Raw genomic sequence first — 72,089 nt, 5'->3', positions numbered from 1 at the left:
TTTCCTTTTTCTAGTCAGATATTTTTTTAAAGATATGTGTGTGAGTAAAATGTTAAAATACTTTAAATTCCTCTCCAAGATGAAAAATAAGAACTGTATGAAAAAGATATATCAGAAAACAGAGGTAATGCATAAAGACCTCATAGCAGCCTTCCAGTACTAAAAGGGGGTGTACAAGGATGCCATGGAGGGACTCTTCATCAGGGACTGTAGTGATAGGACAAGGGGTAATGGGTTCAAACTCAAACAGGGAAGATTTAAGGTAGGTATAAGGAAGAAATACTTTACTGGGAAGGGGGGGCAGGGGGAGTGCTAGAACAGGTTGTCTAAGGAAGCAGTGAGTGTTCTGGCTCTGGCAGTGTATAAGGCAAGTTGGACAGGGCCTTGAGCAACCTGGTCTAATGGAAGGTGTTCCTGCACATGGTAGGGGAGCTGGAACTAGGTGATCCTTAAGGTCCTTTCCAACCCAAACCATTTGACGATCCTATAAAGATAACTACTTCTGATGTGAGACAATATGATTCAAATATGCTGTGAGATAAGAGAAGGAGGGACTTGAACCTTAGGTTTCCTATTTCCTTAACATTCAGCTCTGAGTGTCTTAGTATATAGTTATTTTTAAGGTTTGATCAGAAATTTTAGTTGTTTATGTGTTTTGTTCATAAATTAAGATTTTAACCAAAAACTATTTCTCAACAAAGTAGTGTAAAACCTGGTAGGCTTTAAGTTAAACCTTGATATTCCTGTGGTGAAGTATAAATGAAAGAATAATTAAAAAAAAAGAAAAAAATTCAAAAAACAGCAGCAAAGACATATTCTTTCTTCCTATTACAAACACAAAATACCAGAATTACCTCGTCTCTCACTTTTGTCGGAAGTTAAATCTCACATTTTCCAAAAACTCTTGTAGCAAACCTGAAATTAACTGATCTGAATAATTTTAAACATTAAGTATTGATTTCTGATGAGACAGCATTATACTGAGAAATACAGAGGGCACTAACAGTAAGTCTGTGCTGTCATTTTTCCATCCAGTGCTGTCAGTTTTTAATATTATTGGTTTGCTCCAGGAGTAAGCCAGTGTTTTGACTGCATTGTTTTACAGACCAGGCCTTCAGGAAGTTTGTTCTTAAGGGGAGGTTTTGCACAAATCAATGTGTACCTAAACATAGATTCAGTCACTTGATCATGGATTTCATAAAAGGGTTAAACCAATTGCTTTCCACATCAGACCAAGGGTTTACTTACTGCTCCAATTAAGTCCTACATTTCTACCTGTGGCATTACCATGTCCTGAAACTTTATTTCTTAATGCTTAATAGACATTTCCTAACATTTAAAATTTTTGTTTGATCTTTCATTGAATTTAAACTCTTTAGGGAATGCCAACATGTGTACCAGAGTTTACTTCAGGGGATGAATGGCCGAGTTATCTCTACAAATACTTAAGATACTTTTTTAATGGATCTAATTAACAAGTATGCTGTTATGAGCTTTCCCTGTCCCCAAAAGAGGATTTTTTTCCTAGGTTTTCTTCCAGATAGTCTCACAATCCTAACAAGTAGCCATGAAGAAACACTGATGAAATAATGGTTGTTGCTGGAAACTTCTTCATTGTGGACATTCAGAAAAGTAAATTAATAACTGTAATTGCCAGATAACTTGAGTGGAGATGTCAAACTGATTTTGTTAGCATTTTGACATAAAGATATATATTTGATTTTATAAAATCCAGCAATAGTAGCCAACCTCCTGGTATTTATAAGTGAAGGTTTTAAAACTCAGTCGGAAATTTGGTTACCAATGACAATAACTGAGGAAGAGCACATAACTTCTGCTTGGAGAGTAGAAACAAGTGTTACTCAAGCTTTCTCCATGCATTGTTATTAACTATTGAATGACTGCATTTGGCTGAAACAATGTAACTAGTCCAAGTTAGACTGTAGATGGTTGCTGCATCACCCAGTGATGACACCTCCACTTGATTTTCCTTTGTAGTCCTTGACTGATCAGAACAGAGTGGTGATACGGTCATTTTAGACTATCCTTTATAATTTTTTATTTTTCATGTGGAAATTAAAATGGAACATAAAATAGCAACATATTTTATGACTGACCCCTGTGCTCCTTCTTCAGAGTCCTTATCTCTTCCTGAAGTTTACTAGATCATACAGTATACTTCAGAGGCCTGATTTTGATGAAATGCCAGATCAGTACTAAGCTTTCAGCAGCAAGTAGGGAAGCAAGGTTAACAGTGAATATTTGACAGCAAAATCTAAAGTCAGCTCTTTAATTGAACAGATTCTTCCTTTTGGTGGCCACCTGGTCATTGATAATTAATTTAGGGCTGTTTTTTAGCTGGCTGCTGATTAGTACTTTTGATGATTAAGTAATCAACATTCCATATGATCAATTAATCACAAAGGAACAAATAATAAAGAGCATACTTACCTTACATTTTTATCACAGTCTGGAGACCAAGCCTGTCCTCAGAATTACAACAAAAATGAAGTGGCAATTATAAATCAATGCCATCAGCTATTTAACACTTGACCTTTAAGAGAGAGATTTTCCTTAAAGAAAATAAAGATATATTATTGAGAGTCCAGTAGACAAACTAGCTTATTAATAAATGTATTTTCAAATGAGTGTATTTTCAAATATTAGATTACTTCCAGTCAGCAAAATCAGACTTTCAACTGTCTCGATGTTAATGCAAGCTCCCAGAAAATAAGAATTAAAACATAAAATATCTGATAACTATTACATACAAAAGCCAGTATGTGTATAGAATCAGGGAGAGACATAATGACCTATAAATGGGTAATATGTATAAAAGTATATATTCAGTATGCAATAAATACAAATGTTAAATCAAAACTCAATCAGAAACAATTATAGTGAGCTGCAGCAGATTCAAAATACATTTGTTTAGGGAGGAACAGGTAGGTCGTTGTGCTGACCAGTATGGTCGCCTCCAGAAAGAGAGCTACCAGTAAGAGGGCTGTAGCAACGCAGAGACCCCGGCCCTAACCGTGGCTGTTCAGGTCTCTGGATGCAGGGAGTGCCAGAGCCTGCTGCTGCCGGGGGAGGGAGGACAGCATTCCACCTGTGTGAGGTGTGAGCAGGTGGATGATTTGCTTAGCTTGGTGGCTGAACTTAAGGAGGAGGTTGAGAGGCTGAGGAGCATCAGGGAGTGTGAAAGGGAGATCAACTGCTGGAGTAACTCCCTGGCTGGCCAGTTGGTACGGCTCCAGGGAGATATCCCCCCAAAGAGGATGGAACCCCTGCCCTCTCAGACAGAGGGGGATGGCCTGAGACAGCCCCTGTCATGTAGCTGTCGCCCGGAGTTAGGGAACCAAAAAGATGAGGGGGGTTGGAAGCAAGTTCCGGTTCGGCGTTGTGGGCAGCCCTCCTCCCTTCCTGCCCCGCTTCCCCAGGTGTCCCTCTGTAGTAGGTTTGAGGCTCTGGATCTGGAAGGAGAGGTAGGTGAGGATGTGGTACAAGGCCCGCCTACAAGGCCACATAGGAAAAAGCGGTTGACTTCGCACCTCAAGACTGCCTCTGGTAAGAAAGAAAGAAGGGTCATTGTAGTGGGTGATTCCATTCTGAAAGGAACAGAGGGCCCGATATGCAGAGTTGACCCTCATCATAGGGAAGTGTGTAGTCTGCCTGGAGCCCGGATCAGGGATATCACCAGGGTGCTCCCCAACCTGGTGCGCCCGACAGACTACTACCCGCTGCTGGTCTTCCAGACGGGTGAAGGGGAAGTTGCTTCCCGCAGTCTGAGGGAGATGAAGAAAGACTACAGGGCCTTGGGGCGGATGGTGAAAGACTCTGGGGCTCAGGTGATCTTCTCTTCGCTCCTTCCATCTTCTGTTGATGATGTGGGACTGAATGGGAAAATGCAGTCCATAAACGATTGGCTTCGAGGCTGGTGCTCCAGACAGGGCTTTGGATTCTTTGATAACGGCTGGTTTTATAGGGCACCAGCCTGGACATTGGCATGTGGGAAAGGTTTATCGCACAGAGGTAAAAGGATGCTGGGGCACGAATTAGCGGGGCTCATTTGGAGAGCTTTAAACTAGATTTGAAGGGGGATGGGGTTGTAGCTCGGCTTGCCTCAGTGGGACAGCGCTCCGGAATTGATGAAGACTGGGAGGCCTCCTGTAATCCTAGGGTGAAATCGGTGTGCTTGGCTCGCTCCCTGAAATGTCTGTACGCCAATGCGCGCAGCATGGGAAATAAGCAGGAGGAGCTAGAAACCTGTGTTAAGTCAGGAGATTATGATCTGGTGGCAATTACAGAGACGTGGTGGGACAGCTCACATGACTGGAATGTAGTCATGGAGGGCTATGTCCTTTTCAGGAAAGACAGGCCAGCCAGGCGGGGTGGTGGGGTTGCTCTTTATGTGCGAGAGCAGCTACAATGCGTTGAGTTCTGTCCGGGGACAGATGATGAGCGAGTCGAGAGTCTGTGGGTGAGAATTAAGGGGCAGGCTGGCAGGGGCGATACTGTTGTGGGGGTCTGTTACAGGCCACCGGATCAGGGTGAGGAAGTTGACGAGGCCTTCTACAGGCAGCTGACAGCGGCCTCACAGTCACAGGCCGTGGTCGTCGTGGGGGATTTTAACTTCCCTGATGTTTGCTGGAAGGACTACTCGGCAACCCAGCCGCAGTCCAGGAGGTTCCTCCAGTGTATGGATGATAACTTCCTCATGCAAATGGTGGATGAGCCAACCAGGAGAGGTGTGCTGCTGGATCTCATCCTCACTAACAAGGAGGGTCTGGTTGAAGGAGTGAAGGTTGAGGGCTGCCTTGGTTGCAGCGACCACGAGATGGTAGAATTCAGGATCTTGTGTGGTAGGGTCAGTAGAATAGCAAGTAGAATCGCAACCCTGGACTTTAGCAGGGCAAACTTTGGCCTCTTCAAGCGATTGCTAGGGGAAATCCAGTGGGCTAGGCTGCTTGAAGGGAAAGGGGCCCAAGATAGTTGGTTGACGTTCAAGGACTGCTTTTTCCGAGCTCAAGATCGGAGCATCCCGACACGTAGGAAGTCAAGGAAGAGGGTCAGGAGACCTGCGTGGCTAAATAGGGAATTGCTCGGTATGCTCAAGTGGAAGAGGAGAGTTTACAGGTCATGGAAAGAAGGGCTGGCCACTTGGGAAGAATATAAGGCTGCTGCTAGAGGATGTAGGAAAGCTGCTAGGATGGCTAAGGCCTCCTTGGAATTAAAGCTGGCGAGAGGGGTCAAGGACAGCAGAAAGAGCTTTTTCAAATACATGGCAGGTAAAACTAACACCAGAGGCAATGTAGGCCCGCTGATGAACGGGACGGGTGCCCTGGTGACAGAAGATACAGAGATGGCAGAGTTACTGAATGACTTCTTTGTCTCTGTCTACTCTGCTGGAGGCAGTCCTGAAGAGCCCTGTACCGCTGAGACCCCGGATGAAGATAGGTCAACGGAGCGGTCTGCCTTAGTCGATGAGGAATGGGTTAAAGACCAGTTGAGCAATCTGGATATCCATAAATCCATGGGTCCAGATGGGATGCACCCGCGGGTGCTGAGGGAACTGGCTGAGGTCATTGCTAGACCGCTCTCCATCATCTTTACCAAGTCTTGGGAAACGGGAGAGGTGCCTGAGGACTGGAGGAAAGCAAATGTCACTCCTGTCTTCAAAAAGGGCAAGAAGGAGGACCCGGGTAACTATAGACCGGTTAGCCTCACCTCCATTCCTGGGAAAGTGATGGAACACCTTATCCTTGGTGCCATCTTAAGGCATATCAAGGATAAGAGGGTTATGAGGGGCAGTCAACATGGCTTCACCAAGGGGAAGTCGTGCTTGACCAATCTCGTAGCCTTTTATGAGGAAATAACACGGTGGATGGATGATGGCAGAGCGGTGGATGTGGTCTACCTTGACTTCAGCAAAGCGTTTGACACGGTCTCCCACAGCATCCTTGCGGCTAAATTGAGGAAGTGTGGTCTGGATGATCGGGTAGTGAGGTGGACTGTGAACTGGCTGAAGGAGAGAAGCCAGAGAGTTGTAGTCTATGGGGCGGAGTCTAGTTGGAGGCCTGTATCTAGTGGAGTGCCTCAAGGGTCGGTACTGGGACCAGTATTATTTAATATATTCATCAACGATTTAGATGAGGGAATTGAGTGTACTATCAGCAAGTTTGCTGATGACACTAAGCTGGGAGGAGTGGCCGACACGCCAGAAGGCTGTGCTGCCATCCAGAGGGACCTGGACAGGCTGGAGAGCTGGGCGGGGAATAACTTGATGAAATATAACAAGGGAAAGTGTAGAGTCCTGCATCTGGGCAGGAACAACCCCAGGTTCCAGTATAGGTTGGGGAACGACCTGTTAGAGAGCAGTGTAGGGGAGAGGGACCTGGGGGTCCTGGTGGACGACAGGGTGACCATGAGCCGACACTGTGCCCTTGTGGCCAAGAAGGCCAATGGCATCCTGGGGTGTATTAGAAGGGGGGTGGTTAGTAGGTCGAGAGAGGTCCTCCTTCCCCTCTACTCTGCCCTGGTGAGACCTCATCTGGAATATTGTGTCCAGTTCTGGGCCCCTCAGTTTAAGAAGGACAGGGACCTGCTGGAGAGAGTCCAGCGCAGGGCAACTAAGATGATTAAGGGAGTGGAGCATCTCCCTTATGAGGAAAGACTGAGGGAGCTGGGTCTCTATAGTTTGGAGAAGAGGAGATTAAGGGGTGACCTTATTAGTGTATATAAATATATAAAGGGGGAGTGTCACGAGGATGGAGCCAGGCTCTTCTCAGTGGCAAACAATGAAAGGACAAGGGGTAATGGGTACAAATTGGAGCACAAGAGGTTCCACTTAAACCTGAGAAGAAACTTCTTCTCAGTGAGGGTGACGGAACACTGGAACAGGCTGCCCAGGGGGGTTGTGGAATCTCCTTCTTTGGAGACATTCAAAACCCGCCTGGACACGTTCCTGTGTAACCTTATCTAGGTGTTCCTGCTCCGGCAGGGGGATTGGACTAGATGATCTTTTGAGGTCCCTTCCAATCTCTAACATACTGTGATACTGTGATACTGTGATTTTGGATGTATCAGGGATGAAAAGTAAATAAATGGGTAATGAGTATTATCTCTTAATTTGGACTCAAGTGTACTGCTGCTAGAGTCATACCTTTGGTGCTCTGACAATGAAGATATGCACAAATATGCACATGGGCCTTCTGGTAATGTGGCTGGTGGTAAGCTTACAAGGATATCTAATGTTTTTATGGCAACAAGGGTAGATGGAACTTCTAGGCGGACTACGTTAAGGTTTCCATATACTTGTAGTATGTGAGCCATAGGATCTGAAGCTCTAAGATATGCCACCAGTATTATTCACCTTACCTCCTGGAAGGAAACATTTAATTCAAACAGTGTAACTGTTCTATTTATTGGATCTTTGAAAACAATATTTAAAAAAAAATCTATGGGACAGATCCTACTAGTAACTCAACTTCACTGAAATTCTCTAATATTGCACATATACAGCAGAGAGCAGAACATGACTATGTTCACAGCCTCCAAATTGTTATATAAACACTACTACTTGCATCTCTTTAGAGTGAGTTCAGCCTCTTTATTGTTTTAAATATAAAAAAGAAGCTCAGTATGAAACCAAAGAAATGCTGGAAATACCTTCTGACTGTACGAATTATCAATATGATAATTTTCTGTTTCCAATGATTAAATTTATGTAGTAATTCAGAAGACTAAACACAGGGATTTCAGATTTAAAGTATCAGTTATGACAAGGTCTTTTTGCAAGGTCTGAATTAAAGAAAAATGTTAAGTGAACATGGATGCACATAAATCTGAATGGCAAATACCAGGCAGAGATCTTTTCAATAGTTATGCTTTACCACAGAGAATAACTTTTTTTTTTTTTTTTTTTTTTTTTTTAATAATCAGAGTATTATCATTCCCAGTCAAGAATAGTTTTCACTGGAAAAAAAAAGTGGCAGTTGCCGGGTTTTAAATTTGTATCTGTGGCAATTCACATCCCCTCTGAATATAGAGACTCTGTAATTTATATTTAACTGTGGAGAGCATCTGATGCCTCTTATACAGAGCACACTTTCTGTGAGTGGAAGAAATATTCACAGACTTATTGGCAGCTGTCACCTTTTAACCATGCTTAACTTGATTTTAAAGAACAAGTTGCAAGCCTCATCAGAGCTTACCCTATCATAGTATAAACATAAGACATGGCAGGTTATCATTCTCAGTTCCTTGACCCCTTTCTAAGCTCATTTCATTTCTTCCCTTTGGCTTTGGGACAGAAGACTGTGATCTTACCTATTACTTATTATCAAAGAACACAGGAGTTAATTTTGACAAGTTCTCTATTTTATTTTCTCCTTAATGGCAATTTCTTGAAGAATGTACAATGAAATTTTCTACTTTATGGATGACTGTCATGAAAGCAGAGAATAGAGCTTCTGTAGCTTCTGTAACTCTCACCTGATTGGAGACATTAATGTTCACAATAAGAGTCATAATCTTCAAAGCAATTTGCAAAACCCATTTCTTCCGTTTAAAATTTCTCACATTTTCCAGTTGTCCTGGGTTTAGCAGTGGCAGTCATTTTTGTCTTTCTTGGTAGCTGGTGCAGGGCTGTGTTTTGACTTTCAGCTGGGAACAGAGCTGAAAAAAAATGATGTTTTGGTTTGGCCAAGGACTTTGTGGGCCTCATGCTCTGCCAGGGAGGAGGGGAGCCGGGAGGAAGCAGAGACAGGACACCTGACCCAAACTGACCAAAGAGGTATTCCATACCACAGCACGTCATGCCCAGGATGTAACTGGGAGTTAGCCGGAAGGATAGGGAGTTGGACTGCAGGGTTGGAGGAGGTATGGGTTGGTGCTTGATCGGGCTGGAGGGGGGCAAGTTATCGGTCACCTGGTGATGGGGTGTTGTATTCTCTTCCCTTGTTATTTCCTTTATCATTACTATTATTGGTGGTAGCAGTAGTGATTTGTGTTATACCTTAGTTACTAAAGTGTTCTTATCTCAACCCGTGGGAGTTGCATTCTTTCTGATTCTCCTCTCTGTCCCTCCAGGAGTAAGGGGAGGGCAAGAAACGGGGGGGAGTGGGTAACAAGCTGTCTGGCTGTCGGTTAAACCACGACACCAGTATAAAATAGAATTAAATATCTAAAAAGAAAGATACTGAGACAAAGATGAGGAAATTTGGCTGGTTAAGTCCCATAACCTTGGACTGGATCAATGTGTATATATTTTTAGCTTCTGTGAGGTATTGTGGTGCCATTGCAATATGACTCATTTACACCTGAATATATAGCTAAATAGGAAAAAAACATTTCATGGATGAATTCACAAGAACCAATCTTCAGTTTTCAATCCTTTCTCTTAAATAAAAATCCTTTGCAGTCATATGGAGGTGCCTGGCAAGATGAAGTGAGATGAGAGAGTGTGTGCTACAGAGCGACTAGATCATATTGAATGCTGTTCAGGAGAACAAAATGAAATTATAGATACTTACAGGTGGCAAAAAAACAAAGGGACAAATACCACCTAAAATAAATACTAATAAAAGTAAAATACTTTGAGACAAAGTATTTGATGTTGCAAAATATTAGTACCAGTACACATATGCTATCTGCCATTGATTATCTTAATAGGCAACCACTGAAGGAACTATGCACATTATCTTTAGGTTTTTCAGCTATTCAAAACCATTACTATAGTATCTATTTCATTCATTTTTTGACAACTGTGACAGTATTTACACTCTATGATCTGTTTATACAAGCAAATATTCCATACTGGATATACCTTTATATGCTGGTCATGATCAAAACCTGAACTTCGGCATAGACATTAGAACTGAACGAGTTGCTCCAGAATCACTCTGAGCACTTGTATCCAGCAGAGGGCTAGAATATACACTAATTAATGTGGTGGACTAACGGCCATCAACTTCCCATACTTTCTTCAGAAAGCATCTCGAATTCCTTTCAGTCTCTTTCTTTCCCTGCTACTGCAATATTTTTCAAATAAGTTCCTTTTTACCCTGTGTATCAGCATCTAGTTTTCTTTGTTATTTTGATTTTCATTTGAACATTTCCTTTCTTTCTTTTTTCTGCATTGTCCTCCAACTACAAAGCCATCTGTTCTGTTGGCAGATGCATGCAAATTCTGTAATTGTTGTCATTCTTAGCATAGTTCAAACCATCCACAATTCAAAGGACAAGGCATGCTATATTTGTGAGTTGGCCAAATGTGTATTGTTGTCAGAATGGCTTAACAAAACATTAACAGGAACAATATTTGATATTTTTACTATTTAAGATATGCATTTGTGTTACCAGAATTAGAGGACATGATTATTTTTGAAACTGCAAACCCCTAAACTGACAAATACTACATCCCTCTCTCATATATTTGTCTCCTGGTTATGATGTGAGACAAGTTACTTTTGTCTTAGGGTTAGATATTTTATTCTTCTGGAGGAGAAGGGCATTGACACCAGTTAAAAGGTGGCAGTCTGTTTGCTTTTAAGATTTACTTCTTCTACACATGCACAGGCAAAAGCAATGCAAATTTCCTGTTATTAATATCCATGACTCGGGTCAGGAAGGAAAATAAAGGAAGCCAAGCACCTGAAAGTAAAAAAATCCACACACAAGTTACTCTGCAAAGAAACACAGAGAAATTATACAACGAAAAGACTGAATCCTTTCTCTTCATATTTTTACTTTCATATAAAGCTAAAACCTGGAAGTGGTAGTAAAATAAAGGCTCACACAGGGTATAGTTCTGACAATAGCTCATTAGACTTTGAAGATTCCCTTCTTAAAAGGATCACCCTTGGAAACAGAGAAGTTTCCCACCTTTACTGTACCTTTTTCTTCATATTGTAAAAAAGAGGAAAGTTCTATTAAGCTGTAAATCCAACTGCAATGGAGATTTTAGATCACTTTTGTTGGGAAATTCACCCAGATTCTTGGTATTTATAAAAGGTACAACAATTCATTGTAATTTCTATCTGAGAAAGCTAAAGTGAGCATGTTTGTCCTGGAATACACACAAAAATGGCATAATATGTATAATATTTTGCAAATCCCAGTTCCAGGTTGAGCTTTATAAACTAAAAACATCAGTGTGCTGTCCATTTTTGCTATAACCCCTTTCCTCTATATATCTTTGTTTTAAATTTTTTAACATTTTAAATGAGTGAAATTAAATACAGAAACTTGAAACAAAGGTACAACAAGATGTAACATTCTGACTAAAATTAGTATGTACAATCTCTTAGGAAATAGTTTGTAACTTAGATATTGCTTAGAGTGAAGAGATTGCTAATGAATCGAGAGCTTTTCAGAAGCCTGATCTACAACCCGATAATAATACCATTAGTGTAAAACTCTCAATGATTTCAACAAACTCTGTTCAGTTTATCAATGAATATCTCTTTCCTTTTATATAAGACTCTTGGAGATGAGTCTTATGTTAAGGTGGTCCGTGTTAATGATCTTTATTTCCAGATGTTGTTTAAGTGTTGTCCTGGTTTTAGCAGTAGCAGTCATTTTTCTCCTTCTTGGTAGCTGGTGCAGTGCTGTGTTTTGACTTTCAGCTGGGAACAGAGCTGAAAAACAATGATGTTTTGGTTTGGCCAAGGACTTTGTGAGTCTCATGCTCTGCCAGGGAGGAGGGAAGCTGGGAGGAAGCAGAGACAGGACACCTGACCCAAACTGACCAAAGAGGTATTCCATACCATAGCACGTCATGCCGAGGATGTAACTGGGAGTTGGCCGGGAGGGCAGAGTGGACTGCAGGGTTGGAGGAGGTATCGGTCGGTGCTTGATCGGGCTGGGGGGGCAAGTTATCGGTCGCCTGGTGATGGGGTGCTGTATTCTCTTCCCTTGTTATTTCCTTTATCATTACTATTATTGGTGGTAGCAGTAGTGATTTGTGTTATACCTTAGTTACTAAAGTGTTCTTATCTCAACCCGTGGGAGTTGCATTCTTTCTGATTCTCCTCTCGGTCCCCCCGAGAGTAGGGGGAGGGCAAGAAGGGGGGGGGGAGTGAGTGGACAGGCTGTCTGGCATTGGTTAAACCACAAGTGTATAAAGGTATCTTTTTGATCTCCCCCACCAGCATCAAAACCAGCATCCATTTCATCAAAACCAGCACCCATTTCATCAAATGTACAAATTGTCAGGAATAATGGTTTGTAGTTTTAAATAATGCTTTCTGCAGGGGTTGTTTATTTGTTTTCCCAATGTTTAAATATTTAAAGTGTGAAAGTTACAAACAATAAACGTTTTTCAACTCTACCACTTTTATCCATATGCAAACTGAATGAAAGAATATGTCTTTGCCTCACAGCCAGGACTGAAGGTCAAAAATTACTCCAAAAAGACTGGCTAGTGCATGATATTCTGGGTAAAGCAATAATGAGTTTCTATGGAACGTTGTAACTTCTTTATTCTTCAGTGAATTAAACTCTATCACTCCAAATTCACTATAAATCACTTTAAATTCAGTGATTTAAACTCAAGATGATGTACTCACACACATGAAATAGAAAGAGAATACACGTTAGAGGGAATCTCTCCAGAAGCAATACTCTCTCTCAAATGCATTTGCTGTTCATACCTCCCAGTAATAGTAAGACAATACAATCTGCAAAAGTTACAGAATGAGGAGACCATAGCAACTATTCTTTCTCTTCTTTTTCTAACAGTAACACAGCATGGAAATGTATAAGCACCTCTGAGCAAGGATACTTGAGGCATCAAAAAAGACCAGGCATCTTATAAAAGAGGAAAAGACAGACAGTAAATTACTGTCTTTAGGAATCTATTCAGCAAGGCTTTCAGAAAAAGGCATTGTAAATGAACTCAGCTGTTGCTATGAACACCAATCTCTGTGAAAGCTTTGTACACAAACGCTAACATCCACCTGGTATTACCCTGCTGGTTAAACAAACAGAGCATGGGGGATGCAAAAAAGCACAAAATCTCATGGTGCTTATTTAACTTCCATTTCTTTGATTGACACTGAAGCCTCCATACAGCCTACTGGGCTTTCTGCAGACAAGTAACAGCCATTGTCCCTGATCCAGGTCGCTGTGTGCTCATTTACCTGAGTACCTCATCTGTAGAGAACCGTTACTACAGGCTTTTGGGATAGGAACAGATAATTTCTCGTATTAAATGTTTTGCTTGTTCCAAAGACTATTATAAAACGTTTTCATCAGTTTTACTTGAGCACGTTCAGCTCACTCTCTGAAGCTGCTGGGAGTTGTTTATTCTCCAAATAAGTGACAGCTTAAAATATCTCCTCCACTACAAAAGCATGGTTGAAGACAAAAATAAGCTTATTATGCTAGGAGAGATCAATTTCTCTTTTCTTGTCATTGCCTGATGATATACAGTCTACGTTAGAATCAGAGTGGCCAGAGAAAAACAGATTTCTGATATGAATAAATTGCAGATTGGTCACCTGGGAACTGGTGATAAGTGCACCTGTAATATTTCAGAGATCAGCAGTGATCTTGATTGAGGCAGAGTAAATCTGTCTGACCACAAAGTTACTAGGAACTTTAGCATGCTCAGCAACTTTTGTGGTGTTTTTTTTCTGTCTTTCAGTCAGCCATAAAAGAATAAACATAGTCAGGTAGGTGAGTACTTATCTTAAGGTTTTTAAATATAATTTTCTTAAATCCTTCCTAGATTTCCAGATTGACAATTTTTTTGAAGAATAAGCCTCCCTGCTTAGATGTCTGACAATGACAGTAACCAGAAGAAAAAAAAAAAAAAATTCCTGTGAAAGTGGTGGGTGTTTTTTTTTGAATAATTTTATGTACCAAAAAATCTTCAAACTGTAATTATGAGATATCTAGCTGGACTTCCATAATCCTTTGAAGACAAGAAACAAACAAAAAATCACTTTACACTGTTTCAGAGCCTTTGTTTAAAACAATGTCAGACCCATACATCAATGTTTTTATCTTTTAAAACATTATGAGACAACATTTTTAACTCACTAATAACAGAAATAAACAACAGAAATGACTCGATACTGTGTATTAGTAGGTAAGGAAACCAACACAGTAATATTAACAAATGATAAAATTTTAAATGCATTATAAATAGCAATTTATCCGTGCATTTTGCAAAGGGTAATTTAATTTTCATTACTACTGTTCACAGTGCAAAGAGTAATGAAGATTATTACCCTTTAAAGAAGAAATCTTAGTGGAATATGTCATAACCATTTCTGTCAGAAATATTTCTTTGGAAATAAACCATTCATTTTTATGTGTGTAAGTTGGAAAATTCATAGATTAGTAAAATAGAAAATTAATACTATTCTGCTGTATATGCTTTTTAGAATGTTCAGCTTTTTGCCTTAAAATAAGCTAATAATTTATATACATTAATCACAAAAGCAAGCTCAATTAATGTATCAGCAAGTTATGTAATGGTGATTGTGCCATCAAAGCACATTAGAAGGATCATTATTGTCATGGAACTAGGTATTAAGATAACCAGTGTACTTTCCTATGTAAAATTACTGCAATTCATCACTAACTGTAAAGACTTTATTTGCCAGCAATATGGAATGGAATGTGAAGAATTTGAGTTATATCTGCTAGTAATGAGTCTAAAACCTGCCTGGAAACTGAAGCAAAATGCCTCTAGTTAAGGTTCATGGCTTTCTTGGATGAATACGCAAACATGAATGCATTGAAGCTACAGATGAAGGGTTCTTCAAACAACAGCGAGAAGTTTCACCATTGCTTGCCATTGTCCTTGTGGGGGAATTCAACTAGATGTCTACTGAAAGGACAATACGCTGGTTGGCAGAATTCCTTGGGAAACATTACTAAAGGACAAAAGGTCCAAGGGGGCTGGGCACTCTTCAGAAATGAAATCCTTAAGGTGCAGGAGCAGGCAGTCCTGTGCCAAAAGTCAAACCAGTAGGGAAGACCAGCCTGGATGAGCAGGGAGATACTGCTTGAACTCAGTTAAAAAAATAGAATTTGTCACCTGTGGATGAAGGGACAGTTACCCCATGAAAATTACAAGGGGGTTGGTAGGTTATGTAGCAAGAAAGTTGGACAGGCAAAGGCACAGATGGAACTACATCTGGCCACTGCCATAAAATAAAAAGTTCTTTTTCAAATAAAAATAAAAAAAAAAAAAAACAATAAAAGGAGGCCCAAGGAGAACCTCCATCCATTACTGCAAACTAGGGAAAGCCTAGTGATTGAGGACAAGGAAATAGCTGAGGTACTTAATGCCGCCTTTGCCTCAGTCTTTTATAGTCACACCAGCCATCCTCAGGGTACTTAGTTCCCTCAGTTTTACGGCAGAGACGGGGAGTTGATTGAAATCCCCAGAATTCAGGGAGAAATGGTTAGCAACCTCATGCTTCACTAGATGTGAAATCTATGGGGTAGGATAGTGTTGAAGAGTGCTGAAGCTGCCGACAGAGGAGCTTGCTAAGCCACTCTCCATCGTCCGTTAGCAGTCCTGGTCTAGTGGGCAGGTCCCAGAAGACTGGAGGTTGGCCAACGTGATGCCTCTCTATAAACAGGGCAGGAAGGAAGGCCCTAGAAACTACAAGCCTGTCAGCCTGACCTCAGTGCTGGGGCAGGTCATGGAACAGGTGGTCCTAAGTTAGATCATAAAGCATGTGCAGGAAAATGGATGGATCAGGCCCAGTAAGCATTGTTTCTTTAAGGGCAGGTCCTGTTTGACCAACCTGATTTCCTTGTGTCATAAGGTGACCCACCTGGCTGATGAGGGAAAAGCTCTGGGCATTGTCTATTTGGACTTCAGTAAAGCATTTGACACTGTCTCCCACAGCATTCTCCTGGAGAAACTGACTTCTCATAGCCTGCATGGGTGGATTCTTCACTGGGTTGGAAACTGGCTGGGTGACTGAGCCCAAAGAGTGGTGGTAAATAGTGTCACATCTAGTTGGCAACTAGCGGTGTCACTCAGGGCTCGTTGTTAGGGCCAGTGTCGTTTAATATCTTCACTGATGATCTGGATGAGGGGATCAAGTGCACCTTCAGTAATTTTGAGACAACACCAAGTTGGCTGGTAATGTTTATCTGCTGAAGGATGGGGAGCTCTGCAGAGGAATCTGGACAGGCTGTATCAATGGGATGTGGACAGTGGTATGAGACTCAAGAAGGCAAAGCGCCAGGTCCTGCATTTGGGCCATAGCAATCCCATGCAATGCTGCAGGCTTGAGGAAGAGTGGCTGGAAAACTGCTCAGCACCTGAGGGTGCTGATTGATGACTGCTGAACATGAGCCAGCTTGTGCCCAGGCAGCCAAGAAGGGCAAAGGCATCTTGGCCTGTATCAGAAATAGCATTGCCAGCAGGGCTAGGGCAGTGATCATTCCTCTGTACTCCGCACTGGTGAGGCTGCACCTTGAATACTGTGTTCTGGGTCATCACTATAAGAGAGGTATTGAGGTGCTGGAACAGGCCAGCAAAGCTGGTGAAGGGTCTGGAGTACAAGTCTTCTGAAGAATGGCTGAGGGAACTGTGGTTATTTAGTCTGGAGAAAAGATGGTTTAGGAGAGACCTTATAGCTCTCTACAACTACCTGAAAGGATAATGAAGTGAGGAGGGATCTTGACACGCTTGTGAGGTGGGCTGATGCCAACCTCATGAAGTTTAACCATGACAAGTGCAAGGTCCTACACCTGGGTCGGAGAAATCCCAGACACAGCTACAGGCTGGGCAGAGGAGGGATTCAGAGCAGCCCTGCGGAGGACTTGTGGGTGCTGGTCGATGAGAAAATGAACATGAGCCAGCAGTGTGCACTTGCAGCCCAGAAAGCCAACCATATCCTGGGCTGCATCAAAAGGAGTGTGACCAGCAGGTTGAAGGAGGTGATCCTGCCCCTTTATTACTCTGCTCTTGTGAGACCTCACTTGGGAGTATTGTGTGCAGTTCTGGTGTCCTCAACATAAAAAAGGACATGGAACTGTTGGAACAAGTCCAGAGGAGGGCCACAAGGATGATCAGGGGACTGGAGCACCTCCCATATGAAGATAAGCTGAGAAAGTTGGGGCTGTTCAGCCTGTAAAAGAAAAGACTGCGTGGAGACCTCATAGCAGCCTTCCAGTGTCTGAATGGGGCCTACAAGGATGCTTGGGAGGGACTCATCGTTAGGGACTGTAGTGACAGGACAAGGGGTAATGGGTTAAAACTTAAACAGGGGAAGTTTAGATTGGCTATAAGGAGGAAATTCTTTCCTGTTAGGGTGGTGAGGCACTGGAATAGGTTATCCAGGGAGGTTGTGAATGCTCCATCCCTGGCAGCGTTCAAGGCCAGGTTGGACAAGGCCTTGGGTGATATGGTTTAGTGCGAGGTGTCCCTGCTCATGGCAGGGGGGTTGGAACTTGATGATCTTAAGGTCCTTTCCAACCCTAACTATTCTATGAGTCTTTGATTCTATGATCTCTTCTGCCAGGTAAGAAGCAGGAGGACAAGAGGTAACAGACTCAGTATGCACCAGGGGAAGTTTAGAATGGCTACTAGGAACAATTACTTCACAGAGAAGGTAATCAAGTATTGGAACAGGCTTCCCAGGGAAGTGGTGGAATCACTGCTCCTGGAAGTGTTCAAAAACTGTGGATGAGGTCCTCAGTGATATGGTTTAATGGTGGTGGAAGTCCTGGGGTAATGGTTTGAACTTGATGATCTTAAAGTTCTTTTCTAACCTAGTTGATTTTATGTTTCTATGACAAAATCCAGTAATGATGGTGAGTTTTCTCATAATTCACTGAGTGGAAAACATGAGTCTGTTTGAATGACTACCATTGCACTAAGCTACCATTGGAAAAGACTGTGCAGTCAATAATACAGTATACGTGGGGTTTCAGTTCTGTGAGATTTAGTATGTGACTGGCTTATGTCAAGAAGAAAACCTCATGGCTTTAATTAATTTCCAGGTGTCCGCAGCACTACTGTGTACTGTCATGCAGTTCCATTAAAGGAAAGCTTTAAAGCTTCTGCAAAGCCATGAAAAGTGCACAGCACCTGTCCACAACTGTTCAGAGCAACCCAAACCCCACCACAAACTCATGAAAAGTTATAAAAGGAATGTTTGTTTGAATTGTATGTGGTTTCAGAAATCTGTAACAACATCAGGGTGTAAAACCTATACTGTGACCTTTTACCTGTTAGCCATAGTTTTGTGTCTTGGTGCCTAGAAGAAAATATAGGACATGTCCTACTCTTCAAGTTTGCAGTGTGGTGGCTGAAAACTGTCATACCAGAAAGTTTTGAGGGCTTTAACAAAAGCTACAGTTATCTCTTGAAGTCTGTTCATTCTTGATACATCAAATGACTCACTGAATTATTGGAGACAAACACAGGTAATAATTAATCCGAACTGTGTTTTGTAACATAAACAGTAGTAAATAATACAAATAATAGCAGTAGTAGTGATAGGGAAATGACAAAACAATTAGAAAACCAGCAGCTGGTTGTAACTTTTAGTCATTCTTACTTGACAACAAACTTTCAAACCTGAACGTCTACTTTTTGGTATGAAGATACAGGATTTCTCAAAAAAAAAAAAAAATCTCAAAAAACAAAATTCATGGATTTGCAAGGGAAATTTGTGACAGCCCAAAAAAAGAAACCAGAAGAGGCAGCACAGCGTTTTGGACACTGGACAATTTTATGAAGAATCCTAAATCACACAGCTCTTGCAGAGAACCTAGAGTCTCAATAGAGACCTGAGCTAAATCAGAATGGAAGCACCATCAAGACCTATGTGGGAAAGAGAGAGATATTGCTATTAGCTTCTACTATAGATTGAGAATACTTTGGCGATATCATCTGGGTTAATTTGGTCCAGCACATATGTTACAGAGAAGAGAATTTGGCTGATCAGATACAGCTTTGGATTTTAAGAGATTTAAGACGTAAAAGCAGTGTTTAAGGTACCATTGTTTAAATAAGTTTGAATTTCTGTGTTTTAAGTTGGGAAAATTTTAGGCATACTTCAAAACTGGTTATTATTATACACTGATGAACTATTCACAAATTAGGGAGAATCGCATAATTTCTAGAATAATATCAAATATCCACTCAATACTTAATAGATGTAAAGCTAGGATATCCCTCTAAAGTAGCAAGAGTATCATCAGTAGAGGGGATAACCAGTTACAGATCATAGGAATTCACACTTTACCATCAATGCCCAGTGACCTTCTTTAAGGGGAATAGCATAAGAGACTCCTATCTCAAGAGCCAGCCACGCAATCTAAATACCTGCTTGTCCTATAGTGATAAGAAATTTCCCCTTCTCTGTCTTCTCTCTGCTTCCTCTACTCTACAACCACCAACTACATTTCCTTCTTAATTCATCTGATAAATTGACATAAGTGTTCTTGGTCTACGCATGTCTTGAAGTTTCCTACTTTTATTACAGAGTTCAAGAAGGTCTTTTCTTGAAAGTTTGCCCACTTTTTCCAATTTTACGCAGATGGTCTAGTAAGAGCTATTACTTTTCTCTGGAAGCCTTGCCAGAACCAATCAGATAATCTGATATATCAGTTACTCCAAGGGACTAGCAAAGAAGGATCAGTGTCAGGAAGGGGGTTGGGAGGGAGGGAGGGCATGCTGCCAGACAGAACAGATCTCCAGCATATGTGATGGTGTAGTAAGGAAATTAATGGATGAAGGTTGCTCAAGAGGAAGAGTGGACTAAGTAGTTAACAGTTACAAATATTTTTGTGTATAGTGGACTTAAGAAATGAGCCAATTTGTGCAGTAAAGCAGACTGCTGTCACAGGACTTGAATCTTTCTTACTACAGATTTTGAAAAACAGCATATAGTGACCAGTGAAGGAAATAGAAGATTTGAAAAGAGCAAGGGAATTCCTGCTTGTATGAAGCAGCTCATTTGTCAAACTAAGAAAAAGATTAATTTTTAAAAGCAAAACATTTTAAGGAAAATAAATATTTGTTGTTTCTGGGTTTCACATGTTCCTCATTCATGCAAATAACGTTGAGGGAATCTGCTTTTCAAACTTGGCTAGCACTAACATATACTAAAAAAAAGTAAAATTCGCAATCCATGTACATGAAGTGGGGTTTCAAATTGGTCTGCCCCTCAATTCCTCTGAATAAAGAGTATTGTATAGGCAAATTAATTCCCACAAAGTACTTACATGCTGTAGAAAATAAATAACCCTCTCTACTGAATGTGTTGAATAATCATGTAGAATAAAGGCATCATCTATTTTAGGCACTAAGGACAAACCAATATCGTCAGCAGCTGTCAAGAAGCATCATCTCTCCTGTGCACTATGACAGGAAGCTTTCTCAGTTTTACAGCTCATCATAGCATTCTGCATTCTTCATGGAATTTGTATGTAAAAGTCATATTAAAGACTGCACATGCAACCCTATTTGTGGAGGTTTTTTTTGTTGTTTGTTCTTTTTTTTAAATTTGCTTATTTGTTTTGGTGTTTGTGGGTTTTTTTGTGTTTGTTTTGTTAGTTTTTTGGATTTTTTTTTTTTGGGGGGGGGTGCTGTTGTTGTTTTGGTAGTGTTTTTTTTTCCTCTGGGAATTCAATTCCCACTGGAAAAAAAAAAAAAAAAAGAGCCTGTCTCAGAGGCTTATATGTCTCATCTGATAGTGCTAAACTTCAAATTACTTACAGGATCTAAGAGCAATTCTTCAAGTTTGCATGTCCCACAAACATACTGAATGGAGATGGTAGACCTGTACTTATGCTTTCAGACAGAAAGGTGGAAAAAAATCGTTTTATTAATGCAAGATTGTCCAATCCCAAGTACAAAAGCAAATGAATAATTGTTTAAATGTCTACTTGGTGTTCACATGCAGAACATTGAAAAGAAATATTATAACAGCAGTTCAGTATCCACTACATCGCTGTGTAAGGAATAGCTCTTAAAGGCTGAGCACCTGTCCTTCAAATAGCAGATGATGTTTTTCTGCACATTGATCTTTTAACCAGTGGTCTTTACACATCTCAAGCTAGAGGTACATTAAAGCCAGCTAAGTGTTAATAAGAAACAAAATCTGAAATCAACAGTAGCTTAATCCTGTTTGCAGGCCACCCTAAGATACTGTCATTCTCAATATTACTACTTGAAAATATAGCAAAATATTTATGTGACTTCTCACCTCTAAAAAATATTCTGGGTTAAAATTTTGCCCTATGATTATGTGATACCAGCCAGGGAAGGAGAAATCCAGGGCTGTGCTCCATGATCTGTGCTTTGGTTCTCTGTTTCTAGCTAGAAGTCAGCAAATGCTGACTTCTGTTAGTGTGCTCATTAATGTGTCTGAGTTTGGATGAGTTTTGGGACAGAGCAGCAGAGCTCCAGGTCCCACTCAAAGAAGTGCAGGGTTTGTTCCACATATGACAGGTACAAGCTTTGCAGCCCTCCTTCAAACAGACCCCACTATCTCAATATGGACCATATCTTTCTCTCTCCATCAGAGCCTCCATAATCGGGACTTGAAAAGAAGCCAGAAGATGAAAGAGGTGTAGGGGAGAAACAGAAAAAGAGAAGAAAAATAGAGAAAAATACAGAATCAACTGGAATAAAATATTTCATTAATAAATTTTGCTTAATTGTTAAATACCTCCAGAGAAGAGAATTGTAATGTTTTTTCTACAAATAGACTGAAGGAATTTTATTTGAAAGTGAACAGGATGCGGGTGGAATAAAGGTTGGGAGGGGACAGCTGACCCGAACTAGCCAAAGGGTTATTTTGTTCTGAATGATGTCATGCTCAGAAAGAAAAGCTCAGACAAAGGAGAGGGACTTCCATGGTTGTGGCATTTGTCTTACCAGTAAACTGTTATGCATGCTGAGGCCCTGCTTTCTGGCAAGTAATTGAACATCTGCTTGCCAATAGGAAGTAGTGAATGAATTCCTCTTTTTTATTTGTTAGCATGCACAAATTTTGCTTTCTCTATAAAACTGTATTATCTCTATCCATGAATCTTCTCGTTTTCTTTCTTTTTTTCTCCTCATCCTACCTATTAAGAGGTAGGATGGGTGTTCGGCTACTGACCAAAGTCAACCCATCACAGAAACATTAAACAAATCTTTCTTTCTTCTGAACTTACAGACTCCCCTAACACAGGAAGCAAGCAGGAGTCCTTGAAAGGCTTCATAAGCCAGTAGGAGATATTTAAGTTGATGACCCTTATTGCTAAAGGATCAAAGATGTAATGGACATAACTAAAACCTGTGTCATTAGCACCACTTGGAAAACTAGCACAGGATCAGTCTGTCTTTTCTACATGGTGCTAACACACTGATTATGTAGCTCACACAATAAACCTCTGCAAAAGGCATTTAGTTAGACATTCTGTTGTATTCTGAACCACACTAACACTGAAGCACACCAACAAAAGCTGCTACATGTCTGAAATAGATTCACAATACTTGAAACCTGCAGATGGTAAGGTAGGAAGCTTGTTAGACCTTCTGACATTGATTAAATTAATAAAGGACTTTCCAGTTGAATTGGGACTATGCTGGGAAATATTTAGATTTAAGATCTTTTTTGTATTTTTTTTAACTTGCATAAAAGACTATGGGTAGGTGGAGAATAGTACATTATTCACAGAAATAACTCATCTCCAGAGATAAAATAAACCAAACAAACAAATAAACAACAAAATTCCAATTGAGACTGAAGACATTAAAAAACAGAAAAGAATTATTTTAACATAATTGTTTCATTCAAAGAGAAAAATTCAAATATTGAACCCACTGAAGGGCCCTTTTAACAACATATCTCATTGATCATGATGTTTAAATAACTATCAAAACCTGAGACCTATTGAATTTTTTTTTCATCAATAGTAACTACAAAGATTTTCACCTCTGGATCGTACTCTAGCTAGATACCTGTGAAATATTAGCTGGTCTCTCTGTAGGCATGGGGACAGAAATACTTAATATGTTATAGATTCCCTACGTTCCCTTTAATAAAGACAGAATATGTGGTGCTGCTACTACTCGTATATAAAGAAATCCCTCACACATTTAGGAAGCTTTTAGCTTCTTGTTTGTTATACTGTAAAAGCCTTCTATCACTTATGTATGTGAGAAAAATGCATTGCTGAAAGCTTGGAAACTAGAAAAAAGTACACAAGATCTTGTTCTACAAAAGTCGTGCACTCTCTAGCAACAAAACCCGCCATAGACAGAGGTTAACACGCTGCATTAGCTGGTTTTTATACTTGTGGTAAATACATTTGATTATAGCTCTAAGACTGCAACAAGATAAATCATAATGAATCTACTAGTGCTAAAAACTCCCCACAAATTAAAACCCTTCCTTTTTGTGTCACTTATCCCTTCCTCAAATGTAAATAAACACAACTCAGATCATTACCAGATTCTCCAAAAATCATGTTTGAAAAGATGTGCTGTGATCAGAATTGCACAGCACTTTATCATTTTTTCTGAATTCTAGTTGTAGGTAATTCAATTACTTAAGACTTCCACCACCCACTTTCCAACATATTTTTAAATTCCATAAAAATTATTTGCTCCATGGAGCCAGATAATAACTCACAGTTTATGTTTGTGGATTAAACATATCCTACCCCTCTTCTGCCAGTGAAGCTGTGTTGCTTATATAATTAAATCCATAAGTTAAATCAATCCATGTCAGTTCTCTGCCTCAGCTAGAAACCTTCAGGACAAGTTCTAGGCCCATCTAGGGTACATGCCCAAATCAGCCACTCTTCCCACTAGACTGATTGGAAGTGGTCAGCTGCTTTAAAAGGTAAGAGTTTAATAGTGTGGCATAGCTGGATCCCTCTAGTTGACCAAAACACCAAAGAGTGGGCTCTGATACCAGATTTTTGCTAACACACATGGATGTAGACTAGGGTTTTTTTTAGTTCTATCCCTTGACACAAACCAGCCCCTGTTATATAGGAGTGAAATCTCTTTCAAATGCAATATAGTGAAAGGCCCTTCACAAAACACTTTTCAGACAAAATCTCTAAGTCTGTGTAAAGTAACTTGATTCTAGACACTATTTAAGAATGCAGGGCTATCAGACACATAAGTAAACAGCAGTCCTGCCTTACTACTCCTTATGAAACTGAGGACTCAGCCCTGCAGGATGGAGAGAAGAATCAAAAGAATGTACCCCTGGGCTGAGATAAGAACAGTTTAAGAACTGAATTATAATATAATTATAATAATAGTTAGGGAAATAGCAAGAGGGGAGAATATGCAACTAAAAAGGGGGGGAAAAAAAGCGATGACACACAATTCAATTGCTCACCACTCACTGACTGATACCTGACCCGAGCAGAGATCTGGACCTTCTAGAATATGTTCTGTTCCCAAATCCTCTCAAATAAGCCATATTTTATATTTGGGGATTCTGTTTTGAGCAGCTATGTACTAGAGTCAGAAGAGTGGCTACCTAGACAACACAGAGGTGAACTTATCAGGCATGTTATGTTAGGTATGAAATTATTTCTTTTACGGGAGAGACAAAATTAGTTTTCTCTGGGCCATTTACAAATCTACTTTTAGATCAAGAATGTATATATTCATTGCTTAGTTATCACAAATGAAAACAGGGCACTATTCACTATACTGAAAAGAAAGCAAAAAAAAAAAAAAGCTGAATTAGTTAATTACAGTCTGTTTATCAGTTGGTGTCAGAATTTAGTGATCTGTGGTCTAACCACAGTTTTCCTACATTTGTCAAAAGACAAAACTGTGGAGCTAATTTCCTCCAAACATAAAAGGCAATTGACAGGTAGAAGAGACATGACATATGGTAGTTACAGAAAATATAAGACTGAGGATTTCAGATACTGGAAGAGGGGTAAAAATAATAATCCAGGCAATCTAGCAGAAAGGGACACCTAGCTGTAAATGAAGCTTCTGGCATTTTTCTTTTCTTGCTTTTCTTTGAGCACATTGTTGAAGATTTTGCTATCATTTTGGATTCATTTTCCTTTTTTTTATTTTTTTTTTAAATCTCCTCCATCAGTGGATTACACGGATTATGCTTTCCTGTTGCCAAGTTGAATCTAAATGCACTAGTTCATCTGAAAATCCTTCTCAAGAGATTGGAATGTCCGTGGTCATACGCCACAGTCAGGGACAACAGAAAATGTTAGAAAACTGTAGATATTTGCCAAGGCCCCAGGAGCCACCTTTTAATAGTTGGAATGGTGAATTTTGGGTAAATGCCTTCTGTGACCAAACATTTAGAGTTTGCCAAAACAGCAAAAGGTACTTCTACGATGTATGAAAATACTACTTAAAAAAAAAAAAAAAAGGATTTTTTTACTAGATGTAAATTTAATAAACTAGGGACATTATGATTATTGCTATGAACTTTATGATTAATACTGACGAGAAGATAAAGCCATTCTATTCACAGTTCACAGCTACTGAAGAGCACTTAATTTGTTATTTGACTGGCTTTGCTGGCTTAACAACTGCTTAACTCTGATTCTTCTCAAATTATCAGTATATGTTAACCATTCTTTTATATAATCTTTTGCTTTATGAAATATTGGGTCATTTTACCTAAGAGATAAAAGAGATTTTAGTAAATGGAACATTCCTGAGTAAGAACAGATTACAAAGATCAGTTAGCAAGAGGGTAAGGAGGAAGTGTAGTGACTTTTTTATTATGATAAAAATCCAAGAAGCATGCTAGTGTTTCCTTTCAAAACCAATCTGTTTATTCTGGAGTTAAAAGGCAGACTTGAAGGGAAATTTCCTACACATCTGACTTTTCTTTCAAATTTCCTTTGAATTTCAATGCATATTTTAGAAACTTAGTGAAACAGCTGCACCATGAGCATGACCATGAACCACCGGCGACTCCCCTGTGAGCACTGACAACAGGAAGGAGATGTTATCTTGAAAGAACATATGTCAGGGGACAAAATCCCTCAGTTTTAGAAACTATTGCTGGGTCACTGACTTAAATTCAATAAATTTGGTCTTAGGGGTCAACATGGGAACCAAATTCAGAAGCAGAAGACTTTACTCTCTTCTGTTGTCTTCAGATTAAAACCACAGAGAGGACGTTTAGAGTGTCTGAGCTCCACATTTTGACAACATTATGCTTTTGATCGATTGCATGTCTGCATCACTGAGGGATAAAGGTGTGTAAATGACTTTAAAAGTAGGGACACCAATGCATATTTTAGTTCTAGGGAGAGATGCTTTTTCATGGTTAAAAAACTTCATTAAGCATTAGTGGGCGTCTTGATGTGCTTTCACTGCACACAATGTCTCAAGAGAATGTAAATCTGGATTATGGACTTAGTTCTAAGGAAATGTGAAGGGAATTACTTTAGGGAATTTAAAGCAGCTGAGAATCTGGAATAATAATATTTGGAATATTAGTGACATCATTCCAAACCAGAGTGCAGTTCTGAGGCAGCCTAAGCACAATGTCATCTTTTCAAGATATTCAAGACTGTGAATTGCAACATGTTATTTGATTTAGTGAAGCATACCTTGGTAGAAGCCTGGAAGAATGCTGAGGAATGCTGCACTGAGACAGACCTGCAAAGCAACATTTGTCCTCAGCTACCTTTTCCTCTTACAATATAAACAGGGTGTTCTTTATTCCAATAAAGAGTGTGAATAGCACTGCTTCACACATCTCAACAATTGTAGGACAAAAGAGTCTCAGGAGAAGCAATGCAGTGCTACACATGGAAAGAGAAAAAAAGATGTTCAGATTCAGCCACTCCTCTTATGAGCAGTTTTGTCAGGAACAACAATAAATGACACCAGCAATTCACAGCCCTCAAATTATGTTTACCCCAAGACTCTGCACTTGCTTTGCAAAGGCAAATACAACAGGTGGTCTGCAGTCAGCATAAAAAGGCCTTTTTTACTCAAAGGTAGGTTGACAGCTCCATGTTCAAGAAATGCCAGGCTGATTAGGGAAACCTTTTATCGATCTGCAGTTTTTAAAGTGTTTCTCTGCTACATTTACTGTTTGATAAAGAAAATAACATTAGATCATTCCACATGGTTAGACACTGGTTAGAGTGTGCTTTGCAAGCCTTTCATTTTACTACTGATATTTCACCAGTTGCAGCTTTATAGCTTTTAACTCTGGGTGAACTCATGTCCCAGTATTTCAAATTCTGTGTGGTTTTTAGAATCTTTTCAGCTTTTGTTTATCTTTTTTTTGTTATTTTTAATTTTGCTTTTTGTTAATCATGGCATGCCTATTATAATTCTTAAAGATGCCCAAGCTGTTAGGTTACTTGTGTGATGAGCAGATCATCTCTTTAATCTATGTGCTTGTATGAAGCCATATCTCTTCCCCATTATTTGCTGGAAAATGGATGCCAGCTCTGTGCTGTGCTTTTATTTAGACCATGAAGCTTTTCTTATCTGGATGTTTCTGACATCCCACTCCTAGCTGTTCCTTTCTAATGGCTCAACAATATGCCCTCATATTGCTTGATGTATATATATCATGTTGCTTTAGTTCCTAGGTATACTGATCTCACAGACAGAAAACTTGATTTGGATTTTCACTACATTTTGTTACTGTTGCTGCTGTGAAGTATCCCATTTAAACTGAACTGTCCAGTAAAGTTTTTAGATAGTCTTCATCTTTCTTCCTTCTGTGAAGTTTATCAAGTATTCTGTACACCACAAATAAAACAAATGCAAGATGATCCTTCTGAAATTTCACTTTTAAAAGGGGTGGAATCCACCTTTGAACATTTATTAACATGAACATTTGTAAAATGTGGCTGTATTGCAAATTGTTCACTATATTAATAGAGTCATAGAATGGTTTGGATTGGAAGGGACTTTAAAGATCATCTAGATCCAACCCTTCCTGCCACAGGCATGGACACCTTTCACTAGACCAGGTTGCTCAAAGGCCTGTCCCACCTGTCTTTGGACACTGCCAGCAATGGAGCACTCACAGCTTCCTTTGTGATTCAGAGAAAACTCCAGGAACAAACTTGCCAGCAAAGTTTTCAAGCTGACAAGCAGGTATGCCTTATTGCAGCACCAGGAGACACGGGAGATAGCTCCTAGTAACGTGTGCCCCGGTATTGTTACAGAAGCCATCCTTATATAGTCCCTGAGCATGCATATATATTCATGAGGCTACGTATGGATTACATCATTTTCCAGAGAGTTCCCCACATGCATACAGAATTGTGGTGATGGTCTCTGAGGGTCATTTAGTTCTTCGAACAATCTTCAGCACTTCTGGCAGCCTTTGAAGCATACGCAGTAGATGCTTATACCAGCTTAATTGGTTCGTTAGCACCAGAGACATAATAATCCTCCTGTCCTCCTACTTATCAGTTGGTTTAAAACCATTTCCCCTTGTCCTGTCACTACATGCCCTTGCAAAAAGCCCCTCTCCAGATTTCTTGTAGGCCACCTTTAGGTACTATAAGACTGTTATAAGGTGTCCCCTGAGCCTCTCTTCTCTCAGCTGAACTACCCAAACTTTCTCTGCCTTCCAGTTTTGTTAAGTATTGAAAATTCTGTGCCAATACCCATGCCTGTCTTGTTGATGTCTTGTGGATGAGATGCAGTTGTCATCCCTGCTACATATGGCTCCGTGTTGAGATAAAACCTCAAGGAAATATCTAGATAAATTCTTGAATGTAGCACTATTGTAGTTTAAATTCTCTTTTGCTGAATATAAATCCCTGAATTGGGAGATGTTTATCATGCAAAACAAGCTATTGATAAAATCTAACTCTCTGAGGTGATAATTAAACAGTAAATTGTCTAAGAAGGAATTTCAATCATCTGACCACTTAAATGGGACATGATTATTTAAAGAAAAACGTTTTTTGTTTAGTTCCAAAAGGGCGGGAACTAAACCCAAAGCATCTCAGAAACATTCTCTGAGTTGCAAAACTTTGTAATTTAGGAGATAAACTGGAAAGAGCTGAGGAGAAACTTTAAAGAAACCTGAATATTCTGATCTGGTCCCAGAAAAATGTCATTATAGTAAAGAAACAGAATCATGCAAGCGTTTACTATTTCATCTAGTTATTTTATGTTTTCATAAATAATACATTTTCATGAATAATCTCTTAAATAGGAAGAGAATACCTTCAGGAACACTCATAGAGTTCATGAAGACATTAACTGTGATTTCAAAATACCTTCTAAGGTGGTTCGCTGTGAAAGAGTAATAGTACCAGGTGGGCCAAACGTGTCCACTGCTGCAGCCTGTCCAAAACAGGTTCAGAAGAGAAGTGGTGAAACATCATTGTTTGGTTTTGTGTAGCAGTATCTGATCAGAGCCTGATTTCTTCCAGTTTGCACTGGGGACTACCAAGGCTCTGTTGACACAGAGGAAGAGGAGAAGCTGTATAGTGAATGAAATCTCTTCCTCCAAGAATTTTAAACTCTTTAAGAGCTGTTACTTCTGACAGTAAGATTGTCACCTCTGGTGATGAACAGGGGAGAAATATGGGAAAGGAAGAATGAGAATGCGAACCAGTGTGAAATATCTGCATTTGCATATAATAGGCTGGTGCCTACACCATCTCTTGTCTCTATGGACAGATGCAAATTCCTGTTCCATGACATAAAGACACCCAGCCAATACAGAGAAGTAATCAATTACCAATCGATTACCAATAAAAAGAAGTAACCAATTACCAATATGCCCTTATGACAGGCAGAAGATTGACTCTTAAGTCATTTTTCATACCAGTGGGGAAATTAACTTTATTAATTTAGTGTTTAGCAGGAAGTAGTGCATAAGAAATAAGAGAGAAAAATGCGATACCATTCTATCAACAGTAATTTATGCAGGTGTTAGTCAGAAATCTAGGTCTGACTAAACATAAAGAACATCTTTGTCCTCAACACAGCAGTGTTATTACTAGATAGAAGGAGATGGATGAAATAAAATGTGAAAATGTTAGCTTGTTAAGCAGTTTGATAAAAACATAGAAGAACAACAAAACCTTAATCTTCTACTCAGAACTCATGGGGTTTCTTCTTAAGTAATAGCCTTTCAATTAGAGAGATTGCTCCTGATTTATATCAGTGTAACTGAATCATACTCAAAGTTCAAAAGGGTTTTACCTGGTCATCCTTTATAATCATTATTTCTGAAGGTCAGTTTATACTGGCAAATCACATCTTTCATCCCTCTTTCATTTCTTCTAGATACACCAAAAGATTGTCAATAAATGACATGCTTCCTATGAAATAGCTGAACTGATATTGGAGTGAAAAACAAAATAAATAAGGAAAAAGGGAAAAACCTGCTTTCTGTATTTGTCTTGAATAGTATATGAAATAAAAGGCTTTACTGGAATCTGTCTAAAGTGCGATATCTAACTATACAGTAGGAAATAATTCTGTGCATATGAAACATTGTAAAATTACACATTTTCTAAGCCATAGCGAGTAAGTACATGAATAGCTTAATTATCTTTCCACTTATACAGAAGTTTAATAGAATAGGCTCTCAAAAAAATAAAAAAGTTAAAATACAGATGTAATTATTTAGCTTTATCTTCATCCCCCCAAATTGTAATGTTCCCAAAACTAATTCCTTTTCAGCAGTACGTTAACTATCTCATCATAGCATATATATTTTGCAAAAGGATTGTACATATACAAACCAACCATTTATCCATCTGCCATGCATCATGAATCATTTAAAATTAAATAAATTGACCTTTATTTTTATCATTGTTCTTAATTCAAAAAATTTCACTGAATTTTCACAATGTACAGAACAGAGAAAAACTCCAATAGAGAATTTAGGTAATTTATATATATTTTTTCAGTGATTCTTTTATAATCTATGAAATGTAATTATCAGTGAACATCTATAGATAATTTCCCCATAATTTTCTTCCTCCTACATCACACGTTATAATTGCTTTCATCCTCCATACCATGTGTGCTAGTGTATTCCTGCTCCTCCTGCATCCTGGATAGAGGGTGAGAGAAAAGGATATATTAAATCAGGTACAGAACTGGTTCTCATTTTGATGGTTAAGGCTTTATTGGGGGGGGGGGGGTGGGAGGGAGGAAAGAGAAGAAGAAAAGGTTTTCAACTGCGAATCCAAAGCACTTATTTTGACTTAGTCTCCTTAATTTAGGCTCAGATTCTGATTCCAAGACAAAATCCAGAATTTCACACATACACTGCATTACTAGGGTCATTATTAGCTGCTTGGGTGGTGGTTAGGAGGGAACAAAGCTGTATTTGGTTTTCTGTCCTGCTCTTCTCATGCAACCCTTGATAAGAAGACAGAAGAATATGTATAAAATCATATCATCTTTTTAATATGGTTGTTGCAGCTCCTCCTGCTGCCCCTTTATCGTGTTCCCAAACTCAGTTTCCAAGCTCCTCATTGTCCAGGAAGTAAGCTGCTTTTGCACATTGTATTTAGTCCAGTTTATGAAACATGCCACATGATCATGCTACTGGGAGCATTTATAGCTGCAGTGCAAGGACAGAATTTGTGTTATTGCAAAGGAAATGCAGTTTTAATAGTGTTAACTGAGATTTACATGTAGGAAACCCTATCTACCGTTTGCTTACATTCTTAACAGAATTTTTGCCTGTTTGATCTGATTGCTTATATAATTTATTTGCCACAGTTTCTATAACTAAGGAGCACAAATGTTTAATATATTTATTTAACAGTTAAGCACATGATGGATAATTTTTCCTTTCCACCCTAACCTCCTGTCTCACAGCAAACCAGTTCTGGAGGAAGTTCCTGTTGTTGTGAGAAGAAATCTTTGATGAAGAAAATGAAGTGTGTTTGCTTGAGACTCTTTCAAAGATATGCTACTCAACCTTTCTTTAAAAGGGTCTTAGGCTTCTACCACTAGAACATACTTACCTTCAGCTGATGAAATGACAAAGCTTTATCACACCAAGAAACTTCTATATCACCTATGGGCAAGACTGTAAATTTTTAGGGAAGGGCTGCATGTTTAACAGGAAAATTCACCTGTTATCATACAACTAATACTTTTTGGTAGCAACGCATACTCCAGCAACTGACAAGGCACGTGTACATCTGCATTCCAAGCTCTGCCATCCTTTTGATTGCATCAGAAGGTTGACATTCATAATGTCAAAAATAGCCAAATGCTAATACCCAGTCTGGCCAGAGCTTAATAAAAGGCTGGGTGTGTGTGGCTGGCACTGTCATATCTTGCAGTGAATCAATCTCTCTAATGTACTAAATCTTTATTAGTTAATTACTGAACTACTTATAAATGGCTAAGTGTAAGAATTCACTGGAGACCAAGTTAAATTCTTCCTAATTTGTTTAAAAAAATCAAATCAAAAAGTGTTAACAGGAGTAGAAAAGACTTATCTTTGTCATATGCCATCATCAAGATTAATTTGATAAAAAGAATCTATCAAATCTCTATTGACTCTTACGCATATGTTACAGAAAGCCTGGGTCAAAGAAGAAAAACATGGTGAAGGGGAAAGGTCCTGTCTTACAGCCAAACAGGAAAAAAGCAAGCCTTCGAGTTAAGAATGATTAATGGTGGGTAAAAGGGGTAGTTGAGTTTCATTAAGCTGCAGATCCAGAAAAAGGTCACACATTTCTACAGCATCCAAAACCAGTCTCTTCCCTAAAATCAGGTTCTGTTCAGAAGAAATGTGGAATAGTGCAGTACTCATGCAGATACTTCCATGCTTTGCTGAGCTGTTTGTATATTAACTGTAATGAAACATTTGATAAAATTACACCGCTATACTTAGAAGCCAGCCAACAAACCAGCCATTTGTAGTGCCTTTATGGTGTTACTCAGTTGTTGCTGATCAAGGCAATGAGGTCTGATGTATTCTTACTAATTCATAGCAGTCATCACATTAAGAGGAGATTAAATAAGGAGATAATGACCTGGGAGTGGAAGTTTGCCAGCGTCACTGACCTCTCCAAACAAAATGTCACCAGTCATATTGAGATAAATGCTGGAATAGCTTGCTTCTCTCTGTTTCTTGGAAAAATGTCTCCAGGAAAATAGGCAATGGAGTTTCTGATGGAGCTACTCAGAAAACCTTCCTGCAGGTAAAAGTAAATTCAGCTTAATACAAATAGCAAGATATGCTCTCTCACTATGCTTCTATATAGACACACTACCAAAATGCTTTTTGAGGAGAAAGAAATTAAAAAGCATCTTTATTCAAATTTGCCTAGATGTCAGATGCTTTGTGCTGTTCCGAATCTGCTAGTCTGCATTCTGGACACTGCTGCAAGTTGCTGGTAAGCAGTCTTGTATAGATATGCGTTCAGCATATTTCTGTCTGTTCTGATCAAGCTGCCAAGTAGTTAAGCTTGACCGTTAGCACAAGAAAAACAAACATTTGTTGCACCCCTCTTCCTGCTAAAAGAGATGTTGAGGCCTTTAAGTACACTGAAATAATAGAGAATTCTGCTACCTCAGCAGTCTGCTGTCTGAATCACCATATCCCACTGAAGAGTTCAAGAATGGAAGCAGCCCCTGGAAGACAAAAACAGAATGACTAAAATGAAAGAGACGTCTCCCTATAAACAAATGTAGATATGTACCATACAATTGTTATTGCTACCCTATTGTTTAGCTGCAAAACCAGGATAAGTTGCAGTTATTGTTTCAAGGAAATAAGTTGGTAAACTATGCTGTGTTTTTGCCCAGGACACTAGAGTAAAATAACAGGATTCAATATGAAATACTGAAGTCTTACAGAATTGTCAAACATTTATCACTGACAAAATGCAGCTTCATTGTTCAGTTCATGATGCATGTGCCAGAAAACACACTACCCAAGCCACTTCGTATAACCATTTGAAATAGAAAGGTAGGATGAGGAGCAGGCTAATCTCCCTCCCTTACTAAGACACGGTCAGTGCAGGTCTTGAACATCAGTTCAGTAACATCATTATCATAGAGTTGGAGAGTTTGAATAAAGATCATCAGCTGCATTGGCAAGTATATACTTACTGTGTCAAAATTAATGAAGAAAAAATTCAGAATAATGAATTCAGAATAATCACAAAGATATGAGAAAATATCACAGTATCACAGTATGTTAGAGATTGGAAGGGACCTCAAAAGATCATCTAGTCCAATCCCCCTGCCGGAGCAGGAACACCTAGATAAGGTTACACAGGAACGTGTCCAGGCGGGTTTTGAATGTCTCCAAAGAAGGAGATTCCACAACCTCCCTGGGCAGCCTGTTCCAGTGTTCCGTCACCCTCACTGAGAAGAAGTTTCTTCTCAGGTTTAAGTGGAACCTCTTGTGCTCCAATCTGTACCCATTACCCCTTGTCCTTTCATTGTTTGCCACTGAGAAGAGCCTGGCTCCATCCTTGTGACACTCCCCCTTTATATATTTATATACACTAATAAGGTCACCCCTTAATCTCCTCTTCTCCAAACTATAGAGACCCAGCTCCCTCAGTCTTTCCTCATAAGGGAGATGCTCCACTCCCTTAATCATCTTAGTTGCCCTGCGCTGGACTCTCTCCAGCAGGTCCCTGTCCTTCTTAAACTGAGGGGCCCAGAACTGGACACAATATTCCAGATGAGGTCTCACCAGGGCAGAGTAGAGGGGAAGGAGGACCTCTCTCGACCTACTAACCACCCCCCTTCTAATACACCCCAGGATGCCATTGGCCTTCTTGGCCACAAGGGCACAGTGTCGGCTCATGGTCACCCTGTCGTCCACCAGTACCCCCAGGTCCCTCTCCCCTACACTGCTCTCTAACAGGTCGTTCCCCAGCCTATACTGGAACCTGGGGTTGTTCCTGCCCAGATGCAGGACTCTACACTTTCCCTTGTTATATTTCATCAAGTTATTCCCCGCCCAACTCTCCAGCCTGTCCAGGTCTCTCTGGATGGCAGCACAGCCTTCTGGCGTGTCAGCCACCCCTCCCAGCTTAGTGTCATCAGCAAACTTGCTGATAGCACACTCAATTCCCTCATCTAAATCGTTGATGAATATATTAAATAACACTGGTCCCAGTACTGACCCTTGAGGCACTCCACTAGATACAGGCCTCCAACTAGACTCCGCCCCATAGACTACAACTCTCTGGCTTCTCTCCTTCAGCCAGTTCACAGTCCACCTCACTACCCGATCATCCAGACCACACTTCCTCAATTTAGCCGCAAGGATGCTGTGGGAGACTGTGTCAAACGCTTTGCTGAAGTCAAGGTAAATCACATCCACCGCTCTGCCATCATCCATCCACCGTGTTATTTCCTCATAAAAGGCTACGAGATTGGTCAAGCATGACTTCCCCTTGGTGAAGCCATGTTGACTGCCCCTCATAACCCTCTTATCCTTGATATGCCTTAAGATGGCACCAAGGATAAGGTGTTCCATCACTTTCCCAGGAATGGAGGTGAGGCTAACCGGTCTATAGTTACCCGGGTCCTCCTTCTTGCCCTTTTTGAAGACAGGAGTGACATTTGCTTTCCTCCAGTCCTCAGGCACCTCTCCCGTTTCCCAAGACTTGGTAAAGATGATGGAGAGCGGTCTAGCAATGACCTCAGCCAGTTCCCTCAGCACCCGCGGGTGCATCCCATCTGGACCCATGGATTTATGGATATCCAGATTGCTCAACTGGTCTTTAACCCATTCCTCATCGACTAAATGTGAGTCGAAAGACTACAGGAACTGACCACAAGTGTGTAGCAAAAACCAGTTTATTTATGGTAAAAAAGCACGTAAGCTATTATATATTAGTTAGAAAGTGTGGCACTCAAACGCATCTCTGAAAGGATAGAACACTAACCCTGAATCACTTTTAGATTTTATTGCTCAGATTGTTATAAATCATTAAGCTTGAGAACAATTTCTTTATGCTATGAGAAGTTGTGATATTTTTTCCTGATGGAAACATTGTCCCTGCTTATAATTTTGGTATTTCACAAGCTTGGAATCAAAATACACAGAAAGATCTCTTAAAGATGCTTTACACATTTCAAAGCATGATTAGTATAATATATACCTCTTTCAGTTTCTTGTAATAAAGCACCTGGCTTCACAGGTGGGGGATAAAGACAGAGTTTCCTTTTTTTTTTTTTTTTTTGATGTCCTTAAAACAAATTTATAAAATAGTTTACTTTCTTTCCTGTAATATACATAGCATATTCAGCTTGCTTGTAGTGTGGGGTGGTATTATAACCGTATTAATGCCCTACTGGGACAGCCTTTATAATTCACTCAGGGTTTTGCCATTTGTGTGCACTCATCTCAAATTCATTCTTAGAAAAATCTTGTCGCAGCACAATGTCTTTCCAATCCATTTTTATACAACAGAAAAATTTACTCATGACACAGGCAACTGCAAACTACACCACAGCACAATCAGCAGCATGTTCATACAGCTAGCTAAAGGGTAAAACTCTATTTCACTTCTTGCCCAGGTTCCCAGACTGAACAGATTATATCACTGGTAAGAAAAAGCAGAGATGTCACAAAAGAAAGGAGGATAGAGATACAGAGGTAAAACAAACAGTAACAAAAAAAAATGCCTTTAAAAAAAAACTGTCCAGTATAACTTAAGACTTCCAAAGTTTTGAAAGATCCATTTTAGGTAAGTTTAGTACTTATTTTAAAGAAAAAAAAATAAACAAAAAACACCCCCCTAAAAAACAAATCAAAAGAAACAAACAAACAAAAAAAAAAAAAAACCAAGGAAAAGAGAGTCTTTGAAGTTTATGGTGCTTTCAATGACGACAAAAGAATTAAAAGACATCCAGTAAAGCAACAGTGCAAGTCTGTATGGCTGGCTTTATAATTATTACTGAGAGAAAATTTGTTTTGTTTGGGTAAGGAATTTTCATTGACTTTTACTCTTTCCTTTTTCTGTCTCATGAACACAGAAAAATTACCAAGCTGTCCATTGTAGGCATTTCTTATTTTAAAGATGTATTCAAGACTTTCGCAAAGTCTTTTTTTTTACTACTGCAAGTTATTTTGATTGGGAAGAGTGCATCCCAAATAGAGATGTGATGAGAAATCTTATTCTTCTGCTGAACAATTAATCCCTCACGAAATTTTCTCCAGTAATTTTATGGTGTATGATGCTAGAACCTTTATTGCATGATTTGTGCACCTGAGAGTCAAGGAATATATGCAAAGGCTGGGAAAAAGCAGTAGAGTGAAGTGGGTACTGGTGTGAGCCAGTATGGAGCATTTTGGTTTGTCAACAAATCACAGTATCACAGTATCACAGTATGTTAGAGATTGGAAGGGACCTCAAAAGATCATCTAATAAACATATTCAAAGAGAACATTGAAGTTAGCATTAACTGATGCTCCTGGACCTTTATTTTGCATGAGGGAAAGACTAGAAGGTTTATTTCTTCCAAGGCTGTTTATTAAAAGAAAGCATTTCTGGAAAGATGATCACGAAAGTTTCCTAAGTTTGGTCATTATTTTTATGGAAGCGATAAGATGGTGAGATAGATTGCTGTATGGACGACTGTGGCATAAGAGTTGTCACTTTTCTGTGTGTCTCTGCTTTCCTAGGTTTAAATGGAACCATGCTATATCAAGCAACTCAAAGTCTACACAAATGGATTTTTTAAGAGGTCAGTATTTTTATTAATGAGATACCTAGTGTGTGGAAGGAATTTAACCTCAAAGGGCTATGGGCATGAAATAGCTGGAAAAAACGTTGCGTCTGGACTAATGATACCCTCAGGGTTCAGACTGTACCCTAAAGTAGCACTTCATTAGATCTTTGGCTCAGAAAGATGACTGAACAGCAGCAGGGAAGGGGTAGACTGCTGGAATATCTGTCACATCAGACTGTGTTTTAGGCAGTCCAAACAGTTTTAATGGAAATTTAGGAAAAGTTCTTGCCTGAAAGTTAGCAGGAGGAAAACGAAGTATGACATGCTTCACTATGAAAGTAGAATAATTTAAAATAAACTTTATAACCTGGACCTAAATGGGGCATTGTTCCAGTAATGAGTTAAAATGGTTACCTGGAGGAAGAATGGAAAAAAATTTAGAAAAAACACTTCTAAAACATAAACTTTGACTATCTATGCTGGCTCTCAGTTCTAGGTTCCCAGATAGAAATGTTTATATGATTATTCAAAAACAAAAAACAAAACAAAATAAACAAAAAAATCTTTCAGCACAAATATCTTATTGGCTCCAGCTGCTGCTCCCACCAGATGCAGAGGGGTTACAGAGGAGTCTAGATTGCATTTTATGGTTTTGGTTGGTCAGGCCCAAGGTGTTTACTTTTGTTTATATGAAGAAAATTATTTTGAGTCAAGGTTGTATTTGTTTTAAAAATTTTGCAAATGTTGCTCTCCTGGAACACATCAAAGCAGCAGCTGGAGAAGAAGGATTATACGTCTCCTGTAGATGATATTTGAAGTGAGTGCTGCCTGCTCTACACAACTGCACTCTCACATCAAGTGCCACTTCCCCTCCTGCAAATGTCTTATATGCTCCAGTTTACATTTAGACAACTTTGGTCTCAGGGTACTTAAAATCAAGTATTTATAGCTGGTGCACACATACAGCATGGTTGCATTTTCTGTTCACTTTCTAAAACAGCAGTCATTCGCAGTTTACAGCTAAGATAGGTTTTTGGGTTTTTTTTTTTACTTTTAACTAGTGCTACTAACAGTGAATGTTGAGATAACGTAACAAAATCTGAAATGCCTAAAACTAATGGCAGAGCAAAAAGTGACAGATGTGATTACAAAAAATTAGATTCATCTTAATATGAGCAAAGCTCTAGTTATATTTACTTTGACTTTTATCGTGTGCTAGTAGTCTCTATGCTGAAAAGTACTTTTTAGATAAATTTGCCATATCTTAAAATACCGTAACATTCTTCCTTCTTTAAAATGAAAAAATTGAAATGTTGCCTTCAGTAACACTTTGTGTATGAAACAACAATGCTCACTGTACTAATAAATCTACTAGTAATTTGTCTCATTCTTTTGAATTGAATCCAAACTCCATGACAAGAGATTAGTAGAAAGATTCTTTGTAGAATTGAGAAAAATGTAAAATTGAACACACATATAAATAATATATATAAAATTGCATATATATATTCTAGTTGTACATCAGAACTCTATTTTGAATGTTCATTTGTAAGGTCATTTTCCTATCTGTTTAGGATAGGCATATATGAAAAAAAATTCTCCACTTTTACAGCACTTCCTATAATAAGAAAAAAAACACTTAAGATTCCTAAAGCTTCCATATCTTTTACGTTTATCTCCATTTTCTTTTTAGCATTAAGTCTTCGTGGACAAGTATTTCACCTGTTGGGCAATGTTGAGAGTTACATATAGGATAATAAAGCTTTGAACAGCCTGGTTCATAACAGGTTTCTATAATATTCCCCCCATATCACTGCTACAGAAATAGACATTGTAATGTTATGGGACACTGTGAGGTCTGTCAGCATACCATTATAAAAGATTTAAGTAAGTTTATATGGTATTTTTCATAAGGTATATATAAAATTATTTATGCCATGATATAAAATTAATTATGCCAGTAGAGAAAAAAAATGATATGACATTTCTTTCCTGAGATGGTTTTATGCTCTAAACACACACATACTGGTCTAATCCATCTTCTTTTATGGATTTAATAAAATACCTATTTTACCACTGTGAAGTTCAAATACCTCTTACTGGGACAAAAAAGAAATGACTGTAGGATATTTCACTTGGATTGCAGCTGTGATCTTCAAATCAAGGATTCTGCCCAGTCTGTCAGAGCTTCTTTACTTGCTTACCCTAGGAAACTCATACTTCACACATAAGAAAAGAGGTATTCCCCTGTTCCACCTACCTAAATAAGAATTTTGATCTATTCTACTCTCTTCTTTTGGTAGTCCTTTTCAGATGTTAATGAACATTAACATTTAAAAGGCTTAATGTTAAGTCTTACAACCTTTACTAAAACCAAGAATTCATCTCTTATTATTTTTTCTTCTCTTCTTCTTCTCCTGGTAGACCTTTTCAGATGTTAATGAACATTAGCATTTAAAAGGCTTAATGTTAAGTCTACAACTTCTACTAAAACCCAACGTTCACTTCTCATTTTTCTCTAAGTTTTTTTAAGCTTTCATTATGCACCTCTTATTTCTCCTTCCCTCCATGCATATTTGCTTTAGTTTCTAGCAGCCCACTAGTGAAACGAGCTGTTCTTTTGAAATGCGCACCTGGATTTCCCTTCCACTCCACCTTCATTAGTCTTTCAACCATTCAATTACTTCATATCCTGTAGACACATAGAAATGTTTCTTAATTAGCTCTGAAGTAAATAAACAAACAAAAGCCTAACCCCCCTCCCAAAACCAAAACACAAAACTCAAAAAATAAAACAAACAAACAAACAAAACACCAAAACAAAACACCAAAACCTTAAATCATTTTCCTGCATTTAAAAATAGAAGACTGTAAAGTTGTTTGGTTTTCTTCACAGGAAAAATTTTAGCATTATCTTTCAACTTACAATTATGCACTTCTTAGGTTATGAAAAAGGAAGAAAGAACAAGAATAAAAGCTTCAGGTAAGGTCACAAGCCTCTTTTTTTAATTTTGTCTAAGCATACAAAAAGTTTGTGAAGGTGTCTGTTGTATCTACATACAAATAGGTTTCCTAGAAAGTCAGAAATATAACACACAGAAAAAAACCCCAAAGAAGTAATAAGCCCACTCAAATGCACATGGAGGTTTGTTGCCCCCCAAAATTGTGTTTCTTGATATTGGTTCCAGGAAAAGGAATTTTTTTTATATGGGCATTCTATAGTGCACATCTTTCAGTATACTATGTACCCCTCCTAAATGGCATTACTAGAATTCATACTAATATTACAAAAAAACCCCAAACTCACAAACCAGCAGTATTTGATTCACACATCATTAAAAAATGCTTTCCCTGGTTTCCAATTTAGCTACAATCAGGAGCAATAAGGATTAATTATTATTAAAAGTAAGATGGTGAGTTTTAGTGTATTTATCTAACTATAACAATTAATAAAGCACAATTGCACACATGTAATTGTTGTCTTGGGGTGAAGGAAGAGAACAGTGTATTGTTGTGAAACTCCAGCCAGTAGAACTCGTTTCTTATTTTACTCTGGTCAGTATGAATGAACTGAAAAATATTTATGTCACTAGACATTTGGATAAAAATGTTTGTGTATGAAATGTGCATTGGGACCCTCACTTCTTTTCATGGACACTTTATGGATTGTGATATGAATTATTGAGTTGTACATGTCATATTCTTGCTTTGGTTTTGGGTGCCCTGGGAGTTTGGAAAGATAATATTGCTTCAACATGTCCAGAGAACTGGACGGAGCAGTTGGAGTTTCCTATTTTTGGACATCTAAAATTTTTTAGCGGCACAATTTCATTTTGCTCCGGAGTAGGGGAGAGGGGGAAAGGAAAAAAGTAGCTTTGGAGCAGATGTATTTTACCAGGATATGCAGTACTGGAAACACTTGCCAGCAGAAATATTCTACATGGATGATTTTGGCACGCTTTCTAACACAGATGGTGTTTGCTCAGCAGCACAGCCAGAGCACTCTACCTGAATCTACATGGAGGGTTCAGAATCAACCAAATAGTTAAAACAATTCTAGAAATACCTATCTCTTCTGTCATGTTTCTTCCAAGCCTATAGGTTGCTCGTCTAATCTCAAATAACCAGACTGGCAGGACGAGGTTAGACCAAGTTTTCAACCAAATGGAAGCGAGAGAGAAAAAAGAAGCAGACTATAGAGTTCTCAGGAAAAAAAAAAAAAAAAATATCCACTCCAATTTCACTTACAAGTTTTGTCCTTTTTTCTGTCAAAATTTAATTTGGGAGAGAGAAATGAAGATAGAAGGATATGTTTTATTTATTCAAATATTACTATTATTTATTCAAGTAAGTTTGTTGGACTTGAGAGGGTTTTCCCTCAGAAAAGCACTCTTCTGCTTTTGAGTATTACTTCATTTTTAGAAGTAATTATTCATTTAGAAGTCCAGAAACTTCTCTCCATGTGTAAACTGACTAGAACATCTGTTCTGTAGATACTTTATTTTAAAAGAGAAATACCTTTTATTCCAGAATAATTGTTCTGCTCATGACAAGGCCTTTATAAAGGAATTGCTATGCCAGTCAACTTTTTTCTTTACAGACAAGTTTTATATATATCACGAGGAACCAAATCACTTGTTTGTAAGGAAAAGATTCAATCAATCACATTCTGGAACCTAAATGTAGGTAGAATTTAAGTACTATGAAAGTTATATCCTAGATGTGCTGGTGAAGTAAGAGCATGTCATGTCCTTATCATCCTCAACACTTAATGATAAAGATATATGTCATTTGCTATATTTTGTCTCCTTGCCTATTTAACTACCTCTTTCAAAACTCATTCCTCATTTTTCTTTAGTTTCTTAATAAGAATAAAATCAGTGGAGAATTTCGAGTCTTCTCTATGTCCTCATTTGTACCCCATCTTTGTAATTAACCATAATTTAAAATCTAAATTTAGTTCAGAAGTTTTTAACAATACAGGAATTGTAGTAAAGCATCTTATTATTTTTTCATTTTAAGTCCAGAGAAGAGGAAGATGGAGAGGTCTTTCTTGTGGTGTTTCAACAAACCTATTTCCAATTCCATTTCCAAATCTAAATTTTTAAGGAATGATTGCTTTGAAATTTCATGTAAAATTCAGGATAAAAATTAACTGAGTTAAAGGGATTCTGAATTCTAAAATACCTCTTCCCTGAAACAGTAAAAAATTCCCCTTGTCCTTCACGAAACTTCAGTCAAGAGAGACTCAGTAGCATTTAACAGTTAAGTAAGTCAACATCTGAAAAAATAGTTTTCTTACCATGTTTATCTTCTTGATTTCTCACCAATGCTGTCATCAGAACAGGATTTAAACAATTTCAAGAGTTGAGTGTGATGAAAACAACACCCTCTTATCCTTATTTTGACATGGGGAGTTTGGTAGATTTGTCAGAATTTCTTTTAACTATTAAGAAAAAAAAAAAAAGAAATTGTAAACAATTTATTCTATGATAAATAAATGGTTGCAGGGAGCTTGAATAACAGAACCTCTATAGTGAAGTCCAAATATTTCTGCTGGAACACGTAGGCAGGCATGTAGTTTTGAGTGCGTTTGTGGTTGTGTCTTTTTGTTCAGTCTACGGCTGAGTTAAAGCAACCTTGTTAGCTTCAGAGCTGATAACCGGAAACAATAATTTTTAACAAAGTCATTTAGCATGTGGGAAATGCATGCAGTTGAGGATGAATACAGAAGAATGAAGGAAGTGGTACTCCTATCTAAAGGGAAGATTCTGACAGAGAAGGGTATAGTACAAAAGGGAACATGAGCCGTGACAAAGGAAATAGTTGCATTTATTCAGTGGTTTTCATTAAATCAAACACCAAGTGGCAATTACCAAGATTCAATAGATACATTCAAACTCTGACAACCTTCCTCCCCTTCCAAACATGGCTTTTATATTTCATTTGTCTTGAAACACCTGATGGCTTTGTGATGTGAAACAACTATTACTATTACTGAGACATTTTTATTTATTGCTTGTCTCTGACTGTGTGGGAATGTATATGTGTGTGGTGTGGAATTATGTTCAGAGGTTAACCTCTTACATTATCAACTACTGTCATGCAATATGTATGCTTTTTTAACACTAAACCAGTTGTTATTTTTGTTTTATTTTTCACCCCAATCATCTACATCTGAAATAACAGGCCTTGGCTGTTTGCTGTATCAAGCAGAATTTCACAAAAACAAAACAAGAAAGATAAATTTCTGTCCTGGGATAGATACAGCCAGAATGTTGGCAAGGTAAGATATAAAGGAAGAAATCTAGCCAGATATCTCATGTTGACAGACACGCTTATGTACGACTTACTTAATAAGATTTTTAATGGCTAAAAGATAATAGGAATTTAGGAACACAGAAATAAAGAGCCAAGTGGAATTGACATATTTGTTAAAGGCCATCCTGCCATGAAACCTACTTGAAGTTACATCTCAAGTATAATTTTGCTTTGTTATCATTATTCTGATTGCAGGCTTATCCCAAAACTCACAGAGTTGTAATCCCATTTCACTTTTCTTTTTAGCTTAGTTTGGTATACTATTAGTGAAGCTTGGGTATTGACTCAGTAATGTCATGTTTGATATCCCATGTATTAAATAATGAAATGCCATGTGTCCATAATGATAGTAGCTCTTAATGAAGGGAACTATTCATGGACATGTGACAGCTTCAGATAACATTCAAGGTATGTTGAAATACAGGTCTTTTGCAAACACGCTTTAGATGTGAGTGCTAATGGAACAAACTGTACAGTGTATCTGTCCCTGAAGAATATTGATTTTCTGGTTCTGAGAAATCTTTGGAGGTTGAAGCTTTTATTGTATTATTCCTACTTTCTGCAGAATCTTGGTTTTATCTATGAAGGACCCGTCAAAATAGACATCTAACTTTTTTTTTAGTTTTTGACAGTTATTTGGATAAAACTGCACAGCTTCTAGAGATATGTACCTTTCAAAACTTATAAACATCTTTGCTTTCTCCTCTTTTTATTCAGTCTAAAGGACCTAAATGGTAAATAAAAGCTAATTTCAAAAGTTTACTGTTATGTTTAATGTCACATTAAAAAATATATATTTCTATTTTTCATCTAGACTCAAACAAAATAGTGTTTAAAAATGGATTTATCATAAGCTAAGGCTGCTGGCTACTGTAGAGCAAGATGGGTAAAGGAAAAGAATAGGAAAACAATTCACTAGGAGATATGTACATCCTCATTAGCACCCACATTCATGTATTTTCAGATAGCTTGAGCTTTAGCTGAGCTCCATAAGCACCTTTTTTTTTCTGGAAAGCAAAAAGATCTCCAGAACATCCTCCAACACAGAACATATGCAAGGTGTCACATCTCTTGTGCTTTTTCTTTCACTATAAAACCTACAAGGTTTCAATGAACTGTCTTCAGTCTTTAAACATCTGATCAAGCAAAAAAAAAAAAAAGTCTTTTTTTTTTTTAATAAAATCTCTTACTGGAAGAGTGTGTTTCTGTTTATGTGAAACGCAAGCCCAACAGCAGAACTACATTCCTGATATTTCTATACGACATTTCAGGTTTTGGGGGTTGATTTTTTTTTTTTTTTTTTTTTTTTTTTGGAACAGTCAAACTCCAGCTATTCTTCATTATGCATCCTGAGATCTGTAACACAGTATCAGCTCTTTCATTGCTTTTTTTTAAGGCTGGCAGGTATGGAAGTACCCAAATATGAACCTTCACTGCACAAAATCACTATATTTACTAAACTGTATGTGTTCTGGGCATGGCTGAGAAGGCAGGTGCTACTGGGGAGCTGGAAAGTTCAGTTTAATATGGAAAGTTGTTCAGAATGCTTAAACACAAGTTAGTTTGCATCTGTTACCATTTCTATTTTCATTACTGCAACACATCTTTCCGTTCTAGGAGTTGTTTTTACTTTAATAAACGAAGCTTTAATAAAAAATCTGTATTTGAACTGAGGAAAGAAAGGTACTGAATCTAAGCAAGATACTAAAGTAATTTATTCTTTCCTTCTTTTTTTTTTTTTTGTTTCTTTAAAGAAATGACTGACAAACCTGCAAGTATTGGAACAGACCACACTTCTGTTAAAGAAAACTTCTTTTTGTTCCTCTAATAACTCCTTCAAGAGACTGAGAAAATAATATTATGTTTCACTGCTCCTAGAGCTGCTTGTGAAATGACATTTGGTGGTGTTTATCCTTAAGAATTATGCTAAACCCCTGAAACCTCAACATTATGCAACAGTTAAATCTACTGCTACTATTAGTTTACTTTTACCATAATATTACTGACTGGTGGTGCTATTACTGTGACTGTTACTATTACTTTTAGTTGTTAGTACTGTTACTATTATGACTGCTATTTTCGTTGCTGTTTCTTGCCATGGTTTAAACTCAGTCAGCCACGCAGTCACTCGCTCAATCCCCCTCTTCCCCCCCCTTTTCCCCCGCCCAACTCCCACGGGTTGAGATAAGAACAGTCCAGTAACTAAGGTATAACACAAACCACTACTGCTATCACCGATAGTAACAATGATAAGGGAAATAACAAAGGAAGAGAATATAACGGCTCACCACCCACCAACTGATACCCAGCCCAACTCAGTAGTGATCTAACCCTTTGGGGTAACTGCCCCCAGTTTATATAGTGGTCATGACGTGCTGTTTTTGTTTGCTTTAGTTAGTTTGGGTCAGGTGTCCTGTCTCTGTTTCCTCCCAGCTTCCCCTCCTCCCTGGCAGAGCATGAGACTCAGAAAGTCCTTGGTCACGGTAAACATTTCTGAGCAGCAACTAAAAACACCAGTGTTAACAGCATTGCTCCCAGCCCGAAAGTCAAAACACAGCACGGCACCAGCTACTAAGAAGGAGAAAAAAATGACTGCTACTGCTGTACCCAGGACATTCCTATGTTAATTCGATTGCTGCTGGTGTCACTTCTGCTACTACTATTAATATTGAAATTAGAAAGTTCAGTTTTACTTGATCAAAGACTTTGGTAACCAGTTTCAAATTGCTTTCATTTCATAGCCAATAAAGTATCCAGGAATGAATTTTTTCTATTGTAAGTACATGGAATTTTTTTCTATTGCACGTAAATGGTCAGATAAAACACTCTCTGATAGTGCTTATTTCTTGACTACAGAGAAAGAGCCTAGATGACTAGTTTAGACAAGATTCTTTTAGATAAATAAAATTTATAATTTATAAAATTTACAATTTATAAAATTTATAATTTATAATAAAACTCCTGTAGGTAAATAAAAGGGACTGTGAGAATGAAGACCTTGGGCCCACTGTAGGAGAGAAACTGGTTCGAGAGCATCTTAAAAACCTGAACGTGCACAAGTCCATGGGACCTGATGAAATCCATCCGCGGGTCATGAAGGAGCTGGCAAATGAAGTTGCTAAGCCACTGGCCATCATGTTTGAAAAATCATGACTGTCAGGTGAAGTTCCCAGCAACTGGGAAAAAGGGAATTATAACCCCATTTTCAAGAAGGGGAAAATGGATGACCTGGGGAATTACAGACCAGTCAGTCTCACCTCTGTGCCTGGCAAAATCTTGGAGCAGATTCTCCTGGAAGGCATGCTAAGGCACATGAAAGTCAACAAGGTGCTTGGTGACAGCCAGCATGGCTTCACTAAGGGGAAATCCTGCCTGACCAATTTGGTGGCCTTCTATGATGTGGCTACAGAAATGATGCACAGGGGTAGGGCAGTTGATGTCATCTACCTGCACTTGTTTAAAGTGTTCAACACTGTCCCTCATGACATCCTTGTCTCTAAATTGGAGAGACATCAGTTTGATTGAGCACTTGGTGTATAAAGAGCTGTCTGGATGGCTGCACCCAAAGAGTTGTGGTCAATGGCTCAATGTCTAGCTGAAGAACAGTGACAAGTGGTTTCCTCAGGGATTGGTGTTGGGACTGGTCTTGTTCAACACCTTCATCACTGACATGGTCAGTGGGATTGAGTGCGCCCTCAGCAAGTTTGCCGATGACACCAAGCTGTGTGGTTTGGTTGGTACGCTGGAGGGAAGGAATGCCATCCAGAGGGATCTTGACACACTTGTGAGGTGGGCTGATGCCAACCTCATGAAGTTTAACCATGCCAAGTGCAAGGTCCTACACCTGGGTAGGAGCAATCCCAGACACAGCTACAGGCTGGGCAGAGAAGAGATTCAGAGCAGCCCTGTGGAGAAGGACCTGGGGGTGCTAGTCGATGAGAAAGTGAACATGAGCAGGCAGTGTGCGCTTGCAGCCCAGAAAGCCAACAGTAGCCTGGGCTGCATCAAAGGAAGAGTGACCAGCAGGTTGAAGGAGGTGATCCTGCCCCTCTATCTGCTCTTGTGAGACCCCACTTGGAGTACTATGTGCAGTTCTTGTGTCTTCAACATAAAAGGGACATGGAACTGTTGGAACAAGTCCAGAGGAGGGCCACGAGGATGATCAGGGGACTGGAGCACCTCCCATGTAGAGATCGGCTGAGAAAGTTGGGGCTGTTCAGCCTGGAGAAGAGGAGGCTGCTTGGAGGCCTCATAGCAGTGTTCAAACTTAAACAGGGGAAGTTTAGATTGGCTATAAGGATGAAAGTCTTTCCTGTTTGGGTGGTGAGGCACTGGAATAGGTTTCCCAGGGAGTTTGTGAATACTCCATCCCTTGCAGTGTTCAAGACCAGGTTGGACGAAGACTTGGGTGAGATGGTTTAGTGTGAGGTGTCCCTGCCCATGGCAGAGGGGTTGGAACCTAGTGATCTTAAGTTCCTTTCCAACCCTAACTATTCTATGAGTCTAAATTAGTGGAGTGAACGTTCTGTTACTGAAGAGATGTCCATAGAATGAGGATAATATGAATTTGTGAATTTACTGGACACTCACTTCTTTTAAGGATGCTCCTAATCACAGCATGTTCTGATTTATTTATTTTACTCTTAAAGTTATAACCTTCCTAAACTCATAAAAAAAAAGTCAAACTCCAAAAGGACAGAAGGGTCACTTGCACCTAATTCACAATAACACTTGTTACTTATCACATTCTTCTATTATTCAAGTGCTGAATCAAAATAATACTCAGAGCACAAATTTACAATTGGCAGGAATCACTGCTAAGAGGTAATGCCATATAAATTCACATATCAGTATTCATAATATCAGGGAAAATCACTTCCTCCTTGCCTTGGCCTTAGAAAATATGGCAAATCAATTATTGGCTACAAGTACCCTACCAACATACCAGCTACTCAGTGTCCTCCCTTTCCTCCACCTTGCCACAGACTTTCCTTCTCTGTTTTGGAGAGAACTAAGCAAAAGAGAATTGTTTGCCTCCTCATGGGTATTTGTTGTACCATCTAAATCACAGCTTATCCTGCTGGAATACAAGCCTCCTTCCACCTCTAAGTCCTGATTTGATCATGTTTTTAAAAGGTATTAAGTGAAGAGTATGCTTAATAGGGAGAACAATAATCTAGCTATTCAATGCAACTTCAAGAATTCATAATTATTAATTCATAATTATTTAAAAACATCTTAAAAAAAGAACCAAACCAAACATCACCTTTCCCCTTGGCCCGTCTGGCTTTTTATTTTTTGGCGTTTATCTTACCTGATCTGGACAAAATGGTATATAAAAAAGATGGTAAATTACCTTTGTCTCTTTTGAGATAAAAAAACAAACTCCTTACAGATTTATTATTCTTTTCTTTAGTTTTGTCCTTGAAAGTAGACCAAACAACTCTAGGACAACTTAAAAAAAAAAGCATGACAAGGATATTAGTAGAAGTTCTGATTTTATTACCTCCTGTATTTGGTAAAAATGTGTGGAAACAAAAGAAATTACGAGATTCCAGAAACATAAAATATTTTTGCACAATCAAATCTGGGTTCTGAAACAGAGTTTGTAGTAAATGGTTGAACATGAAGGCCTTGTTATAGAGAATAACTAATAGACATCTATGGAAAAGAACAGATAGTTGTTATCCTTCCTGTACCTAGCAGTATATTGAAAACACTCTAGGATGATGTAGGTGCTTTATACAGTTTAAGTCTGTACATCTTATGTGTGCCTCACTAGTTCACAGAAGGCTCGTTTAAAATTTGCATATGAGCCTACCCAAGCACAAAAAATTAAAGTGAAATGCAAAATTCTTAAGGATATGTCAAGGTGTCTTGCACAAGGACAATCAGGCAAGTTATTATGAAAAATAAATTGATAATTTTATTTCTGAATGAGTTTTTTCCTTCCACACTTTTGAAGCAAAAGAAAAAATCAAGAAAATGGAACCATCTATCCTGTGCATCAAATCATTTAGTGAACCATTTAACTTAGCCCTTGAGAAGTCCTTTGATATTGGCTTCATCAGTCTGTTGGGAAGACTTTTTCTTTTTTTTTTTTTTTTTTTATAGGGTACTCAGAGGAGAGAATATTTCTTGTCTTGAGTACAAATAAAAATGAATTATAATAAACAGCAGATGATGTTAAACAAATAATACCTATCTATCTGCTAAGATGCCATAAAACCTGTAGTTCTTATAACTGTTACAGGAAAAGAGTCATCTCACCAGCTTTTATTTGTGTTCTGAAGGAAAACATTAATGCCTGCCAAATGGAAAAAATACATCAGAAAATAATAACATTTTCAAACTTGTAACTAGGTTTTAGGGAAAAAATGGGTTAAGCATAAATAAAATACTTGGCATTGTTGTTTTAACCAAAAGCAGCAGAACCAGACAAACTGTACTTGAAAAGGGTCATATTTATTATTGAAATATGAAGCCTTGTGCTTTTTAAGTTGTTTTGAATAAGGTATGTTTTAAAATGAACAACAGCAGAAATTTGCCCTGCACAATCCGTCAGTGCCTCTTGACACCAGCACTTTGGAGATATATTTCAAAGGGACTGTAAAACAAGTTAGAAAACTCTATTCCATCACAGATGCATTGCTGATTGGTTAGCATTTACTTGTTTATTTTTTTCCTTTTCTGCAATATGCATACATTTTGTACATATGGACTTTTTTATTTTTAAACTATGTTACACTGAAACAAATGAAATTGACACCTGTCCATGCTGACATATTCAAAACCAAGAAAATGTTACAAACAGGTCTTAAGAGAGAAAAATTAAAAGCTGAAATGTCCGCAACAGTCACTTAACTGATTGGTTTCTTAGCTCTCCTTACATCCTCAGAGCTTCTGCTGAAGTAAGTACTGGTGAGAAGAACCTATCTGATAAGCTCTGGTAGGGGTAAATATGATTAACTATTATAAAAATATTTTCAGAGCAAAAGCTTTCACATTTGAGTCAAGATAGGAAAGGGGTACAAATGATGGAATCTCCTATTCATCATACACTTATAAAAGTGTCAATCACCATTCAACTGAGACTCTGAGGTGAAATTTCAGGGCTAAAATACAAAAATACAGGTTAAAAAAAAACATTTCCCCTTTCCAATAATGTTCAGAATCCAAACAGCATACCTGCGGCCACACTTCATATTTTTCTAGACATACATCTCCATTTGTGTTTCCTCTACTTCAGTTAAAAGGAATTATTATCTTATACTGAATTATGGATAGGAAAGCCTAGTGAAATATTCTGTCTGCTATGTTCTTTCTAGAAAGGTTCAAAAGTTACTCCTGTAGAGATTGTTGAACAAGAAAACAAGACAGATGCTGTGATCTTCATGATCTGACAGCAAATTTCATGGAATTCATATTCTTGGTCTCTTTGGAAACAGGCGTTGAATCTTGGTGTATGCTTATTCTGTATCCTTCTCAAATGCGTATTTTTTTCTCTCATATAGTAACACAGAAATCAGGAGAACATTCTCCCTTCTAAATCCATGAAAATTATACTTTTCTTCTTTAAATAACACCAATTAATATCACCTTTTAAACTGGATATATAGAGACACTTCAATTACAACTGAGATATGAACCCAAATTTTATCAAATTTCAGGTGTCTTCTGATGCCCAGATTCAAGTTTCCTCTGAACATTTCCATCCTTAGTAGGAAACATAGTCATATTGTATTATTTCACTCTCTTTAGTATTTCTTTCATTGTTCCTCCTCCACATTTTCATGCTAATGAAAAACAGGCACTGCATGGTTGACTACTGTGGAGTGTCCTGACAGATCCGTAGTCTCTACAAGTGTAAGACCAATGCCTCAGGGCATGCCACAAAACCCACTCATGTCCTCTGGATTATCTTGGCTCTAGTTTTGGCATTTCTAGGTCCACTTCTCCAACAGCACTTAGCATCAGACCAGTCTCCTCTTAGTTGTACAGGAGAGCACAAGTTTTAACACTGGTGTCCTATGTTCTTAGAAGCTTTTACAACAGCAAAGCAATTCAGGAGATCTTGAACCTGATCAACTCACATCAATTTATGATTCTTATGTTTAGATTTTGAAAGGTTACAATACCTACACAATACAAACAGCAAGTAAGATAAGCCATTTCCAAGGACAAATGGAGAAAACTGTAAGGTATGAGGTATTTGACCACTAGAATTCTGGTACAAATTCAGGAATCACAATAATTTGACCTAGAGTTTTATTACTGAATCTTCTGCTCAGATCCCAGGTTTATCAAGAGGATTACTGAAGTTTTTCTACTCTTTGAATTAAAGATGGGTCCAGATGAGAATGAATCTGGGGTCAAATTTGTGGTTCCATGTAATAATCAGATCAGACTCAACTGTTCTGTCTATATTATGCATTTTAATTTTTAAATTTGAAACTTAGAAAGGGGAGCTAGACAGACAGATGAACACACCCTTGTGAAATGTTTTTAAGCAAGCTAGCCCAATCTCACAGATTTTTGCTTTCATCTTAAATCAAGAAAGGGTGAATTTAAAAAAAAAAAAAAATATCTAAGCTTCTCACTGTCAACTGCGTATCTCTGATGGTTCATTTTAGTCTATTGCAAATGAAATTTGTTTTTCTTTCCTCATTCCAGCTCTGCTTTGTTTAACTGTGCCAAAAAATATTTAACCCTACAGGCTAAGATACACTTTGTTTACTGCCCTGAAGTGATAAAATTGGACTGTATACGTGTCAAACACACAAGTTGTGTCCAGAGAGAGAACAGATTAAAGGCTTGTGAACTAAATCTTACATGAGCTTGCAGTCAGAAAGCTGGTCACAGTACTGCGGTTTAGTCACTAACTCTCTTCTCGTTATGTTTCTATGTTCTAGCAACAGAAAATAACCTTTTCACCATGATTTAGGGCTATTTCCTTCTTCAAGTACATTGAATTCAAAGCTCTTAGTAATTTTTAGCTTCTCATACTCACATAGACTCCCTGATCTCACCCTCCTTGGATAGGATCTTTGGAGCCAAGTGTAGCAGCTGGTTAATCCAAATTTTACATGAAGCTCACTGCAAACATTTGCAGCAGTAAACTAGTCAGGTTTGATCAGTGAGAGCCCTTTCCTGCAAAATTTTAAGTATTCTAGACAAGTGCTGTGAATATTTCTGGGTATGGTTTCACTTAGGAATTCGGAAGGGGTGGGGGAGACTCAGATGAGTAAAGTGGGACATGATGAAACTTTTCCATGGAGAAAGGAATTAAAGGTTCAGTAACAGAAAGATAGGGAGCTGAAACCCTTATGACAGAATTATTCCTTAAGGGAATGTCTTCGGAGAATATCCTTAATTTATTATTTCAGAAAATTCTCCATTTTCTCAGTGCAATAAAACCACACCCAAGGACAGTTCTGAGGTTTTATGCTTAAGAATTTTCCTCTTTCCTTCCAAGGCATTAATTTATCTTATTTACTTTTCAATATCTGGAAGACAATAAAAACACTTTTCTTGATTAGGGCTTGGTAAAGGTTTCAAGGGCCATAACTGGTTCACAGCTGTCAAAGCTTTTCTTACCACTGCAGGGAACAGCTGATTACTCTCTTTAGTGTTGAGTAGTACATCACTTTACACATGTATATAGGGCTACGGGGTTCTGTTCTGTTTATTTTAGTATTTTTGCTTTAATTTATTTCTCTAACTAGCCACTGAATCATGTATAACCTTTCCAAATGGTAAATGTTCACATTTATTCTGATACATCACATCATTAAGAAAGTTTTTATTAGACTATGAGGTTCAATTTTTGGATGATTATTTTAAATTCTTAAAATTCTTTACCAAATAATTCAAACTGGAATTTATAAGGAAAAAAAGAGCCAGAAAATATCTATCAGTTACTATTTCTAATTAATGAATAAGAACAAGATAACTCACAGGAAATTTAGTTGTTTCACCTGCAAGTTCTGGGAGAATAAAACCACAACAGAAACATAAAAAACCCTCACATCCACAAAAAAATCAGTACCTCCCTCTGCATAACAGGAAGCAGTAAATATCTGAGGTCTAGATGTGCTACATAGGGTATACAGATAGACCTGATAATAGGACACTATTTTTAAGTTCCTGTCCTCATACTTATTGTATTTTAGTGTTATTGGATCAGGCTCGCAACTGTCTTCTCTATTCATGTCAGACTAGTTTCAGCCCTTATTTGCTTTCCCAGTTAGTTCAAGATTGCCGGCAGAGGTTTGCATAACTTCTCATGTAGCTAATTGAAATCATCAGAAATTAATTCAGATGGAATTTTCCTCATCTAACTTCAGATGCCCACAAAAGAACCCCAGGTGCGTTGGAGCAGTCCACTTAACATGTCTTAGGGAACTCCCTTAGACAAATTTCATCCTTCTGTTTTCATTGACATAATTAATCTGCCCACAAGCAGATATCAGAAATGTCTGTCACTAGCTGCCTATGTACATGCAATTGAACCAAATTACTAACTCAGAGGCCACACCACAGATGTCGAGTTCTGTTGGTGTATCCTGAAAGTGACTACTAAGAGAGCTTAAAAACTGGGAAGGTGAAACATGTGACAGCTAGAAAGGCTCCTACACATTTCACTGATAGTGTCTAAGTAACAGGAAGTGTTTTGGTTCAGTCTGGTTTTAATTTAGCTTGAAATCATAGGTCATTGTTTTAACTAACATGGGTCAGCCAGTCTTTCTTTTAAAATGTCCTCTAAATACCCAAAGTATGAACAGACTATCTTATTGCTAATTCACAGTTAAGCTTGCAAAACTGATTTGGGAATTAAGTTTGCTCATGCTGTGTTGCTTTTCTTCCCTTCTCTTCAGGTATGACAATGTGATTGAATGGGGTGTTACTCTCATAACGCAACAACTATTGAAGGTATGCCAATTTAAAAATAGAAGACACACTGTGATGTCTGAGTTGATATTAGCATCTTGTTTCCATTTTTACCCTGTGTGGTGATGTTTCTGGCTAAACCCTGGGAAAAGCTTGAAGAATACTTAAACAACATCTAAAGTTATTGAAATGTGAAGCATTCAGGTTTGCTGACGTGCTTGGTTTTGTATTGCTAAGCACAGACTTGACTTTTTCTTTAAGAACAGTTTAGGAAGCCTGGTGTATATAGCTTTCACTCAGCCTTTTAAAATGTTTGATACTTTATTGTGAAGTCAGTAGGTACGTATTCACAAAGTTGTTTATCCATTTCACTTAATTTCACTTGAGTACTAAAAATTCTACACTGTATGTACATATGTAAAATATTCGAGTAAAAAAAAAAGAAACCACAATATTTTTGAAAAATTGACTTATAAATTTGAAATTGAAACACTATACATGCTTGGAACAGGTTTTTTCCCTCATTCTTAAGGAATACTCAGGAAGCTAAATAGGCTTGACTTAGCTTTATTTTATACCTGGTCTAAATTTATTACTTTAAAGGAATGCATCATTGCTTAAATACATGTAAAACATATGTGTGCTGCTGAATTCTTTAAAATTATTGATACTGCACTATGGGACACACTTTTTGGTACTGTGTGTTTGTACATACTGCAGAACAGAAATCTGAGAACAGGTAATAGGAGTATCTCAGAAATATATATGATTTATATATATTTTCTGCTAAGATAACAATGATGGAAAACAATTATTTTAAAGACAATGTTTTGATTTTAGCTGCGATAGAGTTAATTTTCTTATTAGTAGCTGATACACTGCTGTGTTTTGGATTTAGTCTGAGCATAATGGTGATAACACACCAGTGTTTTAGTTGTTGCTAAGCCTTATCTTGATCAAGAACTTTTCAGTCTCTCACGCTTATGGCGAGGAGGGGCACAGGAAGCTGGGAGGGAATTGAGACATGACACCTAACCCTGCCTAGCCAAAGGGGTATTCCATGCCATAGAATGTCATGCTCAAATATAAACTGGGGGGGAGGTGGCTGGAAGGGGCTGATCACAGCTTTCAATTATTAAACTGTTCTTATCTCTACCCATGGGTTGAGATTCTCCACCCCATCCACTGGTGGAGGAGGAGGGAGTGAACAAGTGTCTGTGTGCTAATTAATTGTCTCCTGGGTTTAAACCATGGCATCTTTTGCCATGACTACGGTGGGTTATTTTGTATTCAGGGACAGATATATCTCTGATGGAGATTCAAAACTCCAAATACTTTCTGATATATTTTCATTACCTCTATTGATTACTGTACAGTCTCAGTAATTCTTCTTGTTTCCTAGGCTTCATAAGAAGAAGCAACCTAAGATCATTACAAATTTTTAAATGTGTTTTGCTGCAGTCATGAGAACTACACTGAAATAAGGACTACAGTCTGATAGGGTGAACTTTGTGCAGACATTTGAGATTAGGTGTCTACAAGTCAGTGTCTATGTGTGAGTGAGGTGACAGACCTGCCACTCTGGATAATAAAGAGTTAACAAATATCATCAGTGTAGCCAAATAGACTCTTTTTTTTTTTTACTATTCTGTAGATGTCTGTTTTAGGATAATCTAAATGGCTGCCTAAGCTGTTTTGACTATTCATTAAGTATTGGTTATCTAGCATGGCAGCAGAGATTTTAGTTTACATGTCACCTAAGTGACTTAACCTGGTACTAAATCACATCCTAGTAACAAATAGGCTTATCAACTCACTTCATTTCCAGACAAAATGATTTCTTCATGCACAGTGGAATGAGCTCTAAGAGTACTGCAATTAGGAATGAAAGCTGTTTTCATATCAATTGAAATAACTTTTATGCTTGCTTTTCCAGGTGACACATGATATTTTCCTGTTCACATATAAACATTGAAAGAGTACAGAAATATTTGCCTGTATTTATCAGCCAAGTTTATTTCAATCAGTTTATGTATTCATAACTTAGTTCAATAGTTGTAATTCCCATATGTTATTCATAACAATGATTAGTAATGATTAATTATTTAATGCTTTGAGTTTACAATACTTAACAGCATGCTTTGTGTTTTTTACCAATGAAAAATCACGATGAATTTTTGAATTATAGATTAAATATCTATAGAATTGCGAATTACCATTTTCCTGAAGTGACAATGAAAATGATTGGCCCAAGTAATGTAGCAGATCAGATTAGAGGACCATCATAGCTTTTGCCTCCTTCAGTTTTATGGAATTTAGATAGAATCCTAACAAGTATTACATGGGTCTTTGAGAGTAGAGTGAAAAGTTATTAAATGAACCTGATTACTGCTCAGGAGAGACAGATATATGCACGTTATTTACCTACATACAAATATCAAGCTAAGATGTATAACTCACCTGCATCAGATGTTATAAAACAGAAAAAGAGTCATAAATAGTGGAAAAATTAACTTGGTTGCTCAAAGTTGAGAGAGTTGTTAGTGTGAAATCAACACTAGCTAAAAAGAGTTGAAGAAATTATGGTGTACATTGAATTGATGACTTTTCAATATGTGTTAAGAAAAACAGTTCTCTGAAACTGCTGAGTTATATGCAGTTTATGATTTTGTGAGATTATTGAATGTGAATGTCAAGAAGGGTCTTGAGCTGAAAGCCTTTGAAGTTAAAGTCTAACTTTTCACTTTTTCTTTTATGACCACGGTATAATCACTGTGCACTTCCTTTACACGGTCTCTCAGAGTAACTCACTCTCAACTCAAAACAAGATTCAAGAGAAAATTTACATAACACATCACTGAAGATAGCACTCACCATCTTAATGCACCAATAGGCAGCAGCAAGGATATTTTGATATTAAGGCAATAGGTAGACTTCTTTTCCTCCCTGGACTTACTCTATTACCTTCTTAAAGGTAATGAATTGTATCAGCACTTTCTAAGCCATTCGACAAATGAGTAGAGTTACTACTATCTTTCAGAAGTCTATTAAAATAAAAGAAAAAAAGAAAGGAACTTGCAGTCTCCAAGAGGAAGAGGCATGAAAGCTGCTGGGATTTTTATTTTAATTTATGGGTTTGATAAGACCTCTTAGAAACTTAATTGTGTGGAAGCAACAAATCCCTCCATTCCAAAGCTATCTGCACTGCTTTAATGCTTATCCCATACTCTACAAGTGAATGGGTTTAAAAGAGTTCTGTTATCTCTCATATCAGTCAAGTATTATAAGATCATCAGTCCTGTATGAAGTGTTGGGTAGCTAAGTTTGTCCTATGAAGCACTCAAGTTCTAACTGATAGAGAGACTAAATGGGGTCTAGCGAGTCTGCCAGTCATGGAAAAGTTACTTTGGTGTTTGAATACGGGAAAATCTAAGGGCTAGTTGTTCTTGAGTTTGCCTTCTTAATTATGTCTGTTTGTGATTGCTTGCTTAGGTATTTGCTGGTCATAGAACAACAATTACTTAACTGCTGGGAGAAAATAATTAGACCTTTCCAGAGAATGGTCAGAATTAGGCGATCGTGTATAACAAACTGCTCTGGGTGAGAAAAGCATTAATTGATAGGTATAGCGAGGCTTTCTTGGAGTACCAGTTTCCCATAGTAATTTTATTAAAATCATTACTTGTTGTGAGGGAAGCTATTAATGTCATTCAAGAGGTACTTGTTTTGTATGGGTAACACAATAAATAGTGTTTAAAAGTTTATTATCAAGAACAGTGCATGCTATAATAAAAGCTATTTATCCTCAATAGCCTATTCAGAGCATGAGTGTTAAGATGCCAAAATGTGAGTTTGTCAAACAACATAAAAGGCAGCTTTTCTTCCAGTGAAATATGTGCCTGTTGTTGAAATCACTTTTTTCCTTCTTTTGTACAAACATAATCAGTCTCAACTGAAATTATGTGCAATAATATTCACCTCAATTACATTTTGAATGTACTCTGTTTAAAACTCTTTGTAGGGGCACAGAGATGTGGAAATCAGCAACAGATTACAAAGGAAAACAGAGTATAACATTACTTAAAAGACACCTGAATAAAACATGGGGAAAATACAATGCTGGGAATGATGTCAATAGAAACTAGAGAGACATGCTCATAAAACTAATATCTTTAAAGATCTCAATGAACCATCAAGTCTACAGCTGTCTCCATTTTTTCTGAAACTAAGGCTTAGCAGCCTTAGCAGAAATAGTGGTAACTAAGACATATAGAGGAAAAAAAAAGAGTAAAAACTTTGAAATTAGAAATTTCCAATGTTCAGCTTTTGGGTCTGGAACTGTCCTGTACTAGATGAAGAAGAACATCTGTTTACTTCCTTTAAAACGCATTTTAAGATATTATTAAAGATAGTTTTATATTTCAATTGTTTCTATCACTTTTGCCCTCCATTAAAGTGTAGAGAATCAGGATTCACTGAAAATTTGGAAGATACTTCAGGCTGATAAGCCAGATTGATTTAAGCAGTAATCTTAAAATTAAATGACTAAAAGATTAGATGGAAAGGGAGACTCCTGCATCCTGAAGGAACTGTAGGTGTCTGATTAGGTGTCATAAGAATAGAAGGAGATGTACTGGTGAAAAACTGAGGTAAAAATTAATAAGTAGCGTATTATCTTCTGTTACTTTACAGCATAGAAGAGAACGGAGTGAAAATCACCATAATAATAAAACAGAGAGATAACCAAAGATCCCAAACCCTGGGGAATTTCTGAACTTGCTATAAGTTCTTGGGTCAATCTCTGAGTCTGTGATGAAATGGGAGATATTAAGGAACAGTTGTTATTGATTGAACAGGCTTACGTGAAATCATAGCCTTACTTCTGTCTCAGAACTGAGTGTGGTTTTGTCACACGCAATGAAATAGATTTTTAAAAATGCATTGAGACAGCAGAATAAAAAGTAATTTACATATGATGGAAAAGAAGTGGGGCATGTGAAAGCTTGATCAGCTGCAGTTTTTAGAAATCAGGATTGCTGAGCTTTCTGCAAACAATAGGAACTCCCTGGATAGTTTCCTAGTTATGCAGTAGTCGCAAGTAGTGCAGGATGCATTCATAAGCAAATAGATGCAATTGCCACCACTCGTGACTACAGAGAATATACCTGTTTTGATGAAAATTTTGTAAATTTCACAATAAACAGAATTTCAGCATAATTGAGAAATATTTTAGATTGATGTTGTCAGTTCTGGGTGCTTTTTTGCTTATGAATGCTTTGATACTCAGTGAGCTTTTCCCACAAGGCTAACTCTCCTGCAGAAAATATCATAATGTAATTAAATGGATTGATGAATAATTCTAAAATGATTATCACCTTACTTAATATACACCTTAATTCCAGAATACTTACTATCTAGATTTTATTTCTTTAAATTCAAGGTTGCTAAAACAGTGTCTGAACATTAATTCCTACTGCAGCTGAATTTTCCTTGGATAGAGGTTAGCTCAGTCAGTTAGAAGTCAGGTCTTCTGCTTTCATTTTCTACTGTGCAGTTACAATCTGTCAGTAGTATCTGTCTTCTGGAGAGGTCCTTAAGGTCCAGGTCCTAGACATACCCATACAAGTTTCAGTTTCTTGACAGTCTTTGAAGATCTTACATGCACTTAAATACTTGTTTACCTTCTTTGTACCTCAGCTCCATTAATTTGTCCAGATGTCACAGACATGATATCATCTAAGACACATAGCTTCTGAAATTACTATGCTGTAAAATGGTGTATTTACTTTTCCCCTATCATGTATTGCTTGCCTTAATTATGAATGCAGGTTAAGCACCTGACATTTTTTTTAAAGTATAAATAACCTAGTTTTCAAATACTCGAGAAACCTTAGACAGTTTGATAACCATTAAAATAAAATTAAAAAATCCAAAACAACAAAGCTCCAAGTATTCTAAAACCACACAATGCAAGATCTTAAATATTAATAAATAACCATTTAATTACTAAAATAACCATTACCCTTTTATGTATTTTCTATCTTTAATTGTGAAGCTTGTTTGTCTTATTTGTTTATTAAATATTCATTTCATTGAATCATCTGGAACAGATTGTTAAGGTTGCATGCGACCATACTATGCTGCTATGCAAACACAATTATAAAGATATTATCTCTGTATCTCCAGGGGTGTATGGAAAGGTTTTTTGGATTAACCTTAAATTTATTTCCAGTTAACTTATGCATAAGTATCAGCTCTAAAATTAGTTTGAGAATAATAATTAGAAACAAACCAAAACATACAAACAAACAAGCTGATTTTTCTTTCTCTTTAGTTTTTCATAACTTACAGTACTTTCATTTGATGGCAGCACCTGACCTGTTTTCGGACTTTGCTGGTTTTGTAGCAAAATTCAGGACACACAATTTATTAAGGATTAACAACACTGAAGTCCAATATTGCAGATTTATTCATTATTCAATACAGATGTTTTTTCAGCACCAGTCTAAAGAAAAGGAAGGGACAAAGGCATCAAATTCTGGTACAAGTTCCTGTAAAGAAGAGAAAAACTCATACCTCCAACAAAAGTCTAGTTTGCAAGAGCCATAGTAAACTGTAGGGCTCACTAGTTTCTGACTGGGATATTATGCACACACACGCACACACACACACACATAGAATCATAGAATAGTTGGGGTTGGAAAGGACCTTAAGATCATCAAGTTCCAACCCCCCTGCCATGGGCAGGGACACCTCGCTCTAAACCATATCACCCAAGGCGTCATCCAACCTGGCCTTGAACACTGCCAGGGATGGAGCATTCACAACCTCCCTGGGCAACCTATTCCAGTGCCTCACCACCGTAACAGGAAAGAATTTCCTCCTTATATCCAATCTAAATTTCCCCTGTTTAAGTTTGAACCCATTACCCCTTGTCCTATCACTGTAGTCCCTAATGAAGAGTCCCTCCCCAGCATCCCTATAGGCCCCCTTTAGATACTGGAAGGCTGCTATGAGGTCTCCATGCAGCCGTCCCTTCTCCATACTGAACAGCCCCAACTTTCTCAGCCTATCTTCATATATACAAAGAGTTTAGCTAGAGAAGCAGTATGAAGTAAAACATTATACTTATAGATGTTTTATGTGACATTACATAGTTGTAAATGATCATTTCGTAAGCTAAAAAACACTTCCTCTCTTTATAATGATCTGAGGATGTTACATCCTCAATCCCGTCAATATTTCTGTGAGAAAGAGCTTTACAGATATTCAGTCCCAACAATGGCGGCATGATAGGAACATCTCACTAACAAAGAAATGAAACTGTTTCACCTCTACCATACCGTGTCTGAAATAAGTGTAAGATTTCATGCTCTATCATAGAAAATTTAATCCTTTCTGCTAGCACTAATTTGATGCATGTATATGCATATGTACAAAAAATACAATAATACAAATAGTACAGTTAATAAATAATAAAAGGAAAATAGATGATAGAATGTGTAAGGTTTCCCAAACCATGGCTGAATAGTTGCTGAGCATAATCAGTGAGCCATAATCCATCCACGGATTTCTACAGAGTGGACAGCAGTAAGTCAGCTGCCCACAAAGCACTTTCCGTAGCCAGACTGAACACTTCAACTCCCTCTTGTCATATTAGGAATCATCTGACTTCATATTAAAAACTAACGAATTCCATCTATAGAGGACTCTAGCTGAGACCACATTTGTTGCCACTGATTTGTGATTCCCCCTGTCATTTCAGCTGGTTGTAGCAGTTTTAACTAAAATTTGTGTACAAGTATTACTTTTGCTTGCAAAATACTGGTAAATCATTGCTTTATTCCACACTGATGACAATGTAAATAACATACTTCTTACCACTATTTATTTATTGTTGTTGTTGCTGTTATTATTATTTCAGTTTTATGACAAACTGAAGTGCGTTAGGGTAAAGCTTTACAAAATAAAACTCGTAATTCCTTCCCCAGAGAGACTGGAGTCTGTTCCCAGAGAGAGGAGAGAAAGCTCTTACTTTACAGATATATATTTCTAGGAGAAAATAAAAGCTACTACACAGAAGACAGAGAGAGAGGATGAGAGAGAAATAGGTATCATGGCAGAAAGCAAATCTTTTACCTTTCATTAGGTACAATACTGTATCTAGTTCAGTACCTGTCCCTCTAGGTGATTTTAAATAAATCACTTAACATATCTAGGCCTCTATTTCTCAATTTATCATTTATATGTGCCATAACTATTGCATATTCTATTAGGAAAAATAGTACTAGCACAGTGATATGGGATGTGGTGAGACTGGAAAGCAGTTCAGGACTAATGACAGGACCGAGGGGCAGCCGAGTAAGACGAGAACGAGACAGCCCTCTTGAGGCAATAATTAATTCTTATAGTTGTTTACCTGCCCGTGAAAATGAGGCTTAACTCGGATCATTGTTTGGTTTTTTTTTTTTCACTAGGTGATAAAAGGGAAGTTGGCAGTTGTCCGAGTTGTCACTGTCTTCTCTTCATTGTGACTGATCAAAAGGTGTTGGAGCAAGAGGGATATAGGAATGCTTTATGGAATGTTTTACAGGGAATTTAAACAGTCAAGGAAGGAAATAGACAAAGCTTTTCAGGGCTTATTATTTATGTGAAGTGCAGCAAAATCACCTAATCATAAATAAAGTACTATATTCATTAACTAAAATTGTAAAAGCAATCTATATAATTTCTGTTCAAATTGAATGAAGAAATTACAACTCTGCAAGGTCTTCAAAATAATCTGAAATATTCCACAATAATAACAGCAACAACAATAAAAATGAAGTGCAGTCTGATTCCATTTGTGACCCTTCTGTCCTTTGTAAATTCAGGCCTTTAAAACTACTTGAAGAAATTAGTTTCATATTATTGCTATATGTTATCACATTGCACATTACAGTTCATAACTGTTCTCGTTGTAGTGGAGATAGCTTTGGTTTTGCAGAATCTTTCTGTTATATGTTCCATATTTCTCATGTTTTTTGTTTCACTTTTTCTTTTGTACCCAATTTATTGATTCTATGGTCTTTTTTCAAATTTCATTTTACAATCCCATTCTCCTGGCCATGGATTTTATAAACGTTTTATCCTCTAAAAAAATATATACCCTTTTTTTGTTGAATCATCTTTGAATAGTTAAACAAAAAGGAGGAACAAAAGTGAAGTCTGTTATAAATAATCATGGACATCACCTGGGATTCCTTAGAGATTTTGTGTACCAGTTTAGCCAGTTTAGTAAGGGGGGCCTGCAAAATATGTGCTCTCTCTTGCTACATAGCTAGTACTCCCATACAGTAAATGTCAACCTTTTATTTTGTCTCTGTTTTCTGATTTCACAGAAGCTCCATGTGCCAAAGCAATTCAAGGAAACTCTGGAATAAGTCAGAAATATTGATAAAGGACGAGACAAAGATGCAAAAGAACACGTGATAGGTTCATTAATTAATTGATCTGATGAAAACCAGTGTCCTACTGTATGAGTATGCCCTTTGCTTCACTTCTGAGAGCAGAATGTTTATTGAAAACTTTCACCCTTAGCAATTTTAAGACACTATATACAGAAAAGAGAGGATATGTCAGCTATATGGCCAAATCGGACAAGTGAGGCTTGTAAGTTAGACATGAAATCTGTATCAGAGAACATGGTTTGACACCAAAGTCATGTTTTCCCCGTAAGATTTAATGACTTTCTTCTTACTATCCTGAGCAAAACAAAAAGGCCTGTATAACATTAGCACATTTAGAAAGCTGCATGCCCTCTTCGCTGTGCAGCACAAAAGTGAGGAGAGCACTGTGGAATCCACCTCCATAAGGCAGAGCTGTCAAAGGAAGCAGTGTGAAGCTACATGCCACATCCTAACAAAACACTGCAGGAACCTGCAGCTTGTGCACTGTGACTTCAGAATAATCTTCCAAGACAGGGAGATGGAAAGGCATTAAGCAGTTACTCTGTCTGGGGAATCTTGACAGCCTGACATGCACATACCGCGCTTTGGAAAATTAGCACTTGTTGAACTCTGTCATTCTTTATGGGAAAGGAACGCACAGGAAGGCATGCTGAATTATAAAGTGGAAGTACAAGACAACATATGAATGGGTACAAGTGAATAGGCTTCCATGATTCTTGAGCATGAAAAGTGATTTCCCACCATTCAGATCTGGAAACAGATCTTTCTCTTACCAGCACATATCGTTATGAGAAAAAGTTCTCTGCCTTCCACCACTGTATCATAGAAAGTTACACTGAAAATAACACATGTGAAAGACATGTAACTAAAGAAAATGTGAGTAATTGCTGAAGTCCCTTTTATATTTGGAATTGAATGTGCAATTACTTAATTGTTTTAAAGTAATCTATGGATAAATCTGTACTACTAGATTTAGCATGCCTGAGACTATTCCTTGGCCTTGAGATCAGCTGGCACCAATGTTCCACAGCTGTGTTATCAAATGTTCCTAGTTGTCAGTAGAGGGTGCTTGAATGTGCTTTGCCTGCTGGCACTGCTCATTCCTTTGCAGTAAATCCTGGTTTGTAACTGAACGTTGTTTGGGAGCGCTATACAGAAAACATTCTTACAGCTATTCTAATACATGATGATCCAGTGTCTGGAAGCATTCCCTCCTACTGATTAAGAGTCATAAACCTAATCTGACACTCCCAAGGACTTTCCTACAATTTCCTAGTCTCTGACAGCCTCCGTATTGGAGGGACTGTACTACACCTCAGTGCTGGTACAGGTGCTTGAGCACCTTCCTTTCTGGAATTCTTTACACCCTGTAGTTAAACCCAGAGCATCCTTAAATAAGTACCAAATGGTTTGTTACATGTCATGGTTTAAGCTCAGCCAGCAACTCAGAACCATACAGCCTCTTGCTCACTCCCAACCCTTCTTCCCCCCACTCCCACAGGGATGAGGAGGGGAATCGAAAGAATTTAACTCCTACGGGTTGAAATAAGAGCAGTCCAGTAACTAAGGTATAACACAAATCACTGCTGCTACCATCAATAATAATAATGATAAAGGAAATAACAAGGGAAGAGAATAGAACAGCTCACCACCCACCGACCGCTACCCAGCCCAATCTGAGCAGCGATTAACCCCTTCCAGGTAACTGCCCCCAGTTTATAGAGTGGGCATGACGTGCTGTGTTATGGAATGACACTTTGGTTAGGTTGGGTCAGCTGTCCTGTCCCTGCTTCCTCCAGGCTTCCCCTCTTCCCTGGCAGAACACGAGACTCAGGAAGTCCTTGGTCAGGGTAAACATTACTGAGCAGCAACTAAAAGCATCAGTGTTATCAGCATTGCTCCCAGACTGAAAGTCAAAATTCAAGCACTGCACCATCTACTAAGAAGGAGAAAAATGATTGCTACTGTTGAAGCGAGGACATTAAAGGATCAGTACTGTTGCATCAGTGGACCACTATACAGTCTAGCTGATCTCAATGGGACTTAAACTTATGTTGCAATAGAGACATAAAAGTTGGCCCCAAGGTTGTTTGGGTAGCTTCTCAGTGCCACATACCTCAGTATGGACTATGGCTTTCAAATACCAACTGGAGTGGAACTAAAAAGGATTAGAAAGCTGGGCTGTTGTCTCAAGATACTGCTTTGGATATTTTTTTCAGAAGTTAAACCCAAGTCTGATAAACCAAGATTTGTGATATTAAATAGTGGTTTTAATTATTTATCATACTTCATTTAAACCTTAAATTCACCAGTGTCCTGTTTATTTTTTTTCATACTACTTGATAAATAGATCAGAATAATTACTGTTGTGATTTTACAGTATTTATGTTCCATTTTGAGGAGTTCATTAAAAATAAACAGTACAGGGAAAGGCAATTATTAACAAACCAACACAAAAACATAAATAAAAGACCATTAAAAACTGAAAAATAATTACCCTAGTTGTTCTTCCTGACTTTTTATCAGGTAAATGTGTTGCTGGTGGCTGACTTTAGATATCAGCCTTTGTCAGAATTCTGACTTCTATTAAAGGTTTAACTTCTTTATCTGTAATACTGAAGAGAAATTGGAGGCTTGAAACACATTTTCACAAATTCTGCAAAAAATTCAAGAACTTCTCACCAAAATGGTAGTTTCATTTATCTTTCTTCATGGTTTTTACACTAACTAAGAGCACTTACAGATCTCCAAGAGAATATAAGTGGGTCTGTTTCTGGGAGTTAAAAGAATGTTAATCCCCTCTTGCAGGTATGTTTGGCTTTCTAAACAACAATATGATATTCCCCATTACCATTTCATCCCTTGTCTAGAAAAAGTAAGAAGGAAGATTAGAAAATGAGCTCTTCTTTTTAATAAATATCTGGTAAGGGCTTTCCAAACTGGCAATTAAATTGTGTTTGCTTTTATTTGTCTCAGCTGTTAAGAGCCAACTGCTGCTTTCAGCATATCGGGATAAATCTGAGACAACATAGAAAAGTCAAGAAATTAAGTGTAAAGAACATCAAAGCAAATGAGAACAGACTTTCCTCTGAATACCTTACAGTCTCTATTTATCTGCAACTGGAAGAAAAAAGAAATCTCAAACTATGATCACTTGTATCAATCAAAAAACCACGGCATGAATGCTTAGGTAAACATTCTCTTTCTTTTCCATTTTGTCAAAGTACTAAAGTATATGATTAAGCCTAGGTCCGTAACTGAATTTAAATAAAAACAAAATACACACTTTATCATAGGCTCTGTTAATCTGCTGAGTAGGGGCAGATACTGGACAGTGTTTAAAATTCAATCTTTATTCTAAAAGGGTGACAAATCCTGATGACAAAGCTGAAATCAAAACAGCTTATTTTAGAGACTAACAGAAGTTCACTGATTTTGATACCTTTCTCCAGAATGAGTACTTAAAATTTTGGATACTCAGTTGAAATGGATGACCCACCCCACCGCGTGAAAATTTTTGTATTTGAAATCTGAAGTCCATGCTAGGGCTATTATCAGTTAGAAACTCCAAAGAGCTTTTGTCTCCATGCCATTTTTTGTATTTTTATAGCTAATGATTCAGGTACTCCTAGCATTTTGTTGTTCTGCTGCCTTTCTTGTTCTGCTGCCAGTGCCTGCATAACTTTCTGCTGTCCAAGATGTGGAAGCAACAGGAAATTAACAATTAAAAAGTAATAGAAAAAAAAAATAAAATAAGGGAAGCCTAGGGAAGGAAGTCGCAATTTGGAGTTCTCAGTGTCAGTAAAAATTAGGCTCTTACCTACCTGAATCAATGGAATTACAACACTTAGTGGGATGTCAAGAAGATCCCTGGTGAAAGCACATTCTGCTCAAAACTATCAGCTGATGTTCTCCAGGATGGTTCTGTACTGGGTTTATGTGTCAAGGTGTTGGTATCAGGGGGCTGCAGAGATGGCCTCTGTAAAAACAGGCCCTGTGCTGGACAAAGTCCACTCCAGTGGCCACATCGTAGGCAAAACTGAGACCATCAGCTGAGTTGGTACCACCTCTGTGAAAAGGTAGTCAAGAAGGGGCAGAAAACATTGTACAGCAGTTGTGGATGACAGTAGTGGCAAAAAGTGTGGAAGAAACAACCCTACAGACACATCAGAGAAAATGGAAGGGGAGGGACATTCCAGCTCAGAGAACGCTATTTTTGAAACAGGAAATTTGAGCTGATCACAGAATGGGTTAGGTTGGAAGGAACCTTAAATCAGTAAGATACACTTTCAGTGATATCAAATTGTGGATAAGAAACAGTGCTCTGGAATCATCACAAGATAAAATATGTCCTTTCACTTGCCATTTGAAGAAGAAAAGTATAGAAAAGGAAAAAAAGACTCTTCCTTACTTGGTAATTATTTAAAGGGAACATTTTTTTCCATTCACTTGGATTCCTAGATATTTGCATTCATAGGTTCTAGAAGATTGCCAAAAGCAAAGTGGGCACTGATATTACTACTTTGAATCATCTCAATGGGACCTTCTGTATAGAAAAAAGATAGTAAGACACTCTCTGGGCATTACTGAAATATTACATCCATCTTTGACCATCTAGCCCCAAAGGAACTAAATTATTAGTGGGGTTAATATTAATAGGAAATCTTCCTTACTATGTTACTATTAAAGCAGAAAAAGTTCTATGCTATCTCCAAAAGAACAGATTAAATAAAGAAATATAAATAAAATTTAATATAGAGTTGAGAGAAATTACCAGAGTAGGAAATTGAGAGCTGGAAAACTTTCAGGTTAATGGTTACATTCACATAGAGCACTTGTAAGTATCTTTTCACTCCCTGGGAATTTAATTTCGCTAAAAAGCATCAACACACTCATGTTAAAACCTTTTCAGATATATAGAAGAATAGAGATGTTGGCCCGAGATAAACAGCTGGAACTCCCTTATTCATGATTAACATTTCCAGTCGAGTATTCCTTACATGTTTGAAGTAAAAAAACCCACCCCCCCAAAAAAAAAAACCAAACAAAAACAAACGAAACAAAACAAAAAAAAAAAACAACCCCAACACATTACTTCTTCCCCATTGCAACAAAAACGAAATTATTTATGCTCTGCATTTTTTTTTCTCTTTTTATCCTTCCCACATAGATACATAAACATCATAATATATATGCAGTGAATTATCATGCTAATCCCCTTCCTTACATATCTTTTTTGGTTTGTCTCAGCAAAAGTAAAATTACAAGTACTTCATTGGAAGAAATCACAGTCTGCCTCCTTTTAAAAATATTTTTTGCTATTCCTCCATTGTAGCAAATGCTATGTATTAGAAATAAATCTTGGAGTTCACAAACTATTGGGGCTATTTTTTAATCAAATACAAAATGCCTTTATCTTTTCACAGGCAACTTAGTCTGTGTGTAAATAGCCTTTATTTATGTTTGTTTATTTAGGCTAAAGAAAGACCAAAAAAATAGATTATTCATAGGACCAGCCTGGATTTTGGAAACAATTATAAGAGAAGGATCAAAACCTACATGACCTGTCAAAGCTTTTTCCTGCTGTTTTTTTTTCTGTGACACTCCTGTGAACCTGATTGGTTTTCATGGAGAGTATGTGTATGAGGAGTGTGAGGACTTAAGCTGCCCCACAGCTTCCAACTGCTGAAGAGGAGTCCAGCTGATTGATTTTGGTTTGGTTTGTATTGTCTCTTGCTTGTCTACACTTTCAAGGCCTTTCCTAGTAGGAATGCCTGGGATTCTTCTCCTCTCCTCTCCTTTCCTCTCCTCTCCTCTCCCCTCCCCTCCCCTTCCCTCCCCTCCCCTCTCCCCTCCCTCCACTCTCCTCCCCTCTCCCCTCCTTCCATTCTCCTCTTCCTGTTCTCTCCCTCTCCTCTCCTTTCTCTCTTTACTGCACAGGAATTTTTGCAGAGCTTCAATGCAAATGTCAGGCATTTAAACTGGTCATATCTTTTATTTTTTTTTATTTTATTTTTTTTATTACTTGACCCTGACTAAAGATTTAGTCACAACAAGGCCTTGACATTTCTCATGGGTCTCGTGTGAGTTGCAAAAGAACTTGTTTGGGAATTTGCAATGCTGACTCAGTTGAATGCCACTTTCTACATTGTAGTGCAGTTTATAGCTAACAAAATTTTGGTAAGGATTTATTTTGCTTAACTTCCTGGAAAAAAGATGGAAACAAAATGACTGTGCTGTCTCCCATTGCTATCTGTAATTTTCTTCTTGAGTAATTAGGACACCTAGGAGAAGATGGAAGCTTGCTGGAAGACCTGCATCAATGGAAAAGGGCAATTTCATGCAAAGTGAAAGAATTACAATGGTGGGAAGCAAGGAAGCACTATGCACAAATAGTCTGAAGCTATAGTTAGTTCCTATTGTTGAAGTTTCTCCATTTGTCTTAATATGAGGAGGGTATGTATCGAAATTAAAGTCTCCCAGTTTTCTTTTTAATATGACAATAACTACTGATCTCTGCATGGAAGTGGGGTTTTCAATCTCCACCTGCTCCAGCTGGCATTTGAAAGGACTGATAACTATATGGTTTCTGAAGAATGGTTTAGGTGGTTGTCTCAAAAATGGAAATCAGGGTTAGGTGTCTCCAGAGGTGAATCCCAAGGGCATGCCTATACTATACATTACAGCGGCATACTCAACCTGGAGCAGTGCAGCTGTGTAAACTGAGAATAAAGTTAATTAACTGGTGTGTTTATACTGCTTCCCAGATCCAAATGATTATCTTTCAGTGGCTCATCACTTCACTGTGTAAAAAACTCCAACTTCCTCAGAACTGGTTCGGTATTATACTGCAGGGATATGTCTCATGTCCCTCAGACAGGCAAGGAGCAAGACAGCATGCCTTGCCTCACCAATTGCCTCACTCACTACTGGATTTTGTGTCTGACTTTTCCCCATAAATATCACAGAAGGGAAGAGAACTTGCTACTGCCAGTTCATATTTCCAATTTCACAAGATCTGGCACTTACAGAATGAGCACTGCTGTGATCTGCAGTCATTGTGCATCTACTCTAGAAACCACCCAGAAAACTATGAAGATAGATTGATGTTTTCAGAAGACAAAGGGAAAGCTAAAATATGTATCTAAAAGTTATTGCTGCACCTTTTTAGTTTGGGAACTGATGCATTAGCATGCTCAGACTTTAACATTTAATCATTATTTCTCTTAGTTTTATGATACAATTAAGTATGATTTAGCAAAATTTACCTGGTGACAGTAATTGTAATTTATGAAACTATGCACTACCAGACTCAAAGATGTTTCTAATTACATGTCTTCAACTCATCACTAAGTATTGTACATTTTTCTAATATTAGAGAGTTTGTGTCTCTTTTTGTTCTTTTCTCCATTTTTCCAGACAACATTCCTGTAATGAAATGGATATGGATCACCTCATCTATGAAAACGTATGCCTGACTGCTAAACTCTCAGTACATCTGCTCAGTTATTGAATTTGTTATATTCATTCAGGATGAGACAATATTTCCAAAGGCAGATATATAAATAAATAATTATAAATACCTCATGAAAAAGAGACTGTAAACAGTGAGTCACAGCCTTGTCAATCACAGTGAACAAACATTTAATTCTGTGAAGGTATTACCAAATTCAGATGTTATGTTAGTGTTAACAATCATTAAATGATTTCTTTCTTTTCTATGTGCAATTTGAAACACTTTAGTAAAAGTTAGAAAGTCTGTCTGTAGCGAAGAAATCAATTTCCTAAGGTAATAAATGCAGAAATATCTAAAAAGA

This window comes from Neopsephotus bourkii, unplaced genomic scaffold (genome assembly GCF_033783945.1).
Source record: "Neopsephotus bourkii isolate Nb327-2 ecotype Australia unplaced genomic scaffold, CSIRO-AGI_Nbou_v1 NB_328, whole genome shotgun sequence".
Lineage (NCBI taxonomy): Eukaryota > Metazoa > Chordata > Aves > Psittaciformes > Psittacidae > Neopsephotus > Neopsephotus bourkii.
The sequence above is the reverse complement of the archived record's forward strand: the minus strand, read 5'-3'. Positions refer to the sequence as shown.